At 35.5% G+C, this 72,089-nt stretch overlaps 5 protein-coding genes and 1 long non-coding RNA gene across 13 annotated transcripts in view; 2 read left to right on the forward strand and 4 right to left on the reverse strand.

Annotated features, from left to right (window-relative positions):
• Nucleotides 1-1,839: 1,839 nt before the first annotated feature.
• LOC122314244 lies at nt 1,840-5,852 on the forward strand. Its single transcript, XR_006243658.1, has 2 exons — nt 1,840-1,984; nt 4,970-5,852. It is a non-coding gene; the product is annotated as an uncharacterized LOC122314244 (long non-coding RNA).
• A 2,190-nt stretch (nt 5,853-8,042) lies between these two features.
• LOC122313803 lies at nt 8,043-20,850 on the reverse strand. 7 transcript variants are annotated; one of them, XR_006243501.1, is made up of 6 exons: nt 20,558-20,850; nt 15,008-15,131; nt 9,060-9,118; nt 8,848-8,951; nt 8,310-8,477; nt 8,043-8,222 (listed from the first exon to the last, which is right to left on the reverse strand). XR_006243501.1 is itself a non-coding variant. In XM_043129045.1 (3 exons), the coding sequence occupies exon 3, from the start codon at nt 11,046-11,048 to the stop codon at nt 10,659-10,661; it is 390 nt and encodes a 129-aa protein (XP_042984979.1). In that variant the 5' UTR covers nt 11,049-11,219; nt 15,008-15,131; nt 20,596-20,744; the 3' UTR covers nt 10,434-10,658. The 7 variants fall into 7 exon arrangements, 2 of the variants coding, with proteins under 2 accessions (XP_042984979.1, XP_042984978.1); XR_006243503.1 differs by lacking the exon at nt 8,848-8,951 and having other exon boundaries at nt 20,596-20,842; XR_006243500.1 differs by lacking the exon at nt 8,848-8,951 and having other exon boundaries at nt 20,558-20,837.
• Nucleotides 20,851-24,457: 3,607 nt separating this feature from the next.
• LOC122314276 (plasmodesmata-located protein 6-like) lies at nt 24,458-27,375 on the reverse strand. Its single transcript, XM_043129766.1, has 3 exons — nt 26,353-27,375; nt 24,979-25,113; nt 24,458-24,865 (listed from the first exon to the last, which is right to left on the reverse strand). Exons 1-3 carry the CDS (start codon nt 27,095-27,097, stop codon nt 24,855-24,857), a joined length of 891 nt encoding a protein of 296 aa, XP_042985700.1. The 5' UTR covers nt 27,098-27,375; the 3' UTR covers nt 24,458-24,854.
• A 10,079-nt stretch (nt 27,376-37,454) lies between these two features.
• Nucleotides 37,455-37,853, forward strand: LOC122312618 (uncharacterized mitochondrial protein AtMg00310-like). The gene has a single exon (XM_043127275.1). The coding sequence runs from the start codon at nt 37,455-37,457 to the stop codon at nt 37,851-37,853; it is 399 nt and encodes a 132-aa protein (XP_042983209.1).
• A 4,311-nt stretch (nt 37,854-42,164) lies between these two features.
• Nucleotides 42,165-46,533, reverse strand: LOC122314003 (probable peroxygenase 4). Of its 2 annotated transcripts, none has more exons than XM_043129368.1 (7): nt 46,247-46,533; nt 45,978-46,085; nt 45,724-45,809; nt 44,221-44,315; nt 43,125-43,250; nt 42,890-43,036; nt 42,165-42,612 (listed from the first exon to the last, which is right to left on the reverse strand). In XM_043129368.1, exons 1-7 carry the CDS (start codon nt 46,284-46,286, stop codon nt 42,603-42,605), a joined length of 612 nt encoding a protein of 203 aa, XP_042985302.1. In that variant the 5' UTR covers nt 46,287-46,533; the 3' UTR covers nt 42,165-42,602. The 2 variants fall into 2 exon arrangements, with proteins under 2 accessions (XP_042985302.1, XP_042985303.1); XM_043129369.1 differs by having other exon boundaries at nt 42,165-42,753.
• A 9,774-nt stretch (nt 46,534-56,307) lies between these two features.
• The window catches only part of LOC122313511 (ubiquitin-conjugating enzyme E2 variant 1A-like), a 17,686-nt gene continuing 1,904 nt past the window's right edge, over nt 56,308-72,089 (reverse strand). Inside the window, exons 2-5 of the mRNA XM_043128591.1 lie at nt 67,458-67,597; nt 65,858-65,983; nt 65,653-65,779; nt 56,308-56,572 (exon numbers count right to left, since the gene is read on the reverse strand). Of these exons, the coding sequence (XP_042984525.1) occupies nt 56,514-56,572; nt 65,653-65,779; nt 65,858-65,983; nt 67,458-67,597 (452 nt within the window). The 3' untranslated portion in view covers nt 56,308-56,513. The remainder of the gene's footprint in view (nt 56,573-65,652; nt 65,780-65,857; nt 65,984-67,457; nt 67,598-72,089) is intronic.

The raw sequence follows: 72,089 nt of genomic DNA on the forward strand, positions 1-72,089 counted from the left end.
TAATTCTACTCAAGAGAGTGTCTTAGATAAGTTAGAATATTTTGCTGTCAACTAGGATGATAATTGATTGATTGCGTGATTAGGATTTGAGATTGGATTGGTTAGATGAGTCGGATGTCTTAGTGCTTTCTTATTGGGTGAAATCTTCTTCTTTTTTAGTATTTGGTCAATTCTTCATTTGTTGATTTAATTTTATTTATTTTTTATTTTTTAGATTCAAAATCCACCACTTTTCTTGATTTTCAAATAATTTAGAATTAGAATAATTTCAGTAGTTAATAGGTAAATAGTCATCGTGGGTTCGACATCCTTCTTTATCACTATATTACTTGTTATGATTTTGTACACTTGCAAATTTTCATAACAGTATGTGAGTGTAGGCAAAGAATTAGGTAGGAGAAGTGAGACTGAATCATCAAGGCCCATAGGTGGAAAAATTTAAGTACCATTGTGCACATGTGATGGATGCAAATTTTAGAGGAAACTGGTTCCTATGGCAAGCATTGCCATATGAAGAGCGACGAACTCCACATGACCCACTAGTTTGGAGAGATGCCAGGGAGTTATGAGTGTTAGGCTTTAATCAGGAAGCAGAATTGAGCCATGTTGCTGAGATCCGAGCTAGAGGGCATTAGCCATTCGAAATGAATCTTCCTTTGATCGTCTCCATATTCTTGAAGAAGGTTAACCTATAGAAGATGATGAAGCTACTATAGAGCATAAGTTGAATGAGCTAAGGATAAACATGTATTACAATCTTGATGTTGACACAATTTTCTCCCTCTCACAAGACTTGGTAATTGAAAAGAAGGAAGAAGTGCCATCACCTTCCTCATCTAAGGATTTAACTGCAACTAGTGGATGTAGATCTTCAAGTGAGTTAGTAGGCCATTAGTTTTGAATTGCATCGTTTATCCAACATCGTGCCGATTTCGAGGATGAAATCTTTTCTTAAGGGGGGAGGATGTGACACCCTAATCTTTGAGCTTAGATCTAGAGACTGTTATGTCACCTTTGGGCCTAAGTCAATGAAGGAAACATTGGACTAAAGACCCAATAGTTAAGTCTATGTGATTAAGGGTTTGTTATTTTTATGGATGAACCCGCCTAAGCCCATTAATTTCTAGGTCCTAGGAAATTGTTACTTATACTTGGCGCCACATGCATAGGAGGACCTTTAGGTTTCCAAGAAAATATAATCATAAGAGGAGGAAGGATGTTTGGTTTACTAAAGCCCATGCCACTTGTCATTCATGCAAAAAGCTTTAGGATCTCTAGAAGATCAATTATAAGGGAGATGAAGGGAAGTTTCAAGATTCTAGTTGGCCAACACCACTTGGCAAGCATGCATTGTTAGGATTCTTAGAAGGGCAGTCATGGGAGGAAAGGAAGAACGGTTTCAGTTTTGCTAGGGTTATGCCATATGGAGCCCATGCACACTAGTAACCCTTAGGTTTTCCAAGAAGGAAGATGAAGAGAAAGGGTTTTGAAAATCAAAGAGACATATGCCACTTGGAAAACATGCATGAGATCTTTAGGATTTCTAGAAGAATCTAATGATGAAGGGGGTTTAGGGCTTTGACCATAGAAAGCAAGTGTCACTTTTCTTCAATGCTAAGGAGTTCTTGAGTTTCCAAGAGAAGCAATGATTAAAGAGGGAAAGATGAAGAAGTTTCCGCCAAGGTAAGAAGGGCCACTTGGCGCCCATGCATATAGTTTTTCTTTAGGCTCTTCAATTTCTAACGATAATTGATGATAAGAGAGAGAATGAGTGGGAGCAAGAAGGGATATAAATGGGGCAATAAATAGCCAGCACACATACTCGAGGGAGAAGGGAGATCAAGAGTGATTTGTGTGTTTTCAGTTTTCTCTCATTCTCGTCCAACTTTAGAAGCAAAATACCATTTTTTTCTCAACCCAAACACTATTCTTATGCATCCAAGGGAATGAAAGATTCAAGGAAACTCTTTTGGAGATCAAAATGGTAAGGAAGCTCTAGTTCACATCACTAATACACAAGGGGAGAGGAAGTTTGGAGGTTTCGGGTTTGAGGGGGGTAAGGCTTGTTTTCGATCATGAGAGGGTGGTCATGCTTAAACTCTATTGAGTATGGTCTTGCCTATACATTTTTTCTTTTCTAAAACCTAAATCTTTGATGGAAAAATGAATAAGAAGGAGCTCTTTGTATAAACAAGATATATTCAGCCATCATTTAGTCACCACATGAAGAAAACACAATGTAGAGTGCCTTGCACTTGTTTAGAAACATTCAGCCACTAGGGTTTCGGCCAAGGGAATGAAGAACTTAATGACATTTGGCTCCTAGGGTTTCTTTTTGTGTGTATATGTGCTTGTGAATCAATGACAAGGGCAATGAACAAAGAAAGAAAACCTATACATGGATGGCCTTAAAACCGATTAGGGTTAGATGTTTAATCCCCTTAGTACATGAATAACATGTTTGGATTTTAGTATTTTTATTTTTAGGAATTGAATATTTAATACACTTTTAGCTTGCTTGATTGTCGGTATTTCTTTATGTTGGAAGTTTTGTAAGTTAGTCTCTAACTTACTCTTGGATAATAAACTTATGTCTATGCGTAAACTTGCATCTATATTGTTTGTATTGTTTAATGAACCGTCTACTCTAAAATGTCACATGATATGATTGATATTCCTTTATCGTATGCTTGAATCTTCATGATATGCTCAAATGATGCTTGTTGGAATTTTAGTTCAAATGATATGTTTGGAGCTTTCTTTGTACTGATATATGCCATGTTAAATCATCATGTGTTATGTCCATGTATATGTATCTAATTGTTCTAATTATTTCAAGCCATTCACATGGTGTATTATCAACGTGCTGAGCACAAGTTATGACAAGTACATAACATGGATACAAGAAGAGTTGCATGGTTTCAGTACAAGTTACCTGTCACATATTTTTGGATTATATATTAAAAGAAAAGATTTTGTCACGGCCCCAATGTTAGAATGGGGGAATATCCTAGTAGAACTCTCATGTCCATTTTGGAGTGCTTAAATTAGAGTGATAACCCCTAGATTAACAAAGTACAATCAATGGACTTTGAAGAGGTTCTTTTTAAAAGATTTTGGAGCGAAGTAGCTACACCTAACGTTTGTGGGTGCAACACATTGTAATATGATGAAGGCAACTTTAGAACTGTCGTATTATATTGTAAGCTCATGGTGAAGATGAATTTGGAGTTGCCTAAGCATCTCTTTATATCGACATAGTCACACCTAGTCAAATGACTGATTGTGATGCGATAACTAGCAGGGAGCCCATGGTTCATAGGGGTAGCCGTAAGGTGTCCGTATATTGTTATATGGAATAAGTATACAAGTAATTAAAAATAAATTATATTTTTTACATGGTTATATTGCTACTTTGTTAAAATGTTACAAGATTAAATTTTTTGAAACAAAAAAAAAGAATCAAGTGAGAGAAAAATGTATCTTGACAAATATGTTCATTGTTTATCTTATAGAAAATTCTATATACACTATACTACCATCCTGCTTTCATCCTACTAAGTATGATGTGGCACATTTATCACCATTGAATGATCATTTATTGCATTTTTTTTTATCATCTAATGGTGATAAATGAGCCACATCTTACTTAATATGATGAAAATAGGATGAGAGTATGGTGTATAGCATTATTCTTATCTTATACATGCTTATATTATCTCTGAGTATATTCTTTATTTAACTTGTTGAAATTTCTTGAAATCTGTAGTAGTTTCCAATATCATTTCCTTCAAAATAGTAAAAGTTGTGACAGGCTCCGAGGATAAGGATGGGGAAGCGTAAGCACTACAAGCCCTTAGTAGTTACAGAAGCCCCGAAGAGTCCTAAGAGAACCGCAGACCCTTCACATTAGAGCCATTTAAAGCAGCCGAGAAATTTATTTGTAAAGTTTAAGAGCTTATTGGGGCTATCTAGAACATTATGAAAAAGAAATATTTCTAAACCAGTAGTGTTAATGTGATGAATACAATGTTTAAGAGTTTTAATGAAAGGGTCTAGGTTTAAGACCCTATTTTATATGGATGGTTAAGACAATTACTTTTAGGATTAATAGTAATTTTTTTTGGTACCATTTTAAATTGCTCAAACATTTACTAGTTTTGAATGATTCTACTGCGCTTATTGCATACTGCTGGAAATAGGCTAGGTATATTGCATGTTAACTATTATGAATGAGGTATATGTGACTTTGTGTTACGTGTCCCGATACTTGAGTTTCAATCAAATCCCAAATGGGGTGTGGGAGCATCACAACATGTAATGCTTTGTCTCTTTCTAATCTAAATCCAAAATTGAATCCAAATTGGAACATTTTACCTTAAACGGAGCACTAGCCTCATTTTAGGATTTTTTTGGGAATCCCCCCATATTGAATCAATTATATGAAGATATATGCTCCTTCACGAGTCAAACTGCACATTTATATCACAAATGCTCAAGTCATAAATCATGTTCAGACATTCTTATGGTTTTCTTTTTGTTGATAAATGGGTGGACTCGAAAAAGCAAAAAACTAATTGCAAAATAAATCCATATTATTTATCTTAATTTGATGTGTTACACTTGTAAGTGACATTCATTTACATAATTAACATATAAATACACTTAAAACATGCCAGGATAACATTTTGTCATTGAGTAGCTTTGCACAAGGGTTCCTTTACCAAATGTCACTACACATTTGCATGTATGACAGAGGTAAATGCACAAGTATATGGATACCTAATCAATTATCTCTAGTCCTGGCCGGTCCGAGAGAGAAGCTCTCATTTTTCTCTATAAATCCAAACTGGAAAGAGGAAGGGACTGGAAAGAGGGATGTCCCTTCCTCTTTCCTCTCTATTTTCCTATTGTTTTCCTATCTTGGTTTTTTCTAATCTTTATTTTTTGTTTTGTGTTTCTGTCAAAGCTAGGAGATCCACAAATGGAGATTGCCAAATTGTTTCGGTACTTGAAAACAAGGTCTTCGGTGGCTGAGTTCATGGTGGCTTAAGGGTATTAGGTAGTTGTATTTGTGGTTGTAGCGACGTAGCTCGAGGTGAGGAACAAACTCCTCTATTTCAGAAACTAGAAAACAGAGATGCTGCGGATCTCTCTCTTCATGGTGGCCGTGTGGTTGGGTTTGCATGGAGGGTATGCAGTGGAGGAGGGAGAGTCTATCATGCTACTATGAGCTTGTCGTGAGTGAAGGTAGTAGCACTGGTTTGTTGTCCATGGTGATTGAGCTGAAAGTGATCTTAGTTGAGATGAGTTGTGGTAGCTGCAGAAGACAAAAGGCAAGCTATGAGGCTGGACGAGGTGGTTCTGAAATGGTGGAGTCAATGATAACCTCTTGCTATTGGTGGTACAAGTCATAGATGACACTGTGGCCAGGTGATGGCCGAATGGAGAAGGTAGGCATCGGTTTTGTGGCTCATGAGATGCATGCTTGCTGTTCTGTTTTGACATACTTGAAATGAAGGTCTACAAGCTGCCCATGGGCTGGGCGATGCTTGGTTTTCATGTTGTAGTTATGAGTTGATTCATCGTGTTGCTTGTCCTTGCCAGTGTATTTTTGGATTTTCGGTGTTTTAAATTTTTAATGTTGTGATGTTGTTTGTGGTAATTTGTGTTTAGGTAAAAATAAATAGAAATAGGCTATTGGACTTGTTGTCCCAGCAGGAGAGCCCTTTCTTCTTATGGAGGATGAGTTGAGATACCCTCTCCTCTTTTGGATGGTGGAGATGGATATCTTTGTTTATACAGAATTGTATTTTCTCAGATAAATCGAGATGGATATCTCTGTTGTTATAGAGTTTTGCATCTCAGAAAATTTTGTCATTAGAGAGTTAATTGAAGTTAAGATAATTCTCGTCACAAAGAAATTTGTGTGCAGGAAAACCCCCAACAGATGCATAGTTTGGCTTGTAATATGGATTTTTCATGTATTTATCAGTCACAACTATAACTTCCTTCATGAATGAAATGAAGTTTATTTTCCATATATATATATATATATATATATATATAATCCTACGTATTTGTATTGCACTAAATTGTAATAATGCTTTCATACATTGCTGTCTTTGCTCTTTTTCCTTGTTTTCAAAGGTTTTGTTGTCCTTGTAAATCCACAATGTTTTTTTTTTTTGAATAAAAGTGCATAAATATTACATCAGAGGAGGAGGATGGGGTAGGTGCCCTCATTGCATTGATTACATTGCTAAGTGGGGAGCATGTAAAATAAGAAAATGACAAAAGAACCATAGTTTCCGACTGTTGTTCCAAAAACAGTTTGCTTTGATCCAACAAGTCGGTTAATTGGTTATGACTTGAAACCTCACTCGAGATAAAGAAAAAAAAAAAAACACTACAATCACTTGTTTTTAAAGCATTTTATAAGAGAACACCATTTCCACAACCTCTATATTCTTATTCCAGAAAAGCATAAATATAGTTAGATAGCTAGAGACGAAAAAACTCAAAAAAAAGAAGCTGTACCGGCACGTGGGCGACCCATGCACCAACTAAAATTGTGTGGGTAGGGTGCATCTTAAATTTCTGAGATCAAAGAATTTGTTGGTGCCGCACATGTGGTTGAAAGAGTCACGAAATAGCGATGGTGTCAAAGCCCATGCATAGCATTGGCAGCATGTGAGTCTTACGTGCTAGTAGGATGGTGACAATTCATGAGCCATCTTGTAGATTGATGCTTGGGGATCGCGGTAGTGTAGCCAGAAAGCGGTACATCGGACATTTTCTGACCAAGTAGAGAAAATACAAAAGACAAATATACACAATGGTGTGGAGAGAGGAGAGGGAGGAGTGGGAGGAGCGTAATTGGAAAAAAAAAATGCGGTTCTTTGATATCTAGAGAAGGGAGAGAAAAGATTTCTAGAAAGGGAAAGTAAATAGAGTATTTAAAACCTAAATGTTTCGCTTGTTGGTTGATTCGGTTTCCTCAGATTGCTTTGCTGCTATTTAAACTCTGGAACTAGGGTTGTTCATCCAACTCACCTCGAGTCGAAAATAGTGTTTCAACCCAACCCGAAACAATTTCTACTTCCAAAAGATTGTTCTAACTCAAAATGTCATGACCGATTTCCTAACCATACTGTTTCGCTTATTTTCAACCTGAACTGTCATTTTCTTGTTCAGTTAAACTAACTAGCTCCATCTTCCCCACACTCACAGAGAGCATTGAAAAAAAAACATCATACGCTAGAATCTTCCAAGAATAACCAGGTTGTAGAATATCATGAAGGAACATCCAGGTAGCAACATAAAGCCATTGCAAGCCCCAAGACAAGCACCAAAGCAGGAAAAATAATGCATATTATCGTCCAAGGATCCTATAGTAGCTGAAAAAGAAGAGAAATTGATGTGAATCCGTGGGAAGAGAATCCCTTGAACCCACAATCAATTTGAAAACTCACTCAAGAACACCAAACTCAAGTCTATGAATGGAGAATTCAGACTTGTTGAGAACTCGTTTCAAGAATCTAAATTATATCAAAATCTAGACCCGTTGAAATCCCGTATCAAGAATCTAAATTACGAGGAAGAATGCCACAAAGGTTATAATTTACCTTTGATAAATTCAAGAGTTTAATTAAGAATAAAAAGAAAAAACTCACTTACAATTAAAATTCGAAATAAAATATCTGCTTTGAAATGGCTGGTTACATCCTTTAAATACCCTCCCCAAAACATGATAAAACCCTAGACTAAAATTTGATACCCTTTCTCTAAAAAATGCCCTTAGTGAACAGTGTCATGCTACAGTACTTCTAAACCCTAGTTCAAATAAATAAGACATATGTGGGCTAAGCATCCTCAAGCCCACTTATTCAAAACTAATAATAAAAATCTTTTAAACAAATTGAAAGCTTTAATATCTAAAGGCCATATTTCTAAGTCAAGTCTTCCACAGCTTGGATCAAGTGGATCAAAACTGATTCTTCTTCTTTCAAGCCCATCTTGAGTGTTAGGGTCTTGCTAGCTTCTTCCCAAGTGGTTTGTACTAATCCTTGCATTACTTCATTGATCTTCTTGGCTCTCGATCTTATAATTGGCTTACCTGAAACTTGCAAAGGATTTTTAAGAGTAGGCCCACCTTGGTTCCCATCAGAAATAGAAGCACCGGTTGAGTCGAGTGGCATTACTAAACAAAAATGGCTTGACTAGATGAAGAAAAAATGGAAAACTTCTATAAATACCCAAATCTCACTCTTTTCTCGACAAATCTCCAACAAATTAGTAGAACATACCTGAACCAAGAAGAAACAAGATTCCTCTCTTCTTCTTCACGGCTCTTATATTCTTCTTAAAATCCATGTTCTTGAAGATTCAGAAATAGAGAGAGTCGATGTGCCAACCATGCTAGCGGATTTGAGAGCTAGAGAGAATAAAAAACCCCAACTGCATGAGCAGCAAATCTGCAAGAGAGGGTCAGTAAGAGAAGAGAAGGACGTTATGGTTGGTTTTGATAAAGGACGTTGGGCATAGGGCATAGGGCTCAAAAGAAACAAAGAATGAAAATGCAGAGCAGCAAATGGGGGGGAAGTAGGAAGTGGGAAGATTCCAGATGTAAATGGCGCTGTTCGAAGCAGTTAGTCATAATATGCAGTTAACAGATAATTACCAGACCCAATCCCTTTCAAACGGGTAATAAATGGAAATACCCGATTCCAACCCGTTTTGTTTCAGTTCAGTTAATCTGTAGCGGTTCATGTTAAAATTTTCAGGTCAAGTTGTAGGCAGTACCCCTATCTAGAACACTTTCTTTGAATCTTATGTAAAGGTCACCTCGAGGAACGTCCGTGAGCAGTTGCATAATCCAGTTTCCCTTATACAAAAGGTACATAGATTTACAAAAGACTCGGCCGCAGGCCCGCAGATCCTACTCGTCGCTGAAAACCATTAATTGGTTCTTTCAAGGGCTTGACAAAGTTACAGGTATTTAATACTCAAAGCATATGAGTGAAAGAACAGAACTCAGATTAACGGACATGCATTACCATGCATTAATCTCTCCAATAGCTGTATTGAGTTTCATTGCCAACATCCTTCCTCACACCTGATAAATAAACCAAAGCAAGAATCACTTGGTACAATCTTTTCAGGTTTACAGAAATAGTTTCACATTTGATTTCGAAAGAAAATGGGTGTTATTAGATCAGAACTATATACTTCTAGTTCAATGGCATCTTATTCAACAAAACAAGAAAAATAAGTAAAAGCCAAACTGAGCACTTAGACCTAGAGGTTTTTTTGCATAATAATCCAACCAAAAGTTAAATTCAAACATCGAACTCTAGTATGCTTGGTTTCATGAGACGAGCTCAAAACTTCAATTTTCTAGACAGATAATTTCAGGAACAATGAAAAAATGTGGTATGAGATGGACAACTAAGGAGTTCATTTGGGTTGGGGGGAGGGGAAAGATTTTGGAATGAACCTGCTTTTTATTCGGTCTCAGCTTTCTGGTCTCAGCTATTTTCAAACTTCAATTGCTTCATGAGTTACATCAAAGATCTCAAGTTTGTAAATTTCTTGTCAACAAGAAACAGATGTGATTTTGTTGAAGAATTGGGGCCAGAATCAAGGAAAAGATTAGAATGGGTAATGCATAAACGCTCTCCTCCAAGGTCAATCAGTGGATGAAAAGGTACAGCTAAAAACGATTGAAAGAAGCTCATTGCTTTACAAGCTAATCCCACAACAATTCTGAAAGATATGTTCATTGACAGGGAAATGATATGAATCAAAAATGAATTCATTGACAGGAATTAAAAAAAAAAAAAAGGTTCGAAATGAGGGAATCTATTGGTAATAAATTGTATGATGCCCAAGTTAACAGACAAAAGAACAAAGGTTTGGTTTGGGGATGGGTTGGTGTTTGCAGTGTCATCAGAATTAAGTCAATGAATTCTAAATGCGTAAACCGAGGCTCAAGCTCAAAATTAAGTCAAACATAAGTTTGGGTCTAGTTCAGCATGAATTTAAAGTTAGCCAAAGCATGCCTAAAGCGGCCAAACTAAGCTGGTAGATGACTACTTGATTAACAGTTAAACCCAGCATGAAAATCCATACACGATTAATGGGTGCTTTAAGACCAATAGGGCAGAAGATAATCCCACATTCCACTCTATTCCTTGTTCCTCTACGGGAAACAACTCTTTTTTCACTCGAGGCACTCATCACAAAATACTAGAAACATAACCTGAAAACTACAAAAGAAATATAAACTTCTTGAAAGCCACACTAACTAGTCTTTGTAAAACATACAAAGGCAGAGTAACCTCATTATTTCACAATAAACAGCCAACACCATCCCAAATTGATGTAATATGCAGAAAACCAAGGACGCATATGGTTCGATAAACCCCAAATTCAGGAACCGTAAAAATCCAATTTATCCATAAATGAATCAAGTAATTTTGCAAATCAAAAACCACAATTATCATTAACTAACTCAATAATCTTCAAATTCAATATCCCGTAAATAAAAGAAAAAAAAAAAGAAAAAAAAAGAGCATGCTAGAGTTTACACGATCCAACGTATAAAACGTGTAATAAAAATGCGAAAGATAGATCCCACAGACTATCTCGACGCATCAGTCCCGGCGAGCCTTAAGGCGCTGGTTAAGCTGCTCGATCCTGACGACGAGACCGGTGACGGAATAGAGGATCCAGTAGAAGATGAGAGCGGCGGCGATGAGTAGGGCGTTGCGCTGGCTCTTGATGATGGACTTCTGGTGGCGGAGTTGCTCAGAGGGGCTGCAGGAGTCAGGAGACTCGCAGTGGGGTCTGGTCTCGTACTTCCAGTATATGTCCATGAGCAGGAAAAGGCAGAACGGAACCACCGACAGCAACGGCTTCAGAAGGTTACGAGTGACGGCGATGAGCCCCTTACGGATCCCATCCAGCCCCGGGATGGTAAGCAGGAGAACCATGATGGCCTCGGCACCCGCCGCGTAGCCTAGCACAACCCACTCAAGTGCCATTTTCCCCTATAGATCTACTGCTGCTGTTGCTTCGGTTTCTTGCTTGTTTGTTCCTTTGGAGCGTTTCTTCCGGAGGAAGGAGTTTATTTACAGGCCGAGGCGAGAGAGAGAGAGAGAGAGACGGTGGCGGTGGTAGTATGGGCCAGTTGTGGCGTATAAAGTGTACGTTTTCTTCATGTCAAAGATGGCAGATTGCACCCAATTAAATTAATAAATATTTAAATATTAAAAGATTTTATGTACTTATTCTTTACAATAACTTAATGTTTAAGTTATAGTAAAGAATAAACGGCATAAATGATCAACATAGTTGTTAAAACATGAGTCCGCTGGCGATTTGGGAAACAATTACTGGCCTGCTTAGGATGTTGAAAGCCTTTCATTCAATCTTATCTTATATTATATTAATATTTTAATATTAGAAACATAAATATTTTTTTATTTTTAAATATTTAACTTTTTAATCTAATTAATATAATTTTTTTAAACTTTCACGTTAAATGAAAAAATAATTCTTTTTTAAATCTCGAAACAAAAATAATATTAAAAAATTATATTATAACAATATTTTAACTTTATAATATTTTCATTTAACTTTTTCTCACTCATTTTTCAAAATCTTATAAAATATCTCAACTCAAACATTTCACTACTATTTATAAATTATTTTATTACTATTTACGTATCATCTTATCTCATCTCACTATTCAAACTAGACAAATCTTTTAGATTGATTCACAACAGTTTTAACTCAATGTTTGGTGTCTTTCTTCTCATTGCTTAGGTGAGTAGAAAGTAAGATCCTTTTTCCAAATTGGAGGAAGGTTTCATTTTCCTTATGCAATTTTTACAGGCAATTATTTGTATTTCAAGTCCTTTCTAGGGTCTATTTGTTGTTCTCTCAATTTTTATGGCTGATAATATTGCTCGTTTGTGGGGCAAATTGAGTCTCACAGAATCTGAAAAGTATAATCTTTTGGTTGTTGGTGATGAAATTCTAGACACTCTTGAACGTGGGAAATGTTGTCTTATTGGTAAGATTATAGCTGAGAAGCGCATCAATTGTGAAGCCTTTAAGAATACTATGCTCAAAGTGTGGAAAATGATTCTCCAATTAATTTTGTTGAAATGGGGGAAAATACTTTTATGTTTGGATTTGTTTCTACATGTGACCTACAACGGGATGGTGAGCCATGGTTATTTGATCAATTTCTCATTTGTCTAAAGTGGTTTGATGGTCTAATTCCATCAACTCAGATTTCTTTCTCTCACACTTTTATTTGAGTTCATGTGCATAACTTACTTTATGGTTGTATGAATTTGGATATTAGTTCCAAAATTGGTGCTTGTGTTGGTAAAGTATTCCATGTCGTGGTTGATGACCAAGGTAAGGGGTGCAGTAAGTATTTTAGAATCCTTGATGAAATTGAACTTAATAAACCTTTGCTCAGGGGGAAAATGTTGCATTTGGATGGTAAGCATATATTTGTTTCTTTCAAATATGAAAGGTTGCCCAAATTATTTTTTTCTTGTGGCATGATTACACATTCTAGATTAAGTTGTCCATAGAAGAATGCTGCTGTTATATTTGGATCATCTACTCTTCAACAACATGGCTCCTGGCTCCTGGCTTAAGACTTCGAGCCCTGTTCATCCTACTAGTATTGGAAGATTTGTGGATGTTAAGTTGACTTCTTCTTTACATGCTTTCTGCAATAAGCAGTTATAGGCTTCAGATAGGGATGATGTTAATTCCAACGGTGGCAACATGGAGAGTGGAAAATGTCGTGTTGCCAATCAATCATTGGAGGAGATAAACAAGGCTTCCGCATAGATTGTTGCTAACCAGCCACCAACCAATTTGACATGTAACTCCTCTCAACTTGTAACTACTCCTTTGATAACTACCTCAACTATCCCTTGTGTCAATCCACTTTCAATTTCTAAAAATCTTGCCAAGGAGATCTCACTTGCCTTTTGACTTGCAAAATAGTCCTCATAAATTCTCTGCTTTTATTGGTATCTGATGATTGTCATGTCAAGTTGGAATCTAACAATTATTTTATTCCTCAATCTAATTTGCCTGTGTCAAATATTTTCCCAGCAGTTTCTTTATTGAAGTGAAAAAGCAAATTATAGATGCAAGACTTTGACTAGGACTAAGCGACTAAATTGATAGAGTTTATCTTATCTTTGGTTTTGTAATTTGGATAAATATAAAATATCTTGGCTTTATCTATAACTATTTTGAATTTATCTAGAAGTTACTAGGAAGTGTGAAAATCAAATTCTAAGGGTTCTATAATTATCTAGAAAAGAGTTTGAATGGAAAACTGCTACTGCTGAGAACATTTAGTGCCGAGTGTCAGCATCTCGTCAAAAGAGTCCCTCATGACAAAGTCACTCTGTCACAAAATCCAACTACAATTCAAACTGCTTTTGGATTATTTATTTAAAGGATATGATTGGATAAGAGAGACGAGATTTTGGCTTGGATTTATTAAAGAGTATATTCCAAGTACTTGTGTGTGAGAAGATTCTCTTGAGAATTTTTTAGTTATTTTTCTCTCTTCAAGTGTGATCATGCTCCATGCTGGAGATTGAGTGATCGTAATTCAGCCACTGGAGTTCTAGGAGAAAAATCAATATTTGAAGATCATCAGAGGTTCTAATTGCTACTGCGGTAAAGGAAAATAGGTTATTTGTCATGTCAAGTAAGAAAGTCAATTGACGAAAGTTTTGTAATTGAGACTTGTTTGTAATTGATTTTCAAATTAAAAGATTGACTTTTTTGAGTTCGGTTGTCCCATAGGGTTTTACCTTTAAAGAGTTTTTTATATAGTTTCCCTTCTTTATCAAGATTGGTGTTAAAAAATTTATTTACTTTATGTTATTGCTTTATGATTAAACAATTCCATCGTTGATGACTAACTAATTTGTTAAGTGTATTGGTAGATCTTTGTGTTAATATACAGGGACATTTGGATAATTTTACAAATTAAGAGGCCAGAATGGGTCTTCTAATACTGTATCATCTACTAAATTTGATGCTCTTAGGAAGAGAAAGAAATATGTTGGTATTTTTATAGATTGTGAGGAGGTACCAAAAGCATTGAGGAGGGCACAGCCTCTTGGTCAAACCATAGATTTATCAACAAAAGTTGTTATTCAACCCTGTTGGGAAGTAAGAGGTTTCTAAGTTGGAAATGTCGGTGACTAGACAACCCTCAAACAGTTCGTGATGTTGGTTGAGGTGGATTAGCATTGTTGTGGATAGAGGATGTAAACCTTAATATTCACTGTTATTCATAGAGGCATATCAACTCTTGGGTAATTGATGATGGGGATATCTTTTAATGGATGCTCACTTGTTTTTATGGAGATCTTGATATGGCAAAGAGAAAGGAAGGATACACTATATTGAGTTATATTTCCAACTTGAACCCTCTAAGATGGCTTTGTTTAGGTGATTCCAATGAACTCCTCTTCCACATTGAAAAGGTTGGTGTGGCTCGAAGATGTGAAAAGCAAATGGATTCTTTCAGAACAGTGTTATATCACTGTCAACTTAGTGATTTGGAATTTTTTTAAAGGGAAGTTTACATGGTCTAATAATAGAAAAGATCGTATTTTCACAAAGGATAGGTTGGATAGAGTTGTGGCAAAAAAGTCTTGGTGTGAAAAGTTTGGTGACAGAGATATTAAGGCTCTGGCCTCATCATCTTTTGACCATTATCCTCTTTTAATTAATATTTCTTCTAACAACAACCAAAGAAGGTATTATCAAAGACCATGTCTATTTGAAGCTTTTTAGTCTACATATAAGGATTGTGGGGATGTGATTCAACAATCATGGTCTAAATCTCCTAATTTTATTGGGATTTTCTCTACTCCTAGAAATAAATTGAGAAGTTGTATGTCAAATACAAAATCTAGAGTAAAAGCAAAGACCCTCTCACCGATGCTTCTTTACATGCCAAGGTCAAAAGGCTTGAAACATTGCAGCAAAATTTGACAGCTAATTCAGTTGAAAATATTCATGTCATTTAGTAAGAAATTAACTGCTTGCAGGAAATGATGCACCTGAAATGGAAGCAAAGAGCAAAATTAAATTGGCTTCAGCATGGAGATAAAAACACCAAGTATTATCATCATTGTGCAAGTCAAAGAAGGAGAATGAACAAGGTACTGAAGGTCATGGATGATCAAGGAAATGCCTTTACAAACTCAAAGGGTATAGGCTAGGCCTTCACAAAATATTATCAAATGTTGTTTTCTACCTCTTCTCCTTCTAACATTAAGACATGTCTTTCTGTTCATACATAGAAAATCACTCCAGCCATGAATGTTGAACTCTTAAAACCTTTCACAAGCAATGAAATTGAAATAGCTCTATATTAAACGGGTCCTTTTAAGACACTTGGTCCTAATGGATATAGTGCTTGTTTTTATCAAAATCATTGGTCAATTGTTAAAGATGATGTATGTCAAATTGTGTTATCTTTTCTTAATGTAGAACCTAATATCGCTGACATTAATTATAGTTACATTTTGCTTATTCCTAAGGGTAATAACCCACAGAACATGTATGAGTGTAGACCTATAAGCCTATGTAATGTGATTTACAAACTTATCACTAAGGTACTGGCAAATAGATTGAAGCTGCTTTTGCCTTCTATTATTTCTTTGAACCAATGTGCCTTTGTGCCTGGTTGACTAATTACAGACAATATCATTGTTGCATACTAAACCCTTCACACTATGCATGCTCATCTACATGGGAGACAAAGTTATATGACTTTAATATTGATATGACTAAGGTATATGATCGTGTTGAGTAGAATTTTATTTCAGTTGTAATGTCCAAGTTAGGATTTGCTACAAGGTTGATTGATCTGATCATGAATTGTATCACTTCCTCCTCTGTTTTGGTTAATAGTTCTCCCTATAACAAGTTTAAACCAAAAAGGGGTTTAAGTTAGGTTTCCTCTTATCACCCTACTCATTTATCATTTGTGCTTAGGCTTTAAATTCTCAACTATCTGTTGCTCAACAACAAGGTCTACTGACTGGAGACCCAATACCCAAAGGTGTGATGAGGATGATCAGCTATCTCTTTTTTACTGATGATTGTCTTTTGTTTTGTCAAGCAAACATGCATGAATGGTGAAGGAATCATCTCTTGGAAGTTTATGAATCTGCCTTGAGATAGCTTCTCAATAAGGATAAAACTTCTTTATTTTTTAGTAGAAATACCAGCTAAACTACCGAATCTTTTTTAATGGAGATTACAGGATTGAAATCCTTTTCAAACATTGATAAATATTTGGGACTCCGTTCTTGGTAGAAAGATCAAAAGTGGCTGCTTTCCATGGTATTGTGGATAAAGTTAGAAGAAAAATCAGAGAATTGGAAAACTAAATTCCTTTCCATGCTGGGAAGTAGATTCTCATTAAAGATGTCTTGCAAGCTATACCTACATATAGCATGAGTGTCTTCTTATTACCTAAAACTTTGTATAAAGAGCTTAATTCTTTAATTTCCAATTTCTGGTGGGGCCACCAAAATAATAATTCTATAATTTATTTGAAGAGTTGGAGTACTTTTTGTATTGGGAAGCAATATAGTGGCCTTGACTTTAGGGATTTAGAGTGTTTTAATCAAGCATTCTTGGCTAAACAAGCATGGGTAATATTGCAGTCTCCTAATTCACTTTCAAGCAGGATCTTCAGGACTCCCTTCTCTCTAGGAAACAAGCTCAAGGAAACCATTAGAAGGAGGTGGGAGCCTCGGCTCCTCCCTCCCTCCCCTCGCTCTTTTCCATTTAGCTCTAGGGTGGTTTTTTTCAGGGTTGTTTTGTTTTTCAGATTGTTAATAAAAGCTGTTGGCCGTGACTCTGATGGGATGAATGACCATTACCAGGCCTTGTTCCCGAGTCCTTAACCACTATTAAGCAAGCAATTGGGTGGGGAGAATTTACACGATGGTGGTGGAGGATCTTGGTTTCGTATGGCCATGGTTTTGGGTGGTTTGATAACCCATGACCCAGTCCAGTGTCCCTGACAGTTTTGGCTGGGAGGCGTTAGCTCTCAGACGTATAAAATGAAGACATGCATGCTTGAGAGGTGCGTGTGGGGATGAGCTAATGGTTTGGGGTTAGTTGCCGAAAGAATGGTCTACTGAGGGGACGGTTTTGGAGGTTTTACGACGGGAGCAGGGTCAGCGCAGCTTGCTCTCGGAGGCGAAGATTTGCATGTGGGTTTGGGATGCATTCCGGCGAGGTTAAGGGACTCAGTTTCATCCATGGAAAACAGAGGAGGTTTTTGGTTTGCATGCCATTGTGCATGGGGGATAAGGCGTTTATTTGGGGTGGAGCTTGGTTGTGGCTCATGGCGGATTTTCTCTTGGATGGTTGTCGGGGAAGGGGTGACGGAGATGGTGCATTCAGCTTCTTTTTGATTTTCGGTTTCCTGTCTTGTTCTTTTTTTAGTCTAGACCTAGTTATGCTATGGATTAGTTTTTTTTTTTTTTGGTTTCTTCCAAGTTGTAATAATGGTATGGTGACAGTGAGGTCGTCTGGCTTGGTATGTTTAGTTTTCTGGTCTCTGTTTCTCGGTGCTTAACTTGGTCTGCTTAGTTTTGGGCATTTTAGTTTAGTCTAGAAATAAGGGCCGCCGGTGGTTGTGTTATGGAGTTGAGTTCTTCGGTGGCAATCAAGAAATTAAGGCCATGAGTTTTCCGGTGGCAATAGCTCTTTCTTGAGGCATCCATTGCACCCCGAGGATGGCTTGTCCTTCCACTTTGTCATGTATGCCGCATGCTTGTTGTTTCAAGTCAGTTGTAGGTTGAGGCAGGAGGTAGGGCGGGCTGGGGCAGTACGGGGAGTAGGGATAGTGGGGGACAAAGTGGGGAGCTGCCAATATGAGTGGACTGAAACATGGTCCCTTGGTGAGAGAAAGTGAATGGTACAGTGGATGAAATGTGCAGATAGTGGATGTGCCAGTGGAGAGCATAGTATTTTTTCTGTTATTTTTATCTTTTGTTATGAGAATAAATTAAAATAGACAATTCCCTTTCCTCTTTGGAAGAAAATGGTAGTGAGTCCCTATCCTTCTTTGGAGGATGAGGGTGGGCAATCTCCCTCCTCCTTTGGAGGGTGGGGGTGGAATGTTTTGTTTTCTCATAAACAAGTCGAGATGGACACTTCTGTTTTTACAGTCTCACATCTCAGAAAGGCTGTATCATTAGAGAGTTTTAGAAGTTTTTAGATAATGTCCGGCACAATGAAAATTGTGTGCGGGGGGCTTATAATCGATGAGCAGTTAGCTTGTAATCGGGGTTTGTACTCAGATTTATTAGTCACAGTTGTAACTTCCTCCATTCATGAATTGAATTTAAGTCTATTTCAAAAAAAAAAAAAAAAAAGCAGGATCTGTAGGACAAAATATTTTCCTAATTTAACAATTACATCTGTTGTCCTGCGTTCTAGACATTCTTTTATTTGGAGAAGTATTTGGCAAGCCACTCATCCTCTTAAGGAGGGACTTATTTGGAGGTTTGGTGATTGTACAAATATACATGTTTGGAAGGATAAGTAGTTACCAAAGGCAACCTCATACAAAGTTTAATCCCCTATAAATACCCTATCTGAATATGCACTGGTTGTTGAACTTATCGATACATCTGAGAGTTTGTGGAAGCAAGATCTCATTCAAAGTGTATTTCATCAAGACAATATTTCTCATATTTTGAATATTCAAATGAATCCTACAGGGTCTTCAGATAATCTTTTGTGGAGTGGCACTTCAAATGGACTTTTCACAATCAAAAGTGCATGATTGTGAAAAGTGCATACTACTTATGTATATGACTTCAACTGAGTAGTAGGGGGAGTCCTAAAAATACTGTGAATGGCAACAACTATGGCAAAAGATTTGGAATTTTCATACACCAAATAAAGTTCAAGTTTTTCTATGGCGTGCTTATGTGGATGCTCTTCCTACAAAGTTGAACATTTCTAAAAGAAAATATTATTGCTGAATCTTTATGTCCAATCTATTTGCAAGAAGATGAAACTCCTGGACATGTTATTTGGTCCTATCCTTCTACATAGGATGTTTGGTTCCTTAGTGATAAGGCTTTTCAAAAGGCCTCCATTACAACCACAGGATTTGATGTCATTTTTCACAAATGATGGAAATGTTATCTCTATAGGAATTGGTTTTGTTTTCTGTTGCTAGATCCATTTGGTTGAGATGAAATGTTTTAATCCACAAAGAAATTTTTTTACATCCTGGTGCTCTTTCCAGTAATGCTATCAATGTATGTACTAAGTATAAAGTTGCTGTGGAGTCTCTAAGGCATCCACCCTGTCCTACACAACCTCATATTCCACTTTGGGAAGCACCTCCAGAGTATTGGGTCAAAACTAATTGAGATGTGGTTGTAAATACGGTCAACAAAAAAGTTGGTATGGGTGCTGTTACCAGAGATAGTTTTGTTTCTGCTCTTGCCACTTTAATGAAACCTCTAACATTTTGCCTAGAACCATTTATAGCAGAAGCAAGGGATTTACTAGAAGCATCTCATTTTTGCAAAAATCTTGGTCTGCCATAGTTCATCTTTGAAGAAGTTTAAGCTCAAGTTTTTATTCCTATGTTAGTCAAGGAGGTTCCTGTTGTTTGTTTCTGTTGACTAATTATTGAAATAAGGTTCTTTTATGATTTTGGGTGGAAAATTAGACATGTAAAAAGAGATGTCAATGGGGTAGCACATATTCATGCTAGAGAGGTTGTTTCTCTTGCAACATAATTGATTGATAATGATTCTACTCCTACATTTATTTTTGCTCATGTACTGGCTGAATGGCAACATTGTACCTGATTATATGAATGTCATTCTATCTTTAAAAAAAAAAAAAAGTTTGCATTTTAATTCTTTATTATTTTATTTTTAATATTGATCAAATTAATTATTTTATCAGTTAGTGAACAGTTAAATGCAAGAGTATGCATCCAAGTCGGGGTATAGTCAAACTTTGAAGAGGTTGTCAAATCCAACTCGAGTATTCACCTTAGTTAGCTCAGGCCGGTATCCAGGCGCTTCTAAATTTTTGAAATACTAAAACCGAATATCCGTATTGTATCCGAATTTTGCAATCCTTTTTTTTTTTTTTTAAAGAAACCAATATTTTATTAAAAAAATTTCAAGAAAAAAATAATATTGAAAACATAATCCCCAACCTAACTGGCCAAGTAAGTAGTTGGATTTTTTAGTATTTTTATTCTCTTTCCCTGTTCCCCATCCTCATGTATGTAAAGGTTTGTGTTCATTATCACTCATGGTTTTAAGGATGGAACTGCATCGATTTTATCTTTTTTTGCTCTAAATCTCAGACTCTCTTACTATATATCTAATGAATAAATTAAGTACTAACAGTTTAAGCACGAAACATATATAGCATTTTGATCAATTTCAATGATTGAAAGCATATGAAAATCTGGACTTACCGACGAGATTCTGATTCATGTGACAGAGAGAAACTTACAATCGAATGTGATGATGGAAACTTTCGGTGAGAGAGAAACGGTGACAGAGGCTCAGGATCGTAGAGAGGCCTAGGGTTTTGGAGAGAGAGATAGACAGTCCATAGTGGGAGTGGGGGAGGTTGATCCCGCTAAAATGGAAGTGAAAAACTCTACCAAAACGACGTCGTTATGTACATTTTAAAAAATTATAGTTGTGTTTCGGGTTTAAAACTCAATAGCCAAGTTGGCAAGTTTCATACCTGTACCCACCCCCAGGGGGGGGGGGGGTGGGGTTGGGTGTGATGCAATTTTAGGCTTGGCTGAAAATTGTATCTGAGCTGAAAATTGTATTTGAGCCGAAAACCACATTTGGAACTCAGTTACCCGAGTTTCAGACTAAGCCAAAAAAATCCAGCCTTGATGAATTGTCTCAATTAAAAGTGTTAGGACAACACTAACGAAAAATCAAAGAAAACTAAGAAATTATATAGCCAATTGGAATTGCGAAGTTGGCTTGGCTTGTGTAGACCTAGGCCAGTGGCAGCTCAATCTTTATGCCCTTTTTTAATAGAACCATGGTAAGTGCTTGTTTAATTTACTAGTGTGTTAGTCAATAAGTAAGGCCATTCATGTGAAAAAAAAAAATTATATTTCCTTAGAATTAGGGTTCTCTTTTGCCTCAACACCTCGTTTTCTTCTCTTCGTCGAAAATAGAGTGTGAGTGGGGGGTTATGACTTACGAGTTCTTTTCCAAGTGTTGTTTGGGGGAGGTGGAAGTGAGTGATCAGTTTCTTGATGCGTCTAGTGATTTTCTCTCTTTGTGTTGTTTTTGGTGATATGAGGTTGACTAATCAAGAATTAATATGAAGTGTTGCCAATAGCAAATTTGTTACACTACCCATTTCAGACTTTTCCAAACCCACAATCGACCCAAACTTTTAGTTATGGTCGAAGCAAGCATGCAAGAGCTCAGCTGATTCACAATCTTTGCCTACCAAAAAATCTCCCTTCTTTTTCCCATGAGATGACCAATATTGCACTTGATCCATGTATGGATGATTACAAGGTTGAGGAAGATGCGTGGCAATTTTCCTTCTCACAAACACTCCATTTTTGTCCTTCTTGTGTCTACGCCTGCTTTCCAATGAACCATCTTGACTAGGAACGAAGACAGGATTTATGTAAGAGGGGGCTGAAGTCAGTAAGTTTCAAGTTTGAATGTAAAATAAAGAATAAAACCATTTAACAGGCCAATTGATCTTAATGTTTTTTCAACAAATAAAAGTCATTAATTATCATATTCATCCTCAATACAGACTAGCAAATAATTTATAAGAAAGTCATCATTTATTTTGTTTCGAAATCTTATCTCAACAATATTAAAAGCTAAAAAAAGTTTGTTTAATTTATTTTTATTTGAAATCTAACTTACCCATGTTTATGATTTAAAGTTTTTGGCTTATCCGTATTGTGGGTTTACATGATGTATCTATCAATTGGCATATACTTGTCGATCTGTAGGTCATTTGCCTCTTCGTGGGTGAGCCCTCAATATAAAATATGTGGGATTGTTATCCAGTCCACTAGGCATCTGGCTCTTTATGGTTGGATTCTATAGATAATATATGGAAGGATTAGTTGGTCAATGATGTTTTTTAAACCAAGGATGCATCAAATTAAAACAAAGATACGAGTTGAGGGAACGTGGGATCCCATACAAAAACTCCATTACAATAGTTGCAGTGCTCGGAGAGAGAGTGAGGGATTAAAACAAAAAGGACCGAATCAATGAACCATAGGTTTAAATAGAGGTGACAATATGTGACACGACTCATGAATTCAATACGAATACGGTACAAAATTAACGGATTTGAATTTGATATAAATAGGTTTGGGTTAAAATGAGTTCACTTATTAAGACATAATTAATAAATAGATAAATAATGGGTCAACCAGCTTAACCCTAAATCAATTCATAATAACTCATTTAAATTCTATTTCAAAACTAAAATTTTATTATTGTTGTGTTGTAATATTGGTATTTCTCAATATACTTATATTTTTTATTATTGAAATTATAATTCTGTACCTATAATCATATTTGTTATTATAGAGTTTGTAATATTGTTTTCATTATAGGTTAAAATTTGAAAAATATTGATATCTTTTTGTTAGTAGGTAGTCTTTTTTTAATATATATATATATATATATATATATATATATATATATAATGGCTACTTATAAATGTAGATTTTAACTTTTATGTGAAATTATCTTAAGTGGGTTAAATGGGTTATGCTTATTTAAAGAGATTGGATTAAAGTTTGAAAATTTGACACGTTTATTTTGACACATCACAAATACAACCAACAAACATGAATTGCCACTATAATAAACCGTATAGACCCATGTTCCTTGATTGAGCTAAGGGGGACCACAAAAAGTGGTTTAAGTGATCCAACAAGTGGAATGATTGGTTGTGGCATTAAACTACAATCGGTGCAAAGACACTGCAACTATTCTAGTGCATTTTGTAGAACTTTACTTCCACGTTCAATGGTTTATTCACTTCTTCACGACCATTGTTTGAGATATAATGTATGTTAGTGTTAGCTAGTTGAATGAGCTGCTCATTTCTCTGAGGCTTGATCTCCTTGCAAAGATATTGCAGGGTTGTCATCCATTGCTTAATTTGCTGCCCACAGATGATTTTACTATTGTTTTCCTGCTTCCCAGGCCTAGTCACTTTTGTACTTCTTTTAGTCCTAAATTAATTGCTTTGTGAACTGCAAACTGAAAGGCTTGAGTACATTGGCGATCTACATCATTGTGAAATCATTATATGATACTTCCACAAGGCAGGGGCCCCCATGAACACACCAAGAAGTTTCATAACTATAATTGAGACAAGAGGGTTGGTTTCCTTTTCTTTTGGCTTTAACTCTTCTTTGCCGGCAGATAAAAAGAGGATTAAAGCAGTGGGTTTGATGCCAAGCACCGAAATTGGGACAAAAATGAAAACATCCCAAGTTAAAAAGCAAACCCAAAAGCAATGGATAATAGATGAGAGAGAAGATTTATACACAGAACCAATATCTTATCTTATGGTACTGCTAAATTCCATTACAAATCTTCCTCCTTTAGAACATTATTCAGTCTTGAAATAGAAGCATATCATAGTAGATAGTAATCCAATCAAAATGCTATTCATCATCCTTTGAAATGCTGTCATCTTATTATCTCCTGATATGACTTCTAATAATTGACAGATGTGAAAAATAATATAGTTTTTCAATTATTTAATACCATGTCAGGAGATTATACTCAAAATGATGTTAAATTCCTTTTCTTGTAACCCTAGCGTAGTCATGGTGGGGATCATCATGCATACAACAAACTTAAAAATAAAAAATAAAAAATTCATAGGACACGAGAAAGCTGGTTGAAACATGACTTGGCAGATATGACCCCAGAAAGTATCATTGATTTGGTTTAAAAGTAAGATAGTCTTGAAGTAATGGAATTTTAGGCTATAAGTAAAATTGCAGTAACATAATTTAGCTACCAAGAACACAATCTTCTTAATTTTACTCAAGTGCAGCATGATGGTTGGCTTCAGTTCATACAAAGATAAAGGTTGTTGATGAAAGACAGCTGGAAAACACCCCAATCCATATGCATAACTAGAATGTGTTTTTCATACTCTCATCTATTTTGTTTCAGGCATTTAGCAAACACCATCTGATTCTTTGGTGTTTAAATCAAGAGCTCTACATTGATAAGATCAACTAATATTATTAGATTGTGAATACAAAACAAGCTGAATACTGAATTGAGTACATAGTTAATAAATATGTCAAGATCTAACTTTTGGATGAGACTAAAGCAAAAGCACTCAATATTACCCAGCAAAGGCACTGTCCACAGCATTACAAAGACCACTTTTCACTAAAGTGTCAACTGTTTAATAAACATTAGAATGCAACCTAACATTATTAAGACTTAAGTGGGAGTACATTATTGAGCTTTTCTTAGTATCACAACTTTTCTTTTTCACTTGTTTCAAGGTGCTCCATTGACATCTTTCTATCTACCTTCACAAGTATTCTTTAGAGGGAATTTGAAAGAGGAACTTAAAGAAAGTGATAGTGGCGAGGAAAAAGAAAAAGACCAAAACCTATAAAGAGACACAAAAGAGCCACCGAAAGCCAAATTATTTACCAGAGGAAACAGGGTTGATAGGAGTAGATCCAGAAATACCATCCACCAGATTGTAATTTACTTACAACCTGCAAAGGAAATGCAATAAAGGGTACTGAGATTTAGTGTTTGCACAAAGAAGAAAGTGGTCAAAGAAGAAAAAGAACAAAAGCCCGAATCGAGAATGTTCATATGCCTTTACCTTTTTCAAAATGCTTATTTAAGAAGGAAAGGAATATTATGAGCAATCCAACTGCTGCTATGCCTCCAATTATAATTGCAAGCGTCCTGTCCCACTCATGATCATCATTGCCTTCACCATTCCCATAATTATAATCTATATATTGATCAAGAATATCAAACAATTAGAATTCATCAGACAACATCATTTTATGACGAAGTGTTATGATTGGAAATTAGAAAATGAAAGCACTCTAAATTGCAGCAGTTTGAGAAAATGTTTGGAGTAGCATTGAATACTACTTGCAGATAGAACATTTTTCATGGAAGGACACCAAGCTGTGTTTCAATAAGCTAAACATAAGGGCTGCATTTCCATTGAACTGGGATGTTGTTGTAATGCTAATTTCCAAGCCAATGGCAGGACTCTGTTTTTGCTTTGTTTTAATTCTAAAGTTTAGAACATATAGGAGGACATAAACGCAATGGTTTGGGTCAGCAGCATCGGATTCTTTCTCAGTTCCCAATGAGACACACTTTTATAAGGCATCGTATGTCTTGTAGAATGCAAATATTGAATCAGATGCTTTACAGAAAACCATTCTTGTTTATACAAGAAAGTCTAGGTACTTTGACACTGGAAATATATTCTCAATTACCAACCAGTCAAACCCATGTTCTTTCTTTTTTTTTTTTTTTCCTTCCCTTAAGCAAATCATAATCAAAACCCAAACACTAGTTAGGACTGCCTTCTCGCTTTCCTCCATTGTATAATTATCCGTGGCCCGAAAGAGAAAAGTACCTGGTCATCAAGTTCTTGTAAAATTCATGTTCATAGGAACTTGGTTTTAGACCCATGATAAGCAAAAGGCTTTCGAGTTTTGATCATAGAGATCCTTATTTGATGAGAAACAGAGTGATTAGTTGTTCCCAAGGCACCAACTGCTGAAGCATCATCAGAATAAACCACTCCAAGGATCAACAAATGATTCAGTACGCCTGAATATGCCTAAATTCCACCACTTTACTGATTGAGCAAAGCATGGAAATGTATACCAATAGAGAACAAACAAACTCACTAAAAATTGGATACACGACGACAACTTTCAGTCTCCCAAACTCTTGATACACAAACACATACCAAAAGAAATAAGATGAACAACTACTATTTACACAAAGCTACTTGAATAATTTGAACACAACCAAATCACCATGCAAACTCATAACTCACACGCAGTAATTTACCCTTCAATTAAGTGAAGGATAAATTCAAAATTACCCAAGAGGGTCTTGCTTACTTGAGTCATTAAAGTCAACTAAATGTTAGACCAAAGAACCGAAAAGAAAAAAGAACCGAAAATCGGAAGCCACCATCCGGGGTGGCGAAACCGCTTACCCTCTCCGGTGTGCGAGCGAACGCCGCCTCCAGTGTAGCGCACGTAACACTTGGCCAAGAACATGTCACCCCACGCGGCGGTCCCACACTCCGTCTTCAGCATGCCGATGGCGTCCGTTAGGCAGTCCTGGCACTCGCCGGCACTCAAATCCCCCACGCACTGCGCCACGCCCTGAAGATCGCCGGAGGTACTCGACCGGAAGGTCTTGTAGGCCCCACCATCGCCGGTCCCCAGATACGCCAGCACGGCATCTCTCCTGGTCAACGCGTCGGAGTCGTATCCAATCGTCGGCGCACCACATTTCTTGGAAACCACCGTCTTGTCCTCCACACCCAAGAAGGTGGTATTATCGTACTTCACGAAACAACCTTCGAGCTGCAACGCGCCACCGCAAGAGTTAACGCAAAGGGTGCCGAGTTGACTCACCGAACGAGCGACGCACTGGGCGCAGTCGTTTTCCTGGAGGTCTCCCCGGCATTGGAAGAGGCCGTAGACGGTATCTTGTTGGGTGGAGCCAGTGTTCGTGAAGTTGTTGTAGGTGGTGAACATGGCTGAGTTGACCAGGGAGGTGAGGATCGAGTTGACGCTGTTCTCGTACGATGAACCCGGCGTGTACTTCAGCTGAGAGCACCCAGCAAAGACGTAGGTATCTATGGCGGAATCCGAGAGAGTCGTGAGGGTTGAGATAGTGAGAAGAAAACCACAGAGAGAGAGGAAAGAAACAGCTTTATTACTCACAGACATGTTTGTGTTTCAGGGAGGGAGAGAGAGTATGAAGAGGTTGTTGAAGATCGGGGAGCTATGAGTATTTCGGAACTGAGAGCTCAAACAGTTGTGTTTCTGTGGGAGAGAGAGCTCTTTGGCAGAGAATAAGGTTGCTTTGAGGAGAATCTACGTTAGGGATACCGGCCAGAAACTGATGTACGAGGTGCGCAAATGGTTGATTTGAAGCTACCTAGAAGGTGGAAACGAGAGAATTTTCAAAACAAAAATAGATATATAAGTAAAAGAAAAGAAAATCACAGGAAGGTGGGAATAGAATAGGAAATAGAAATACAAATTATATGCATGGATAATCATAGGCTTATCTCCATCATTCATTTACTATAATATATTTAAAACTTTTATTTTTATTTTTTATTATTTTCTTTTACGTATTTTTTTAACCCCTTTAATCATAAAAAAATTAAAAAATATATACAACTTTACTAATAATCTTTTTCTTAACCATTAAATAAAAATAAAATAAATAAATAAAATAGTAAATAAGTGGTAGAAAGTTGTAAGTTTATCATTATTCTTATATGCATAGAGGGAAGACCTTGTGATTTTTAAGCTCCATTTAGGTAGTAAAAGTGTTTTATCTCGTTTCATCTTATCTCATTATTATAATTTTTTTAAATTTTTACACAAAAAATAATTTAATTTTTTAAAATCTCATAATAATAAATATTCTAATAAAATTTTATTCAACTTTTATTTCAATTCACTAATGCAAACGGCATATTCTACACATTTATTTTTATTTTTTTATCTTTTTATTTATTTTTTAATAGGAGTATAATGTAAAGAAGGAAAAAAAATAAAAAAACTTAAAAGAAAATATAAAATTTAGAACACTTTGATTTTTTGTTAAAAAATATTATGGCCCATGGGTACAAGAAAACCAGGATCATGATCACAGGTACAAGGAAGAAGTCAATTTTGGTTCCTTTAACTTCACATGATTACAAGTTGGACAGACCTAGCTAGACCCATCTCTACTGCAACTGGGGGCAACCTTACCTTCCTTTATTCAATGGCCACCAACGATGCATCAGCATGATAAATTCTAGCTAAGTCTAACCATCTTGATGAGCAAATTAATGATATCATCAAATCTAGTTACTGATCCATGTCATGATCAAGATGAAACAATAATGAATAATGCTAAATGCCAGATCTAAGGTTGGCATATTTTAGGTAATAATTTTATAAAAGTAATGAGTTTTTTCAGATGGCTGGTCACATGTGTGCTTTTATTTTTTAACAAAAAAATAAAAAAAGAATTATATTATAAATATGTTTATGATAATTTATGTTGCTAACTATCTAAATTTACGTGTAAATTTATGTTGGGTCAAGAATGAGTAACGATACATATAGCTTAAAAGGAGATCGGAATCATATAAGTAATAAGCTCGCATGTCCTCGTTCTTAAAGACTCAAAATTCATACATTACGGTGGAGAATTAGGTCCCGTTTAAATGTTAAATTTTTTATGAAAAGTAATGAATAAAAATTATGAAATGAATTTTGTAAGATAAATTTAAAATGAGTTTAGATGTGTTTAGATATTAAAATAAGTTTAGATATATCTATGAGAAATTAAAAAAAATTATAAATCCTGCATATAAAAAGATGTAAGGTTGAAAATAATTTTAAATTTTATTTATAAAGAAATTTTAAATTGAGATAATTTAATAATTTAAAATTTTAATATTTAAATATTAAAATTACTTTAAAATTAGATTAAATAAAATTGATATAAGTTGAGTTTAAGTACACCTTAAAAGAAGTCTGATAATGGTTGACCACGTCAGCATCAAATCGTGGTCGTCATGACACCTACTCAAAGAGAGAGATGGGCCCCGCAGCGAGACTGTCGAAGTCATCTCCATAGGTGGCAAATTTGTCAAATGCTCTATATGGTTAATGGTTTGAATGAATGTGGGGCCTGGGCTACTTTCCTCTATAGAATAGTGTCCAGTCTCACCCTTAGTTGGACTCGTAGTTTTTAATATAACTGTGAGAGATATATATATATATATATGTATATAATATCTTTTTATTTTATCATTATTATTATTATTATTATTATATAAAATCCCCAACATGGAATACGAATCAAAATTATGTTATCATTAGGATTGGAGTGAAAACACATATGAAAGCAACCTCAATGGATTATATAAAGTTAAAAGATAATTTCCATGAATGTAAAATAAATTTAATTTTTGACTATTCCAATCACAGAAGTCTTTACATTGAAATAATTATTTTTTTATTATATAATAATAAAATAATATAAAATAAATTTGACTTTGACTATTCTATTCACATCAAATCTCTACATTGAATTATTCATTATATAGTAATAAAATAATATTAATCTAAAAAAATTAATTTGGATATTTTTAATTTATTTAATTTTATCATGAATTTAATTTTAATTAAAAAATATTTAACTTTTTAATTATTTAATTTATTTAGCTCATGAATTAAAGCGAGTGCAAGACGGAATGATATTTTTTGAGTGCAAGATGAAATAATATACTGTATTGGGTCTGGGTGCAAGACAGAAGAGAGAGTGAGTGTTACATAAATTATTAAAATAAAGATTTGACATTTGTATCGTATATATCAAATTTGATCATTTCTTTCCAATTAATGTAGCTAAAAGCTACAAAATTTGCTTTTGCCTAATTCGATGCAGGCGATTTTGATGTCTAATATCCAAAAAGCGACTTTAACTATGCATTTGCATATTCGAATGTTACGAGGGAAGTTAATTTCTCATGGATTTATAAAAGTTAATCTCAATAGTTGGGTTGTTGCTATGTTACCTTATATGAGAAAAATTAATTTTGTTTTCCCAGTTCACATTTTGAATAAGAATAATGTTATTCAATATCTCTTTAACTATCATTCTCTTATCATTATCTGATATGACATTACCTAATCATTACTTAAATACAAAATTCAATTCAAATTTTTCAAACTTCCAGATAAAATATAACAAATAATATAACTTTTTCACATTTTAAAACAAAAATAATACCGTTTGTCCCAATAAGTTAAATTGATGGGAAGATGTAGATTTAATTATTTATATTTTATCTTTATGCTATCTTTCATGTATGGGCCAAACTCATTCTTAATAAGTAGGCCAAACTCGTAAAATATTTATTTGAATTGAATAGAGTGTAGAGTCAAATGCTTTCAACATCAAGATGGAATCGATTATACCAAAAATTCCAGTCTCATGGTAAAACCAATAACAAATTGTTTGGTTTAAGCACTAGCAGTCCATTATAAGTGACCAATCTATCAATTAGATGTATCAAATGTCTTTCAACATGACCATTTGACTGAAGTAGTCTTCATGGAGCAGCCGGCTGGTTTTCAAGACCCTCATCACCCTGATTTTGTTTTTGCAAACTCTAAAAGATCATCTATGTCTTAAAACAAGCCCCTTGAGCTTGGTTTACTCAATTATCTCAAGCTCTACTTACACTTAGTTTTGATGAGTCTGAAGTGGACCACTCTTTATTTACTTATCATCTTAACAACACTCAATATATTTGTCTTAGTGTATGTAGTTAATACAATAAGCACAGGTTCTGATGATCAGCTGCTGCGCACTCTCATTCAACATTTAAACCAAGACTTTTCCATAAAGGATTTTGGTCCTCTCAACTACTTCTTGGGCATCCAATTATCTCGTACAGTTGGTAGTCTTCAATTCTGCCAGTCAAAGTACATCACTAACATGCTTGGTGTCAAGCCATATTTAAATCCCCTGGCTTCTGGTAATTCAAAGCTCCCTAAATTTGGAGAGCCCTTAGTATAGACAATTGGTATGAGCACTTCAATATTGCACCATCACTAGACCAAACATAGTCTTTCCTGTCAATTAGTCATGTCAATTTATGCACTCCTGACGACTAAACATTAAGGCCCCGTTTGGTTACACAGATGAGATGAGATGAGATGAGATGTTTTAAATAGTAATAAATAAAATATTGTTATAATATAATTTTTAAATATTAATTTTGTATTGGGATTTGAAAAAGTTAGATTGTTTATTATATTTTATATTGGGATTTAAAAAAGGTGTAATGATGAGTTGAGATGAGATGAGATGAGATTTTTGGTTTTGACTAAACAAACAAGGCCTAAATGGCTCTCAAGCGAGTGTTAAGGTATTTCAAGGTTACTGTTGATCATGGCGTATAATACACTCAAGGTCTTATCCAACTTCAAGCTTTTTGTGACTCAAATTGAACTGGCTCTATTGATGACCCCAAGTCAACTTCAAGCTCCTTGTGACCGCAAGTCCACTACTGGCTTTTCATATTTTCTTGGACCTTGTCTTGTCTATGGAGCGCTAAAAAGCTGGCAATGGTATTTAAAATTTTAAATCAAGCACGGAAACTAAATATCAGTCTATGGCATTGGTAACTGCATAAATATTTTGGATCAAAATGCTACTAAAAGATCTTCACATACCCCTTCTCTCCACAGTTATGCTGTGGTATGACAATTTAGGAGTCATTGCTCTTGTCTCCAACCTTCTTCTATACAATGACAAAGCATATAAAGATTCACTACCATTTTATCAAAGAGAAGCTCCTCGACAAGGATATTATTGTCGGATACATCTTTAGTTCAGATCAATTTGGAGACATTTTTATTAAAGTTATAATAATATGTGAAATCATTACTTGTCTAAAAAACTTAAGTTGATGTGAAGAGATAAATTTAATTATTTATATTTTATCTTAACATAGATCCCCTTTAAAATTAATTTTCATTATTTTTTTCCTATTTTGATTTACTTTTTATTTGCGTTTTACCCTTTTTAAATGATGTTTGACTTTTTAGTTATTTTTAATATTTTTATATTTTTCTTAGAAATGTGGGAAGTTGGTATCCTTGTTGTCAAGCGAATTTGTAAGTTTAGATGAATGTTGAATAAAATTTTATTAAAATATTATTATTATTTTAAAATTTAAAAGATTTAAATTATTTATTATATTTTATATAAAAATTTAAAAAAATTATAATATTAAAATGAGATAAAATGACATGACATAATATGTTTTTACCATTCAAACAGATCTTAAAAGCAAATTTTGAAAATTCAACGACCAATTTTATATTGGCCTAAACCCAATAATAGTAATTTATTAATATTTTCTTAAAAAACTACAAAACGCATGGGCAAAACATGCACTTGGACTTGAAGTTGCAATTCTCATCTACAACCAAAAGAAAAATAAAAAAAAAGGAAGCAGTTTCAACTTTCAGGCCAATAGAGTTGGCTCAAATGTTACCAACTTTTGCAGCAAAGGGACCAGATTGAAGTGGTCCCCATAATTACAGGATCCTATTCAAATTTGGCTGCCCTCTATTTACATTATTTAATTAGGGTTCCAGGAACATACCATGTTCTTCTACTCTAAAAGGAGAAGACATCACTTGTACCCTTAAGCATTTTAATTTTATATCTTCCAACTCTCTAATGGAGTTTTCCACAGATAAAAGCTTCATTTGAATGTTTATCTGAATTTGGAGTACAGTCTCAAGTAAGGGAGAGATAGACATTTATTATTACTCGTCTAAATATTTCAAACAACATTAAATGAATAATAAATATTATAAAACGCGTTTAATCTGTGAGTTTTTTTCTTAATTGAGACACAACTTGAGGTAATTCTTTTTGCTTTAGACCTTTGGTGCCTAATTCACTCACTCTTCCATACTTGGTAAGGCGTTCCTTCCATTTTTGTGTTTAGATTTTTTTATTTTTTTATTTTATATTTTTTAACAATTAAAAAAAATACTAAAGGTACACTCGAAGAGACCAAGCGAGGGGGGTGAGTAGCATTACCCAATTTGAAAATAGTTTCAACCCGCAATAGACGCAACTCAGATAGAACCTCACTAGGTGTGTCAAGTGCAAAGATAGAACCTCAGCAATAGTGTTTACTGATGTTTCTCCTCCTCCTATGCCGTTCATATTATCTATATATCAATATTACCACTTATTATTTATATCAAAATGCGATTTTATATATATATATATATATGAAAAAATGAAAAGAAGATAAAATTAAAAAGGCAACCATGAACAAAAAGTAAAGAGAGAGTGGGAAAGAGACATATAGTTTATATAAGACGATATATCAGCATCTAACACTCTATTATTGCATAGAAAAGATGATGCACTCATGTTGCATGCATTTTCTCGCATTCATGTTCCATGCATTTGCTCTTTCATGGTACAATCACCTATTTCTTTGGGTCATGTGGCTCAAAGTCTCTCTCTCTCTCTCCCTTGCCAAGTCAGCAAACCCGCAAAAGGTATTTATAGCTGCTCGTGGCAGATGCCTTGTAATTGAAAACCTCTATTTAACAATCTTACATCACAAATCTTTTTTTATTTTTTATTTTATTTTTCTCTATAAGTGTTTGGTGTAGGATTCTGAGTAAAAATAACTCATTTTAATTTTCAATGGATAATGATATATTTTGTTATTATATAACTTTTCATTTTGGATAATGATATGACAATAATTATTTTATAATTTGAATAATGTTACGTGTACAGTCATAATGTGTAAGTCTCATGCATTTATTTTATAAAAAAAATAATATTTATTATTAAAAAATAATTTTTTATATAGGTCACACATTTATCAATTTTTTCAAAATAAGAGTACGAGCTTTACATGCTTTAAGACTGTAAATATAATTTCTTTTTTATATTAAAAAAATAATTTTTTTCACTTTTATTAAAAAATATTTTCCTTGCAACACTTCAAAAATACGAGCATTTTTTTATTTTTTTTCAGCATTCTTTTAGGTTCCCACCGGTAGAAAATTGGTATACCAACAACTCTTTGAATAATTGCAAGAAAGTCGAAACACGTTCAAGCATCAAAAGGGTGAACTGTTTTTAGTTTACCTTGACCGTTCTGTTCATCTATTAATTAGACTTTGACTTAAAGGTAGGACCAAGAATGTGATAACCCTAGATTTCTTTAATTCTGATGTGACAAATTAAAATAAGAAAACAATGACCCATTCACATTGAACCATCGAGTCATCATTTAAATTTTTTTGGCAGTCTTCGACAGAAGACCATGTATCTACTCTCACTTTAGCATGAGTGCATCCTTAATAATAATATTGTGACGCATCTATACAAATAATTGGAGATAATTACAATTACAATTAACACTCTACAAGCTAGCTGAATTTGATTTCTTCAATAATTATTAGTTATTCATTGAGTACGACACATGATATTTTTATTCTATATTAGAATGTTATATGATCAGTTAAAATTAACTTTTAAATAAATAATTTTAATTATATAACATGTTGTGATAAGAAAGAAGTACCACGCTATTTGTATTTCAAAAGTACTTGATAATTGATTGTTGCAGTGTTACCACATTAAAAAACTTTTTGCAATACATTGACTTTGATCCCGTTCTCTTTCTAAAAGCAAAACCTCTCCATTCTCTCTAAAACTCTCTCAAATAGAAATCGGCCAGAGAAGGTTGGAGTTTCGGCTCTCCCTCCCCTGCTCCCTCCCTCCTTCATCTAGTTTAGACTAGATGGGTATAGTTTTCTTTGTGTTTTTTTTTTTTTTTTATAGTTTTTCCCTTTCAAAGGGTGATGAATAGTCGATCTGATACTTTTCAAAGCCTCGAAACCAACACTCACCTAACCGTAGGATGTCCAAGCTGCTGATCATTCAAATGGATGAAGAATTTTGTCTAAAGGAGAGGCATGTGTGCCTCACACACGGGTCAAAGTTGCGTGTGTGATCCATGCGCCATCGCAAGGGAAGCCTCCTGCAGCACCACGTAGAGTAGATTTGGATTCAAGGCACTCGATTTCTTCAAATTGGCCTGTTTGCTGATTTGTTAGGGTGGCACATGTCCCTCACGTGTCCCTATAGTGTTTTGCATTTGGTTTTGTTGTTTTTATTTTCCTTCAAGGGAAGGCGCGGATCTACATCTTAATCTGCTGTAGCTGTAATTCCTTTTTTTTTTTTTTCAACTTTATGTATGGTTTTGTGTTGTTTTTATTTAGTTAGTAATAAAACCCTCCCCTCCTTTGGAGGATGGGGGATGAAAGCCCTCTCTGCTTTTGGCAGAGGGTTTGTCTCTATAGTTTATTTGTTGAGAGTTATAGAAATTAAGATAATACCAGTCTCAAAAGAATTTGAGTGCTGGTAGGAGCCCCAACAGTAACTAGTTTGCTTGTACTATGTATCAAGTCATAGTTGTAACTTCGTTTTCATTAATGAAGGTTTCTATTTATTAAAAAAAAAAGTACTTAATAATTTTTCGGAATACTTTATGTAAATAAATTTACAATTAGAAACATATACAACACGAAAAATGTATCCCTTTGATCAACTACCTTTGGGGAGAGCAAGTCCATAGTTTGTAGAATGCTCGTATAGAGGTGTTCATATGGAAGTAAAAATCTTGAAACTTAGGATGGGCTTTGAGAATTTTTGGTATAGTTTGAGGTATTTTGAATAAATCTATTTGATAGTCAGTCTATTTTTTCTACATCGCACACCGTGATGTGGTGAACCTGGTTTGAGAGGCACATCACGGTTCGTGTCCAGTCTCGACCTCTTAAGTGATCTCATCTTTTAACTGTCAATTGGCACATGCTCTTGTCTCTTGTTTTTCAAAGCACAAATAAACTAAAAATAAAATATTTTTCACTGGCACCCTTAATCATTAAGAAAAAACTTAAAATATTTTTTCAACATCCTTAATCATTAAAAAAACATACAATTTCACTAATAATCACTTCCTTAAACATTATTTAAAAAAATAAAAATATATGAGCGGTAAGTTTGAGGAACTCCACTAACATTTTTCAAATATTTTATCAGAACTGCTTCTAACTGGCACTTGCTAGTTTCACCCTATTAACAACAAGGAGTGAAAAGATGCTATCTCAGTATTACATAAGATAATACCATGAGGTTCACCATATGTGATTTCTACTAAAATGAAATACCCTATGAAAGAAATTTTATCCCCTTCCTCTGCCTCTCAGACTCAACGAGTTGGCTTGTCGCTACCAAGAAGACCACCACCCATTGTCACCACCAGCAAAGGACCACCACCCATTGCCACCACTAGTGCCAAAGATGAGACCCAACCTCTTTCCCACACTCCCACCATCCCCATCAGAAACTCGAAAGACTCCAATCCTCTGCAATAATTTCACCACCACCCATGACATTTCTGCTAATTGGGCTAAGTCTCCATGTTAATAAGAAGATTTTAGGGATTTTGTTTTATAAAAATAAAAAATAAAACTTTTCAAGAAAACCACTCAAAAGGCTCTTCAAGAAAAATAAAAGAAGAGGGAGGAGGTGGAAGATGCTTTGAAAATTATGGGACCTCTAAAATCCGCAGGACTAGATGGGTTTGGAGCTTGTTTCTTCCAATCATTCTGGCATATTGTTGGTGATGATGTGTGCAGTGTTGTGCTTCAGTTTCTTAATGGAGGAGAGATGGATCCTGCTCTAAACTATACCTATATAGCCCTTATTCCCAAAGTGAGTGATCCAAAAACTGTCCATAATTTTGGACCAATAAGCTTGTGCAATGTGATGTACAAGCTTATAGCCACAACACTTGCCAACATAATAAAGAAAGTAATGGATGTTATTATCTCTAGAAGCCAAAGTGCCTTCATACCAAGGAGATTAATTTCAGATAATGTGATTGCAGCTTATGAGGTACTTCACTCTATGAATTTAAGGCAAAGAAGTAAGGGTGGGAGCATGGCTTTAAAACTGGATATTTCTAATGCCTATGATAGGACAGAATGGTGCTATCTTGAGGCAATAATTAGGAAGATGGGTTTCGGTGAAAGGTGGATTGGGTGGATAATGAAGTGCATATCATCTGTTACATATGCTGTTTTAGTTAATGGCAAGCCAGGGGAGACTATTGTGCCTTCAAGAGGATTAAGACAAGGAAATCAATTATCTCCTTACTTGTTCCTTTTGTGTGCTGAAGGACTAAGTGCTTTGCTCAATAAGGATGAAAGTAGTTCAGAACTAAAAGGTGTGGCAGTGGCTAGAGGAGGCTTAAGGGTTACTCATCTGTTATTTGCAGATGATTGCATCATTTTTGGGAAGGCTAGTTGGGTGGAATGGAGGAAGATAATGGATATTCTTGGGACTTATGAAGCAACATCAGGCCAGAGCCTTAATAAACATAAAACCACAATGTTTTTTAGTCCAAAAGTCAAAGCTTCTGTGAAGGAATGAATCATAAGAGAGATGGGGGCTAGGCAACAGAGTTGTTGTGAAAAATACTTGGGTTTGCCAATTACAGTTGGTAGATCAAAGTATAACTCTTTTAGAGTTATCAAGGACAAAGTGTGGAAGAAGCTTCAAAATTGGAAAAATCAATTCTTGTCTCCCCCAGGGAAGGAAGTGTTGCTAAAGGCAGTTATACAATCCATCCCAACTTATTATATGAGTGTTTTCAAGCTTTCAAAGAAGTTATGTAAGGAGATAGCAGCACAGATAGCAAAGTTTTGGTGGGGCTATAAGAAAGAGGATAGTAAAATACAATGGAGAAGCAGTACCAAGATGGGGGTTTGGAAACATGGTGGTGGACTGGGATTCCGAGAGCTTGAGAGTTTCAATAAGGCTCTTTTGGCCAAGCAATGCTAGAGAATGTTAGTGAATCCACAATCTTTGGCTGCAAGGATATTGAGAGACAAGTATTTCAGGCATGGGAAATTTCTAGATGCAAAGTTGGGTTATAGGCCTTCAACTATGTGGAGAAGTTTATGGGGTTCTTTGGATTTACTAAAGGAAGGATTGGTGTGGAGAGTTGGTGATGGGGAAAACATCAATATATGGGGTGATAGGTGGATACCAAAGCTGTCCACTTTCAAAGTTCAAACTCCCAGAAACTCTTTACCAGTTGATGCAAAGGTTAAAGATTTAATTGATGGGATTACTAAGACATGGAAAGAGAAGATGGATGATAAGGGATATTCTTGATGAAGAAGAGGCAAAACTGGTCTACAGTTTACCAATTAGTCCTTCTGGTAAACCAGATAAGTTAATATGGGCCCCTACAAAAAATGGATAATTTAATGTAAAAAGTGCATACCACCTAGAGATGAGTAGGAAACATAGAGGAAAGGGGGAGGTATCGAAAGGTGTAACAGATATTTGGAAGACTATGTGGAAACTGAACATTCCTAGAGTAGTTAAGATGTTTCTATGGAAAGCATTGAATAATTGATTACCTACAAAGTGGAATCTAGCTTGCAGGAAGGCTGTTAAGGATTTTTTCTGTCCAATATGCAAACTACAGAAGAAAACAGTTACACAAGCTCTTTGGAGTTGTGGTGGGGCTATGGATGTATGGGCAAACAATGCAAGTCCAGTACATAAATGGGCATCTACTGAAAGAGATATGCAAGATCTATGGGCAGACTGGTGTGAAAAGATGCAGAAAGAGGAACTGGAGCTTATGGCTGTAGTGTTGAGGAGGATATGGTTAAGGTAAAATCTCTTTGTTTTTTAGAATAAATTTGAAAGGCCTGATGTGATATTTAGGCATGCTACAGACAGTTTATTTGAGTTTCAGCAAGCTCAGAAACAGAATGCAAGATGTCAAATGGTTGGAACAAGGCAAAGAGACTTTTGTAAATGGAAAGCTCCTGCAACTAGTCAGATGAAAGCAAATTGGGATGCAGCATTAAAATTAGAAGAAGGGAGAATGGGAGTAGGTGTAGTAATAAGGAATGAGAATGGGGACCTTATGGTATCTATGTGTTCTCAAAAGTAGAATGTATGTAGTCCTTTAGTAGCTGAGCTTCAGGCATTATGGTGTGCCTTGCAAATTTGTGCAGACCTTAATTTGACAGAGATAGTTTTTGAAAGGGATACTTTGAATATAGTTAAGGCTATTAATAATCCTGAGACTAATTGGGAATGGCATGGTCAACTGGTTGAATATGTCAAGGATATACTGAGGAACAGACCAACGTGGAAGATTATACATACATACAGAGAATGTAATAGAGTAGCTCATTTTCTTGCTAAATTTTCCTTAACTGTAAATGAGGAGCAAGTATGGATAGAAGAAGGTCCTGCAGGTATTCAATACTATGTAATGAAGGACAAAACTGTAATGACTACAGATGAATGAATATAAGATACAGAGGTTTTGCTTTTAAAAAAAGAAAATACAAGAAGAAATGATTATCGAAGATATCAAAGCGGAATATCTTTTACTAAAGAAAGAAATGCAATAAGGGTAAAAAGTCAACAAAAGGTATAATTTGAGATGAAGAATCAAATAGTTCAAATCGCTAAGCAAGCAATGAAGAGACGACAAATATTTATCTTATAGTTAAAGATGACCTTCACTAACATTCAAGAGTAATCCTCTCATATAAAATTAATAAAACCCTCTTACCTAATGAAAATGGAATCCATCGATCCCAGAGTTCCCATGAAATTTTAATTTTTGCAAGATAATCCATCCCGATCTTTGTATGTTTATTATGAAAATCACATGAAATTGACCGATGTCCACTTCTCGCCATCTGTGTAACGTTGTCATCGGCCTGGTCCTCCTGTGTTTCGAGAGTACACAAGAGATATGCATGTAGAGTCGATAGAGTATTCCAGGTGATCTTTGCACAATTGGCTACGGCACTCCGGTCCCTAGAACACCCAAACATGTAACAAAGCTCCAACTCTCCCATGTGGTTGAAGTACTTTGGTCGGGTCCAACAGATCATGTTCCATCAAATTATGGAAAGGAGAAAGCGAAATAAAGGGAAGATGGAGATTCCATTACTTGTGTTGCATTTCTTTCTTTCTATCATGAGAATTTGTCTTAATTTGTTTTGATAACTTGATATGCCCAAAACCCCATACTAGGCCTTTCCCCTGAATAAAAAGTTTCAATCTTTATAAAGTAAGTTGTGGGTATTAGAAACGTGAAATCAACGTTCATCCCAAAAGTTTAACTGATGCATGGGAAGATGTAAATTTAACTATTTGTATTATATTATTAACACTCCCTTTTCCCTCATGTGTGGGCCAACACGTGGAATGTTTAATTAAATGAGATAAAGTGTAAAGTCATGATTTAAACTTTATATCTCTGCTATAATATTATGTGAAAGCACTACTTGTTCAAAAAACTTAAATTGATAGAAAGATGTATATTTAATTATTTGTATATATATACTCTTAACAACGAACTACGAGATCTCCCCAAGGACAACGTTAGGGTTTCAGACTGGCCATTAATCCTTGCTCAATAAGAACAATAATTGTTAAGAAATTTGATGAATAAATTATATGATCCAGTTATAGTATATTCATAACCATGCAGGTCTTGTGCAAATGAACAATACATAAAGAGTGTTTGATTATATCGTCAGTTACAATTTGTGTGTATAAGTTCAAATTCTCGCAAAAGAGTGGACAACCAATGCAATGTTATCACTTGAAGAGATAGAAGTACTGAGTGTCAACTTATTTCCATATATGGAATTAAGTTACACTCGATACTAGCAAAGTTAAGGATAAGACATGCTAAACAAGTGAACTATACGATGATTTGTATCAGTTCATGACACGTGGCAAATGTGTATGAAACCTATTCATAAGAATCACATTAAAAGTGGGCACTCTCTATTAATTAAAACTCTATTCGTTAAATTTTTTCTCCATGAATGAAATTGACTGATTTAGGGTATGTTTGGTAATATAATTATTTTTAGATATCTTCAGACTACTTTACTATTCTTTATAAATTATTTCATTACTATGCACAAATCATCTTAAATACTCATGGTATCTAAACGAAGCATTAATCATAAGATTCTTTCTAGTTCTCAGAGATCTAAGGCTGCCGATGACTATTATCTTATTTTGCAAGACGAGCTCTTCACCGTTCTAGTTATGGAAAAGAAAAAACAGTTTCTAGATGATGATGCTGATGATGATGATGATGATGATAATAATAATAATAATAATAATAATAATAATAATAATAACAACAACATCAACAAGAAGATTAGACTAAAGATAGGAATGAAATTTAAATGGACGAAAATGTTTGTGTAGAAATTAGCTTTGAAGTTGATTTCTCAGCTTGAAAGCAGAAAGTGGAGAGCTTTCAGTCTGGTTTGTCGATTTCAAATACAACAAAGAAGTTCCAAGTCGATGGACCGTTACGTTTCTACAATGATAGGGTTGGGTCAGGGACTTTCTGGGTTTGTTTTTTGTTTTGACGGACCCACTCTGTTTGTTTTCTTTAATTAAGCAGTTGAGTTGAATAGCCCACATTCAAGTGGCCTTTGCTTCCTTGCCTTGCCTTCAACCCCTCATTTCTCTTGCATGAGTTCCGTAGATGAAATCTCCCCTTCTACTGCAAGAAAATGAAAAAGAAAAAGTGGGGAAAGATACCTACCTACCAGTTGGATGCCCTTTTGAAAGATTTATTTTTCTCAAGAATCTTTATTTTTCTAATGAGAAATAGTGAAGATTGTTATTGTTTTAACAAGTTGAGACCACTGTACGTAAGAAAATTTTACATCAACAATAATTTTTTTTTTCTCTCTCTTTCTTTTGTTGGGTAATGGTTACAATTTTACGAAGTGTTCTCATAATTGACATCATGATTTTTTAGGTACAAGGTTAGAATGAATTTTCCTGAAGTATTGAAAAAATACAATGGCAAAAATGATAAATCACATGTTGATGCGTGGTGTTGGAGATGATAAATAAAATTTTTCTTCTATATATACCTAAGCATTTCAACTATATTTCAAGTTCTTAAGATTTTAGTTGCCCCATCACTGCTCTCAAGACTTGGCCCAGTTCTAGAGAAAAAGGAAGCTGAAAGCAGATCAATATCCTGGGATGAACCAAAATAACATCTTGGGATTTGTATGGTAGGCTCACAAAAATTAAGATTAACTTACATCAGTCAGACACAAGCAATTGCAGGATGAAGAACCTAGTTAATAAATTATTATGTTACTTTTCTATTCTACTTGAAAACCAAGAACAATACACCATAAAACACTATTCAATACCAAATGGTCCATAGGAAATTTCAGCTCCTGAGCTTGTAATTGGAATGTCTGCCTGCCTGTGCAGACATTCTCCCAACTCTCTTCCACCTCCGCTGATCTGCTGATGATCCAACTTGTCCCCAATGTGGTTCAAATTATTCCGTACATCTTCGAATATGTAATAAATATGCCATATGGCTTATCCAATACATTAAGATACACAACCAACTTGAGCAAATTTTCAGTTCAAGAACTTATCAAACACTTCTACAATTTGAACCAATGATACAAACATTTAAACTACAATTTTGAATCAGTAACCAAGCCGCCAGAAGATCGGACAGGCATTCCTGTATGCATTTAGCTACACAACACTGCATCAAAAAGTTGAAGAACAATATGCCAGTAAAACTTTATTGCTTCAAGCATTTACAAGGTATATATATGAGAACTAAGTATGAAAAAAGATTATTTTATGAATTCCATATTTCCTGTATGCATTTAGCTACACAACACTGCATCAAAAAGTTGAAGAACAATATGCCAGTAAAACTTTATTGCTTCAAGCATTTACAAGGTATATATATGAGAACTAAGTATGAAAAAAGATTATTTTATGAATTCCATATTTTCAGATGCTAGTTAGATTACGCATTCTTTTTAGCCAATGATCTTTCCTTCTCCATCTGCTCAAACAAAGTTCCATCATAAGCAGCTTTGATTTTTGCCTTCTGCAGCAAACCATTCTTGTCCTTGCACAGATTATATAGGACCTTCCACTCTGTCCAGCTGGCAAGCCTGCAATAGATTCCCAGGTCTATTACTTATCTTTGAAGATCAAAATGCTCAAAGTTACCCAGTTAAAAAATCACATATAAAATTCTACCAGCCTCCATAGTCCTTTGGTACCCTGTTAGCCTTCAGCATTTCCATGAGTTCATCTGATGTTAGAGAATTGGGGTGTGTACGAGCATGCTTGCTGAAAATTTCTTCAAACTTTAAAGGAACAAATCTGGAAGATTGATTTAAAAATAGGTTTTAGATGACAAGTCTCACAAGAGGACCTGATTATACTGTAGTACACCATGGAATAAGATCTATCAGAATTGAGCATTCAGGTTTGATTTATTGAAACCAAGATGTGATAAACTCCATCCATGCCAGCCCACCATGGTATGCAGTTTGAATTGAATAACCTCAAATGTGGTTCTTTTTGGGCTTTTTGGGGGATGGGGGGCTGGCAACTTGATTCAGTGAAAATGCACTGTCTCATGAATATTTGATCAGTCAAGTTTCAGTGTTTTTCCGTCAGGCTTTAATTAAGAACTTTACTACCCTGACCTGAGGATACCAAAGGTCAGCAATGGTAGACTTCAAAAGCAGAAACCCAAAAACAAATTGATCTGCATGTACCATATAGGTTCAGTTGTTTAGACCGTTCCCTAAAATCAATTCATTCTCTGAAACAAAGCAAGCTTCTGAAACAAAGCAAGCTGCAACTTCTATTTTTTCCACTAATTTTTTTCCAGGTCTCAAATCCAGTTGTACCTCTAAAAAATCCATTACACAAACAAACAGGTAATTGGACCTCAAAATTATTAAAGACAAATTGGATTTAAGGATCCAAATATCAGGAAGAAACTTACACAGCAGAAGAAAGCTAACGTTTTCAGTTTAATTGTATTTTATATTTATTCTCTCCTAGTTATAAAAAACATGCAAGTAGCCTTGGATACATGCATTTTTCCATTTAGGGGGGCCTAGGAACAGAAAATCCAGTACCCACAAGCAACTAATTTACAAAAACCAGATGAACAACCAAGGTCAGATCAACAGATCACTAATTACAAAACAGTTTATCAAGCAAGCTACCTTCAGAATCAGCAAAATCCCTAGTAATAATTGGCCGTAATCAAATCCTCCCATTAGCACTAACATTTAAAAGAATAAATCGAATTCTCATGCATTAACATAGCATATACCTTCCTTCAGTGTCATAGACACCAGAGTCACTCCCATGTTTGGCCCTATGAACATTGTTAACCTCAATTGGAAACAGAAGAGAAGGAAATTTTCCCTGCACCACGCGGAAATCAGATCAACGATGGTAAATGAAGAACATTTGGAACAAATAGACCAACAAAATGCAGATTAAGTACCCTTCAAGCTACTTTTAGTAGTTAAAATTAATTGCCTATACAACTCTGAAGGCCATTCATTAAGAACTTTCATATTTTTATTTCTGATCATCATTAATTTAGTGTAGAACAGAAAGTATTTGGTGATACAACGTCAGAAAGACAGGATCAGAACACTTTTTCTCATTGACATTATGAAATCTAAAATGCATGACAATTCATTAAAATTTGTAAACTTTATTATTTTATAAAGTATATCTGATTAAGCATTATAATTCTGATATTGAGGAAAATTATCCTACCCTAACAGTCTAACCATTTGATCAAGTTTTACTCCTTTACAGATTGACAAGATCCGAAGAAAAGTGTCTCAAAAGGTTGCCTTAGAAGTTCAGGAGAGTTTTTCTCTAGGAAGGGAAGTGGCAATCACATGTTAATTGGTTCTGTGCCATGGAATATAACACTGGTGGATGGTACCTTTCTTCACCCTATGAAAAATGATAGAAATTTGATCAGAACATTAGAAAAACAACATATATCTCTAACAAAAGAACAAAAATATAATTCTTCTCTAAGGCTTCCTTGTCATAAAGGGGCTGGCATAGAGAATTCTGGGGAGATGATCAGGCACAAAGAGCTGGCAGTGTAAAAGGAGACAAGAGTGGATCCCTTGAAACCTTGAAATTGGAATCAATTTAAAGCACAAGAACAACGTGTTAACAGTGCTTTCCTCCATCTTTGGGAATGTATCAAAGTTGTCAACAGATTTCTGAGAGCACTTCCCTTTAATACCGTTGTTTTTCTTTTTGGTTAATTATCATGCTTTCGCTTAACGGACGAATCCCTTGCAGTAACTTGGCGTAGGGGAAATAATAATAGAAAACGAAAGAAGAGGTCGCTATGTACTGACCCATAGATTCGGTGTATTTGCAGATCGAGGCAAACTTTCTTCTCTCTCTCTCTGTTTTTTTTTTTTCCTCAAATAAGTTTGATTTTGACAACTAGTAGATAATTTACTTACCCCTGAAAATAAATAAGTGAATGGATAAAGTAAAAAAAAAAAGACATCACAAACAAAGACCTCAATCTCAAAAGCAAGCCTATGATTTGTGTCAAATTGTCAACTCATTTATAATTTTTTGCTGTGTACCAATTTTTCACCAATGTGTTCTACAACTCGTTCTAAAGTGGATCCAAATAGCAACAAAAGTCCACTTTAGAATGAGTTGTATGAGAAATATTTCGAACCTTGAAACTGTTTTCTGAAATTTAATGGAAGTACGCTAAGGGATAAATCAAAAGTCCTAAACCACAAACAAAATATCAGATACAGAGAGAGAAAGTTACAGGACGGGTTGTGCGGCTGAGAGAAAAGTTGATGAAGAAGGCAGCCACGGAGGACAAAAGAATACCACTGCCAATTGCACGAAATCCTGAAAAAAGAAAAACCAAATCCCACTAAAAACCCGTTAAAACTTCTCAGAAGAGAAAAAAGAAGAGAACCAGACACACAGACACACAGACACACACACACACACATATATATATATATATATATATATATATATATATATTGGTGTGTTTTGGGGGTGTTGATGAACCTTGAAAAGTTTCCCAAGGATAAACTAAACCGTCATGGTTCCTATCGAAGAATGCAACATGTTTCTGCAGAACGTTCTGATCTGTAGGTATGATATGCCCATCAAATCCTGCATGCATGTATTTAACACAATCGGATCAATCTTTACATATCTCGAATCAAATGTGTTTGTTTGTGCGGAAAAGATGAAGAGAAGATAAATTACAGACTTGGAAAACAGAGAAATATTGAACCAATTTAAATAACAGAAGAAAAAAAGCTGCATCCTACCTTCCTGATTATAACTCTGAGTTGGAGATAAGGAAGACATGACTTGAAAGACTTTTGTATCAAACTGGTAACAGAGCGAGAGAGAATGTGTGTGTTGGGATGTTGCAGAGGTTAATGGGGGCTGAGTTCGAGAGTGGGAACAGAATAGAAAGTAATGAAGGGACGAAATGAGAATGGATTAATGTTTTAGCTGACAAAAAGGATCAACATCCCTATATATAAAGGGAAAATCAGAAGAGATTCCAAATAAATGAATTTCCAAATAAAAATCCACGCGACCTATTGGAAGGCTCTTAATCTGAACGCCGCCGCCCCCCCCCCCCCCCCCCCCCCCCCCCCCCGGCCCCATTTTTAGGTATGTGCTCAAAAACTGTTTTGCTATATATAAGTATAATCGCGTATTAATTTGTGTATTAATATTAATTTATTTATACTTAAAATTTAAATTAATATTATTTTTAATAAAATTTACTTTTTGACTAATCACATCACATTAGTGTACAGATTAATACACAATTATGCTTATAATTATATTTTTCCGTTCAAAAAAATATTACAGTTACGCATATGCACACGGGACTCTAGATACAAAGAAATTTTATAAAAATAAATTAAAAAATTAATGAATTTGACGTGATTTATCATATTATAAAAGTAAAATTATTATATTTATATAATTAATTAATTTCATACAATATTCATCTCTCAGAAGTTAGATATATACACTTGATAGTTTTTAATAATTGTAATCATGTAATTTTGTCGTATAACTTATTGGTCGGAATCTTACAAAATATTATTATAAAAATGAATATATATAGAATTTTTATTTCATTTTTGTCTCATAGTATACGTGTGCGTGTATATGTAGTAAGAAACAAAGTCCTTAAATATATCAATATTAATGAAGATGGTAGGACAGGACAACTTAAACTAAACAACAAATAATGATAGGCAAGTGCATTTCATCTACAAATCTTTCAATAATATATGATTGAGGAATTGGCTAAAGACAGGATGTCAGGAATACGACGAAAAAAGAGAGCATTGCTTTTGCTTTACAGGAGCACAGAAACTGTTGATGAAGGAAACTAATGCTTTTACGTCACACTGTTTTGTGTGAACCCTCTGAATTCCATCTTTTTATGCACGCACCTCATCACCTAACGAACCTCGAGTTCGAGCGAACGATCAGAATATAAAATGTTATTTTTAATAAAATATATATATATATATATATATATATATATATATATATATATGAGATATCATGTAAAGTCACGTTAATATATAAATTTATTTATATAATAAAATTTTTTATTTTTTAATGTGAGTTCCCAATTAAGTAAAAAGTAGTTTAGTTTTAAAGGCAAGGTCTTTTTAAGATATATTGCAAGTTGGGCATCTCAAGAAGTAAATTTTAAAGACATTATGTTCATTTATCTATCTAATTTCCAAAGAATAAAGATGGCTATAATCAGGCTATCCAAGTTAATACAAGGATATTGTTTAAAGCAACGTATTGTTTTTGCACAACATAAAGTCTTCTCTCTACTTTTCTCTCTTTGAGAACTGATGGAGGTGAAGGTGGTGTAGTCACGGCTTACTGTTTAGTAACCTTGCTTATTCATAGTGTCTTCGGAGACAGCTCTTTGGCTATTTCAAGAGGGAGTATGGAAGACGACATTAGTAATTGGAAGCAATAATTATGTCTAATAGATGAAGAAAATGCCACAAATACAACTAGATATGGAAAACTAGGAAGAGGTGATGAATAAAGGTGATTTGTATTTGGTGAGCAAGCTACATTCAGAGCACCAAGTGAGGAAAGAAATCATTCATTCTACAATGGCAAAGATATGGACGGTTGGGAAAATATTCTCTTTTCAACAATTGAGGCCTAATTTGTTTATTATCATGTTTGAAAATCAGTATGATAAGAGTTAGAGCCTGGGGAGGGAGACCATGGTTATTTGATAACCATCTTCTGTGTTTACAACTCTTTGATGGGATTACGTAGCCATGCCTTATGACTTTTGATTGTGAAGAATTCTGGGTGCAGTTACACCATCTTCCATTGGCTTGCATGAATTTTGGCATAGGAAGACATATTGGAGATACTATTGGGGTGGTAAAAGCAGTGAATGCTCAAGAAGATGGAATGGCATGGGGTGATTTTGAAATTGATCTAAAGAAATCAATATTGAGAGACAGAATTGTCAACGTGAAGGAACAAAATATCTGGGTGCCACTTAAGTACGAGAAATTGCCAAAAATTTGTTTTAGGTGTGGGAGAATTGCTCACGAAAGAGATGGATGTAGCAACATAGAGGATAATTAGTCATAGAGGAATAAAGTTGGGAAGCAGTTTGGATCATGGCTGAAAGCAACTGCACTCAGTAATAGACGAACGAGTAATTCACATTGGTGTTCCTCTTCAGGTAATTCTGAAGATTCTGACCATTCCAATAGCAGGGTAGCACTGCCTTCCGTCAGAGCTAGTGAGCATAGAAGAATTTTTTCTAATGGTGACACTAGAGATTAAGGCAAGAATTTGGTGATATGGTTATAGATAAGATAGATACAACTCAAAAGGTTGTTGATCAGATAATGGATACACAAGACAGGTCTAACAAAGGAAGGAATCAAAGTTCAAATTTAAATGAGAGGGAGGCAGTTACAAATAAGGTTTTTCAAAGAGATTTTCAAAGAGATTTATATAAGACTGAGGAAAGAAATTAGTTATTGAAAGTGGCAGGAAGACTAGAAACAATTGTAGTGAGGATGCAGTGGACCTAAATGTTAGAAACAATGGGCCTAACCCAGTACCCATGGAAGAAACTATCAAGGATAGCTACGGGTGTACAAAAAAATCGGTAAATCGGATCGGACCAAATCGAACTGGTGGGTTTGGTCTAGTACCGAGGTTGGTTCGGTCTAGTATTGACTTTATTTTTTTTAAAAAAAAAAAATCGGTCTGGTTTCAGTTTTTTTTTTTTTCTAAAACTGGAACGTCTAAAACTGGAACGAATCGGACCAGTTCATATATATTTTTTAATTTTTTATATATAATATATAATTATATATAAAATAGATTTATATTATATGATAAATTACTAATTAATATAATATTAAATTTTAAAATTTTATATTACTATAGTTTATTGTATTAATAGTTATACTAATACTATATTCACTATATATTATAACATACTGTAATATATTACTATAATTTATAATACAATTATAATATACTATATTCTACAATATAATCAGTTAGTGACACGTCTTTTTAAAAATTTAGTGACATAAAGATTATGTTTAAATATTTATTTTTTGGGATCTTGAGCTAAGTAGTGTTCTTTGTGAATCGAGTGTGGGATTACAGATCACTTCGAACTTTAGAAAGTTCTTATAGCTATCCATTTCAAGTTAATAATTCATAATTTTATTTACTTCTCTTGACACTTTCGATTTGAGGGATGCGTAGAATACATTTCATGGTGATCATTGTCATCATTTAGAAGACGACGCCTGAATAAATTGTTAGGCACTTTTTTTAAGTACCCTATTATTAATGAATTTATTATTTTAATTAAGACTTTACGATCTCCATCATAGTTGAATAAATTGTTAGGCAGAGTAGAAGGTGCAACCCTCGCACACCACAGTGAAAAAAATGGTTAAATTTGGATAACTGAAAGCAGTGAATACGCAAGTATTTAATTGATGGTTTTGTTTTACTTCTTGATTTGGTTGGTAGGTTTGCCGGCTTTAGCCTATGTATGGTTAGCCAACCCGAACCAACCCAACTGAACTCAATTCATCTCATCAAATCATTATAATTTTCTGAACTTTTGATACAAAATATAATAAATAATTTAACTTTTTTAAATTTCAATTCAATTTTTTTAAAGCTCAAAATAATAATAATATTAAAAATAATATTTTAAACTTTTATATATATCAACTCAACTCACCATCCAAACCAGATGGGACATCTTTTATGGGTTGTACAAGGTTTTAGTATTAGCCGGATGCGTATGTTTCAGTAAACTCAAGTCACGCAAGAGATGGAGGATAGAAGCTGTGGAGAGTGGATCGACTGTGCAATGTTCTGGTTAGAAAGAATTTTGTATTAGGATATATACTAAATCCCATTTTATAAACTACATATTCGGATATATTTTACAATAACTTCTCTATTTTATGACAATTGCATATTGCGGCATTGCGCGGGCTATAAGACTCCTTTTTTTAAAGAATAATGATAGTCTTACCACTATTTTTAAAAGCTGTAAGTTATTTTTTGTTTGAAGTATTGTGAAGTAAATATCAGTACATAAGCATTTGTTTGAGATCGTGTGAACAAACTAAAACAAAGGATCAAAATGCAGTTTAGATAAAATGAGATAATTTTAAATAAAATTAAAAATTAAATAAAATATTAATTTTTTAATATTATTATTATTTCAAAATTTTAAAAAAATTGAATTATTTATTATATTTTATGTAAAAGTTTTAAAAAATTTATAATGATAAAATAAAATGATATTAGATTAAATACTTTCTTCGATTCTTGTCTTTTTTCAAAGCTATAAGTTGTGTTTTAATCAAATCTAATCTATAGTTTTAAAAGATCTTGTCAACAAGAAATCATAGCATACGTCATTTTCCTTTGAAAAATTTTATTTGCAGTTTAAGGGGGGGATTGTGTGTGCAAACACATTGATATCTAGGGATAAAATGAGAAAAAAACATCATTTTGAGAAATATTATTATAATTTTAAATATTTTTTAAAGATAATTATATAGACTTATGTGAGCAATTTCTAAATAAAAATTATACATAGACTAACTCTTTTTTTTTTTTTTTTAATTCAAGTTAATTTGCTCTAGAGCCGTAGAGTCGAGCACGAGATGTGTCCTGACAAAAGTCAAAATAGTTTTTTTTCTTTAATTTTTTTATATAATTAATTTTTTTAAAAAAATTACAACATAATTAAAAAATACTTCTTTAATTACTAAATAAAAAATTAAAAAAATTGTGGAGACTCAATTGTCGGTAAGAGTAAATTTATTCTTTGCTCTATCGTCTTTACCTTTTCCTTATTGAGCATCTGGTTTATATTCCCTCTTTTTATGCAAATTAATATATATTAAGTTGAAATTGTTTTTGTTATGGTCCTGTCTACAAGTTTTTAACCAAAGCAATTGTGACGCTCCCAAATTCCGTTTGGGATCGGACGGACATTTGAAGCGTCGAGACATGTAACACAAGGTTACCTGCCCCCGTTCATGACATATAAGATGCAATAATCCTAACATGCATCTAACATTATGCAATATTCGCAGCGGATAATTTTTTTTTTCTTTAGCAATACTATGCACCAAACTGAAAATATCCCAATACTTAAAACATACTTCATACGTAAAGATCCATTGAATAACTAAGATCACAGCACTATTCCAAAATAGTTATGATCCAAAAGTACTGGAGATGCAACTCCATCGTACAAGTAGTAATTTAACTACTATATTAACATTAACGACGCACCATCGTTCAGTCGACTGTGTCTAGTTGGTCAGCTCCTGATCCTCCTTCAGGTCCTGTAACAAGATCTACCATTTGGGGGGAATGGTAGTTGGGACTACCACAGTGAGATTTGATTACAAATCTCAGCAAGTTAACAAAAAACTTCTATACAGACTAATGATGCATGTATGACAGTAAAAGCATAAATGCATAATCAAATTCATAAGTAATTAAAGCATAACTTAGCGTACAACATAGCATAATTGACATAGCTTAAATTGAATCATGAACTGAACTTGACTTGACATGAACTTGATCTGAAACTTGACTTAGCATGAACTTGTTCTGAAACTTGAATTAACATGAAAAATACATACTCCACAGTTGTTGTGGCCCCATGTATTCTACACAAATTTGACTTAATATTAAAAATACATACTCCACAGTTGTTGTGGCCCCATGTATTCTATGTGTAAATACATACTCCACAGTTGTTGTGGCCCCATGTATTCTACACATCACTATGCAGTTAAATACATACTCCACAGTTATTGTGGCCCCATGTATTCTACATAAACTTGACTTAACATGAAAAATATATACTCCACAGTTGTTGTGGCCCCATGTATTTTACGCATCACAATTGTAGTTAAATACATAACCAACTTGAGATAGTAACATTTCGTAACATGGCATAACATATAACAGACAACATATTTAACATGACATATTTGTAATGTATAGTAATACATGACAGAATATATTATGTAACAGATAAAAATTGATGACAGAATAAATTCTGTATAATAGACAATTACATGATAACTTGGCATGGCATGACATATATGATAACATACATACATACACTGTAATTCTTTTACTTAGCACACATACACAGTAGACTGCTAGTAAGTTAAAAGCTAACTTACCTCAATCTCCGCGTTTCTTATAAAACTTCAAGTGCGATCACGAGGAACTGTAATTAGTGATTCTAAAAATTAGAACTAAATCACTAATAATTTGAAATATGGAAAATACTAACTTAAAGAGTAAAATTTTCATTTTACTCTCTACATGTGGGAAATTGACCGTTTTACCCATAACTTAAGGATTTTGCATACTAACTTCAAAAGTTTCCAAAATTTACATTTCTCATGTAAATTTTGTCCTAAACTTAAATATCAACTCATAAAAATTTAAAACAAAACACAACCATGAAGAACACACTATGGTCGAAACATCCATAGGCCATTTTCCTTTATTTTTGTTGCAATTCCTTCCAACTTCAAAACTCATGCTTAAACCAAAATTTTGCAACAAACATTTTCCAATCCTAAGTTCAAAACCATACTTAAAACATCCATTTAGAAAAATCTAATAATCAACACCAAACTTTTTTGTAAAAAGATCCAAGCACTTGAATCACAAGTTTTGACCTTAAATCAAAACATCTCCAAGAATTTCAAAAATCAAATCTTACTTCTAACATATTCATAATATCATCCTAACATCAACCATGCTTTAAATCATCAAACTAAAGTCACCAAAATCACAAAATAACATTTGGAGTTTTTGGTTTTACACTTAGTCCAAAAACAGGAACTTTTTCCTCAACTAGTTTTGATAAATCTCTTGATCTATGACTTATAAATATATGATCTTCAAACCAAACCATTACATGGTTTAAAAAGATGTCCTAAAACATATACAAGCTTCTAATTCAAGATCACATGGTTAGAAATTAACCAAAACATAAATTTAGCCAAGAATATCCACACTTTGGCTTATCTGAATATCTCTTTGCATAAAATTTCATATCTTTGAAACTAATATCAAATATCTTCAAAATAATAATATAACATGTATATAAGATGTTTAGGATCCTCCAATAAAATTATCAAAGTCATTAGAATAGGTTTAGACCACCAAAGAGTTAAACTTTCTCAAAACAGAAACTGTTTTTCCTCTTCCAGTTTCTAAGTTTCTAAATCTAAGAACATCTTTCATCAAAACCTTTAATCATGCAAAAATCCTTAACCAATAGTCACATATACATGTTAACAATACTCCATAAAAATTTCGGACCAATATCTATCCATTAGCTTGGTCAAAAACTCCAAACTATAACATATTCTCCAGTTTATCTCCCAGAATGACCTTTCTATGGTTAAAAATACTTTTGACCGACCAAATGACCATGGAATGATACGAAAAATACATCTACGGAAACTAGACTCAAAGAGGAACAACTTATATGAAGGAGACTTTATGATAAAACACTTACAAAAGCTTCGAAATGGGTGTGCAAAAGAACTCCTAAAAGCTGTCCGAGAGAGAGTGTTTGGTATTCTTTCAATGGAAAGCATAAATGAAGATAATTTCGTGGGGAGGGATGACTGGAGATACTTGTGGATAAGATATGGAAGAGATGAGGCTGGAGTGAGAGTTAAGTGTAGGACTCTCTTACCCGAAGTGAGAGTTAAGTGTAGGACTCTCTTACCGGAATGAGAGTGGAGTGTAGGACTCTCTTACCTAATAATATCTACAAAAATCAACTCAAGATATTTTTACCCAATAATATCTACGAAATTAGTTCAAAATATTTTCTAAATGTGGAGTAGACTTGGAAGAGTAAGGTGGTTAAAATCTTTCCATGTGTATTTTAAATCTATGTTCTTAAGATATTTTCCAAATGTGTATTTTGCTTAGGTGTCATGATCTCACACCTTGATTTCCTTCACAATTCCATCTAATGGTTTCTCTTTGTGCTAAGTATCTAATACTATTCATTATGTGTGGTTAAGATCTTGCCAAGTATCCAAATAAAATTTCGATAACCTAATTTGGACATTTCACACTGTGATTTTGAAAACACTGCATTTAGTACGTTTACCGAGATTACTATTCACTCCAAAAATAAACGTAATAAACTTAGTACTGAAAAATCCTAAATATTCAATTAAGCATAGTGGTGTAGACTATAATGTATTCGAACACTTCTAACTATCTCAAATAATTAAAATCGCATTTCTGGCACCATAGTGAGTGATAACACTAACTATGTTGACAGGCTAAAACCTATGCGATTAGTCGATTCGTGTAAACTTACGGAATTTTCACGAGGTTCTTAAGGTCAAAAGAAATTCCACAATTGAATTTCTAGCGGGTTGTTACAGCAATAGTTGCAAATTTTTTTATAAAAACATTTTAAAGCACATTAATAACAAATAATAGACTAATTTCATTAATAGAAATATATTAACACAGCAAAAAAGAAAAAAAATTATTTTTTTATATATAAGGTTAAAATTTAAAAATGTTGATGAAAAGAGAGAATAAGGAGATGATATTCAAATATAGTAAGAGAGATGATATTTACAGTTGTGGTTGTGCAAGTTACGCACAGTTTTTTTGAAAAAAATAAATTAATACGAAACCCATACGAAAAAAAAAATTAACTTTTTAATCATAAGCTCCATTATTTTTTAAAGTGATTATGCAATATTTACATATTTTATAATTGTACGTAACATTACTAAGTAAATAATAGAGAAAAGGGATGCATGGTTTGAGGACGTAGATAGGTAATTAGACTATTAGAATGACAAGAAAAGGAAATGGGAAGATGAAAAGAAAGAGGGGGGACCCTGATAGATATTTTGATGTCCATAAATAAATGCGCGAGCGGTTGACAATCATCCTGTTTCATGTCTATCCGCTACTAACTAATGAAGTGACTTTTGTTTTGTTTTTTAGGTGTTGGTAGGGTTTGCAATGCAAGCGAAGTTATTGCTTGTTCTTATCAACATTCTAGACATAAAAAACTCAGATTCCTGAACTGTTTTTCAGACCAATCCACATTACTTTTTTCCCCAGAACGGGAAGGGAGACTATCTACCGCAGATTATATAGGCATCAAACTAAGTTTTGGATATCAAACTCAATTTATCTAATCATTATAATTTTTTTAAATTTTAACATAAAATATAATAAATAATTCAACTTTTTAAAATTTTAAAATAATAATAATTTTAAAAAATAATATTCTAACAATATTTTATTCAACTTTCATCTCAACTCAACTCATTATTCAAACTATTAATTTTTTTTAAAATATTTAAAAAATAAATAATATTACATACAATCATAAAATATGCAAGTACTAACAATTACTTTAAAAAGAAATAAAATCTCTTATTAAAAAATTAATTTTTTTTTATATAAATTTTATATTTATTCACTTTTTTCAAAATAATTATATGACACATGCATAATTGTGTTGGTAACTATCATCTATCTTTAAAAATACGTAATATTTATTTATTTATTTTGCGGCGCCTCTTGTGGATCAATGTAACCACCCTTTATCTTTGACTAAAATGGCGATCTCGTTGCTGCCTTTTCTAGCGAAAAGAACAAAAATTATTGTAATTTCGGATGCACAATGTACGGAAACTGCCATAGATCAAGCCCACAGAGAGATATATATATATATATGATCAAAATTCAAGGTTCGGGCGTAGCATAGTCCAAACTCACAACATAAAAATATATTATCATAGAGAAATGAAGTAGTGACAATCTCTCAAACAACTCCAAGGTTCCATATTAGAGTGGTCCTTAATTACAATTTCCAATGCATTGGACTATGAAATATGAATAGGAATCATCCAATGCATATGTTTATTGACATTGACATTATCATTTTCATTCATGTCTCTCACCTGACTTTTACACAATACAGCATCTCAGTACTAGCCCCTTTTGATCCATCCTTCCCTCTTCATTGCCTGAAGAATACATCCACACATTAACTTCCTACTTCTATATAACATTTATCAACCATAAATAAAAGCTAACTAATTATATAATTAAATCAATATAAACACGGCTTGTACTTTGGAAAGCCAGCCGAACTAATCAATTATGGGGAGGATGCTCATGCTTGACCCCAATAGTTTACTACTTTGAAAAGCAACACGCTTCAGTTACCCTTAATGAGATTCCGCTGTCTAATTTATGCTGGTAGCATACTGCACCATATCGTGTGTAGCATTACTCATTTTTTAAATATTTTTAAAAGATCTTCAATGTAACACACAAAAGCTGTGGCCTTCTGCTGTGTTACACCTTCACCTATAAGTGCAATGGTTGGTCCCTCCAGAACTGATAATCTCCATTTGACTTGAAAGTCGTCTTTTTCTTATTTAATCAAACCCTAAAAATCATTTCATGTAAATGCTCTTTAAATGGTAAGAGCAAATTAAAGTAGAATAAGCAAATTCTCCAGTAAAATTATGTATAACATAGACAAGAAATTCCTGCCCTCTGCATTCTACAACATCCCTACAAAAGGACGCTCGAGAGCATTTTGGAAAGTGCATGTAACACCAACTGCATCCTTTTTTGCAAAGAAATTTGCTATGCCGTTCACTTTTCTTAAAACATGAGTGATCCTCAAATTCAGTCTGGAAACTGCAATAGGACTATCATCCCATAGATTAAGAACCTCCCTGTGAGTTCAAAAAAGACATGTTGCATTTGCAGTCTCCAGGATTCCTCATTGCCGTCAGAAAAGAAAAAGAAAAACTCAAGCCATCTAGGACAGCCATGACTTCAGGAATTAGTACCATGGCTATAATGAGTTGAAAACAAAGCCAACAAAACCCCAACCTCTACGAAATAAAAGGGTTTCCCTAGGCAACTTCCATCCACATTACATTTAACACATCCTAGCAAGGGTCTCTGCCACTCAAGAAAATTGAACTTGAGGTTGTTTGCAAGAAATTTGAGAAATACCAAGATGATGAATTTTAGATAGGTCACTGCCAAACTTCTTAACCTTTGGCAGCTTGGTAATTATCTCAATGACAATGAGCACGCATTCAATCTGAGCAATCAATCCATCTAAAGTACCCAATGTTTTTTTTTTTTTTTGGGATCAGTAAATCCAACTGAAGTACCCAAATTAGCCTCCCTTCTTGCTGTACAATTCCTTGGCCATAACTACCACAGCTAATAAGACAACCACAACTCAAAACAGAGAGCTAGCTTTGCCTTGTTCTTTTTTATAAGTAAAAAATTTATTAAACCACGTAATTAGACATAGCCCAAGTACACAGGAAATATATGAAAGAAAAACAACTAATTACAAACTAAAGAAAAACAGCACAGAAGTCATTTAGACTAGACCCATCCATTACAATAATCGAAGCGAAAAGCAACAATGTATGAAAAAAGAAGTCTTTAATCCCTCCTGCCGAGCGTTCTCTATTTTCGAAACAGTGCCCATTCTTCTCATTCCAAATACACCACATAAGACAGAGAGGTACCATCTTCCAAACGATTGCAATTTGAAGATTGCCTTAAATCCCTCTCTCCAGCAGGCCAAAAGATTCACCAACCTCTTGGGAATCACCCAAGCAATGCTCAGCTTAGCAAAAACCTCATCCCACAAAGCCTTCGACAATCACAATGGAGAAGAAGGTGATCCGCCGATTCACCACACATTTTGCACATGAAATACCAACCCATTGCAATGATACCAAGCTTTCTCAACTTATCAATAGTAAGGATTTTCCCATGAGAAGCCAACCAACCGAAGAAAGCCACCTTGAGAGGCACTTGGCATCTCCAAATATTTTTCCAAAAGTAGAAGAATGAGACGCCATGGCCTTGTATAAAAGATCTAACCGAGAAGTTCTTAGCTGGTTCCAAAGTAATCTATCAACCCCTCCAGATTTTATGTTAAGAGCATAAAGCAAGCTGTAAAAATCAGTGATGTCCCCCACCTCCCAATCCTGGACATCTCTAATAAAGCAAGCTGATTATATTATCCATATAATCAGCTCCGGAAGCATCTTTGTTGGAGGCAATTCTATAAAGGGGAGGGAAAGTATTCTTCAAGGCCTCATCCCCACACCATAAGTCACATCAAAATCTGAACTGGTTACCCATACCCACCTCAAATCTGAAATTTCTGGAGAACTCCCCCCAACCATTACGAATGAATTTCAACACTCCCACAACGTATGCCCCTCTTACTTCATTTGAGCACCAACCTTCCCAAATACTCCCATATTTGGCATCAATAACTATCCTCCAAAGAGATCCCCTTCTTGATGGTACCGCCACAACCATTTCCCCAAGAGTGCCTTGTTGAAAGTTTGCAGCTTTCTAATCCCCAAACCTCCCAAAGATAAAGGAGTGTAAATTTTGTCCCACTTGAGCAAGTGTAATTTCTTTTCATCCTCCAAACCACCCCACAAGAAAGCACGAGAAGATCCTTTCCATTCTATTAGCCACTACTACAGGCAAAGGAAATAAAGAAAGGAAGTAGGTTGGGATATTAGATAAAGTACTCTTGCTTAAAGTGATTCTTCCCCCTTTGGACAAATAGATCCTTTTCCAATCAACCAATCTACAATCTTTTCTATAATCCCATCCCAAATTGCCTTCGATTTATAAGGAGCTTCCAAAGGAAGACCAAGATACTTCATAGGCAAAGTTGAGACCTTGCAACCCAAAATATCAGCCAAATCCCCTAAATTATTGACCAATCCTACGGGGACAATTTCAGACTTTAACAAGTTCACCTTTAAGCTGAATACCGCTTCAAAACATAACAAGAGTGCCCGTAATGAACAAATGTGATCATAATTTGACTCTCAAAGGATCAAAGTGTCATTCGCCATGAATATTGCTCCATAAGGAGCTTTTCATAAAAATGAACAATGTGATCCTTAATATCCCGACGATCCGTAAGGACACTACCTTTCGAGTGAAGCACCTCAATGGCATTATTCCTTCGAAGAGAGTTGGCAACTCTATGAAAGAATTTGGTGCACTTGTCTCCTTCCTTCAACCAACAAGCCTAAGACTTTTGTTGCCTCCAGTGATTTTGTCCGGCTCAGCAGCAACACCAAGTTCCCTATCTTTCTCATCAGCTGAAAGATCCCCAACAACCTCTTTTTCATCAAGGCAATGAAGCTCCTCGAAAAGAGACTTTCTTGTCCGCTATGTTCCCAAGAACTTCCTCATTCCATTTCTTCAAGTCATTCTTCAAAGCTGGGTTGTACCCGACAACTGATAAGAGGACTACCATGCTCTCACCTTTTCTACAAACCCATCAACTTTTAGCCACATGTTCTCAAATTTAAAATATATCCGCCCCTCATGAATACCCCCCCACAGTCCAAAAGAATGGGGAAATAATCAGAACTTAATCTTGGGAGGTGTTTTTGACATAAATCAAGCAAGTGCGCCTCCCAAGAAGGAGAGATGAGAAATTTGTCCAACCTAGACCATGCCCTCCCATTCGACCAAGTGAAATCACCCCTTGGCAAAGGTAAATCAACCAAACCCATGTCAAAAATTAAATCAGAAAAATCAGCCATGGCCGAATGGCCCGAACCTATACAAGAATTCCCCGACCTTTCACTCGGAAATCGAGTGATGTTAAAATCTCCACCAATACACCACGGACCCTCCCACCAACTACACAAACCAGCCACCTCATCCCAGAGAAATCTTCTATCACTATCAACATTGGGCCCATGCACAACAGCAAAATGCCACCCCAAACCATCATCCACATTCTTCAAAGAGCAAGCTACAAGAAATTCCCCAACATACTCTTCTACCAGATTTACTACTCTCTTATCCCACATCAAAATAATACCTCCCAAAGCCCCCTACGAAGCAAGAATAACCATCCCACAAACTTCTTATAATATTTCTGTCAGTGAACTTTAGTTTGGTTTCCTGCAAACAAATGACATCCACTTTCCCTTCCCAAATCAAATTTCTTACGCAAAGACCCTTACACAGGTCATTCAACCCCTGAACATTCCAAGAAAGAATCTTTGGCTTCATGTATCACTGCTGTTTGCCCTGTCTTTATGCCTTCCTCTACTAGCACTACCTTCCCTTACATCATAATTGATAGAACATGCCAATCTCTTAAGCTCCCTTTCTTTTTTCAAGGAGGATCAAGCCAAAAAAGGTTGTCCCGCCTCAATAGCAGTAAGAAGAGCTTTAAATTGTTCTTTGAAGCCCTCACATGAAATCCCTACACAGTCACGAATTTCGTCCACTTTCTGTAATACACAATTTGAATGCAAAGCAGCCCAAAGGAGAGGCAGGGGTCTTGAGCAAATAGGACTAGGCTCATCGCCCATATCATCCAGATCATCAAAAGTAGAATCCACCTCTATCCCCCTACATACCAGCGGCAAATCATGCTCTTCAACAAACCCATCAGCCAAAAACACCATGTTATTTTCCTCAGTAGTGCAGAGAACCCTTGAAGGAACCTCCTTGACGTTCAACATAGGAGATTCCTTCTCATTTTCAACGACGACGACCTCATTTGGCCCATTAAAAGCTGAGAGGGGCAACTGCGGGCAACCGAAGGGTAAAGAATGGCCATCTTTGACATGGTTATCATAAAGGGCCTCAGATCGCATGACTCTAGAGGTTTCCACAGCCTCTCCTACATTATTTGCCCTACTCAAGACAGGAATCGCACTGACTTACTAGTTGTCGACTAGAGACCTATTCTGTGACGACGGAATGGTGACCAGAGCTACCGTCGACAATGACTGAGTGTTGACACTCGTACTGGCTGAAGAGGCCTCGGATAGAGTTTTGGCCTACCATGTAAGGGAAGTGGGCCTCAGGATAGAACATCTGAAACCTTTATTCAAGCCCAGCCTGTTACCACATCCGGCTGCTTCCTTGGCCCACATCCATTTGTTGAGGAAGAGCTTAAGTTACATGGGCCAATCAACCCACTGCCCAAGCCCATAACCAAATTTAGGCCCAAGTCAATGTTGGTCATCAGACCACTTATCTTCTCTAAAACGCCTGACAGCTCAGCTGTGGCAGCCCACAGCATCCCTTTGACTTCTCCCACTGCCAGAATACTCACAGAATGCAAACTACCACCCCCCGCATGCCTTCATGTGATGATACTTCTCCACATTCGAAGAGAGTTGCAAACCATTTTGAATTGCTCCAACAATCATCTTCCCCTTCCTCCGAACATCACCCTCCCCACCGTGAGCAACTATTAACCGGGGGGCATGCTGGTTTCTTCAGAATCAAATAAAAGGCACCATTAGGAGGGATGCCCCTCCCCGCAGACAAAAATCCTCTAGACCCCTCCCTACACCGTTCCTGAACAATATCGGTGCGAGCATATAGTGCTCTGTTTTCATAAACTAACACAGAGAAATTGATTCCACCCACCAAGTGGATGTTAAACACAAAGTCCTCCCAACCCCTCCCAACCTTTGCTGTTCAAGCCTTTAGGGACAACCAAGGAGGGCTTCTACCGTTCCCATACTCATCCAATTGCAAAAAACAGCCCCTTGGATTAGCAAGACGTTGAATGATGATAACTTTATTTTCCTCCCACACCTTTTTGAGGAAACAATCACACCACAGGTGTGCCAAGCACTCCTCCATCACCTTTGCCACCTATGTCGTTGACGATACACTGAAAAAAAGGCAATTGACCGCCCTTCTTCTTCTCTCTGTAATATGAATATTACCACCCTCCTTCGAGAAGATGAAAGTCTTTGATTCCACCTTCAAACACTTGGAGCTTGACAACAAACCCACCTCTCAAAAGAAACAAAAAGCAGAAACTAACAGGAAGAAAGAGTTCTTGTTAGGTATAAAGAAAGGAGGAGAAAAGATTCCAGCATAAAGCGCCAAAAATTTGTAGAGGGGGAAAATAACGGTTCTCACCGGAATTAGACATAACTGATTGACGAAGAGAGAGAGTCATCATCCCATGTTCACTGTCCCTTAGAACTAGCTTTGCCTTGTTGAACTAAAAACTCATCACGTCATACCATGACTGTCCCTCCAAACATCTTAGCCCAAGCCACAATGAAAAATATTTCCAGATCATGGCAGCTAACTCACTTAAACTCAGCATATGATCCAAGAGTCTCAACATCAGGACATAGACAGCGATCACATTTTAAGCTAAGCAAAAATGACAGCTTTTAATGTTTTTCGATAAGTAAAAATATTTTATATATCAAAAGCAGTAATCAAGTACACTGAACGTATACAAGAAAACACCTAGCCCATAATAAAGCGTCCCTAATGACCCAAAAAAGCCCGTGAAAAACAACCCAAAATACACTAATCCCAAAACTACCCAAAATACCCAAAAAATTACACTGAACCTCAACCCCTTGTTTCCCGTAAAACTAATACCCAAGCCAAACCCCAACCCCAACCCCAACCCCTTGTGTTTCCTGTCTTCACATTGTCCTCCCTTTAGACTTCCCTCTAACTGAGCTACCTTCCTTAGTGTCGTTAGGGGTGTAAACTGATGCGTTGGCGTCAAACCGAAACCTCGCCGACGTGGGAAAACGACACAAATCTCGACCGCAACCGGCCGGAGAATGGGGAGGAAACCGTCGTCCTTGGTCTCGGCGTAACTCCGGTCGGTTCGTCGGCATCATCGGTTGCTGTCTGCACAGTGAGAGAGAGCGAGAGAGGGCGATGAAGCCACGGTGAAGCCACGGTGACTGAGATTTTTGAGAGAGAGAGAGAGAGATATGACGCCACGAGGTGAGATTAGAGAGAGAGAGAGGGAGGGAGCTGGCGACAGAGCTGGCCTTGCGTGGCTGCGTGTGCCTTGAGAGAGAGAGAGGAGGGGGGCGGCGGCGGCAAAGTGTCTGAGACGTGCGCTGTGTTAAAGAACAGAAACGGGGAAGAAGAGAAAGGGGGACGGGTGCTGTGTTAGCCCTAGGGTTAAACGGCGCCGTTCCTTTTATTATTTTTTTCAAATACTAAGTCCTAAAACGACGCCGTTTCACTTAAGTTTAAGTGAAACGGCGTCGTTTCATATATGTATAATTCAAAAAAAAAAAATAGATTTAAACCATCGGTCGATTTAGCGGTCTGGCCCAGGTTCAAACTGAGACCGAACCGCTGGACATCGGTTTTTCATAAAAACTACCGTGCGCCGACCGGTTCTACTCCGGTTCCGGCCGGTTCCGATCTCCGGCGGCCGGTCTGATTCGGTTCTGGTCGGTTTTTCGGTAATTTGTACAGCCCTAAGTGTCGTAGTTAATTGCCCAAGAAAGACGCTTTTAATGTTAGCATCAAAAGGACGGCCATTATTGAAACATCTCCACATAATCACTGATATCCTTGCAAGTACATAGCACCTGCTGACCATGAGACCTGATCAAACAACAGATTGATTTTATCCAAAAACAACCATCTCTAGCTGCCTTCCAAATGAGAACATCAGTTCCAGACCTTAGGTAACAGGAACGGGAACATATCTGAGTAGTAAGAACAACTCCCAACATTGAAATTAACCTGGCCCCATTCCCACCAGATGAGAATAACTTCCAACAGGAACTTGGGTTCTGAAATCTCCTTAACTTTTTGAGCTAACAAACCTAGCACAGACCAATCATCATGCCAAAAATTAATATTCCTTCCTAATCCAGGTAAAGCCTTTAATAAATTAAGCATCCCCTGAATTAATGGAAGAACAGATCTCCATAAGCTTCAATCTTTTCTAGATACCAAGAGAAGAAGCAGCAAAGAAGGTCCATAAGAACAGACTGTTACAGACACTCGGAAGATACTGTACAGATATGTTACCACAGCAGCAAAGCACTACAAAACACACGGTCTAGCCTTGCCCAAATCCAATGCCCTCAGTCTTGATGTTTAACTTCAATAGGATTTAGAGCCTTCGAAGGTAAGTCAATCAATCCACAAGATTAAACACAGCTGTTAAAGTCTCCAATAGCAATCCAAGGTTTTGGACTCCCTCCAGTCTTTTTCTGCACTCAATCTTTGAGATATTGAAGCCCCCCCTTCCTCCCCCAAAGCATCAAAGGAAGACCATGAATTTACAGTTCACATAATTCCTTCCACAGCTCCCTTCTGTTGATAAAACCACAACTAGCATAAACAAAAGCCAAAACAAAACAACAGTATTGGATTGAGAAGAGGACTCAATCAAATCAAGCTTAACCTTTACATTCCATAGAATCCAAATCTTCCCATACTCCTCCTTTTCCTTAGAAAACTAATGGTGGTAACATCACTCTGTTTCCAATTCAAGAAGCCTTATTGCCACAAACAAATGGTTCTAGCAGTACTACTACTTTCAATTTATGAAAACCATCCAAACTTCTAAGTTGCCCTGCAGATATCAAATTTCCAATGCCCTTGCATTCCATATCATGAAATTAGGAACTTCAAAGTAGCACTGCACAGCAAGTTTTCTTTCACAAGTTTGACGCAAGTTGTAACTCCCAGCCACCTTAGCTACTTATAATAAAAACTAAGGCCCTATACAGAAGTTCATGCTACAATAACTATTAAAAAGTGATCCATTTGCCGAATAGCACTCATATATCCCTAGGTGTGAGTCTGTTCTTTCCCCTGTTAGAGAAGGACGATGCTTGGAACTATCAAGCACAACATGATCTACATAATAAGACTTCATTGGGCATAGAGATACATAAGAGAAGTATAATACTTTCGTAAGCAGGTGGTGATCCAAACAGGCTCCAATGACACACTGGAGACACGTGTTAATGCTACCCTAACCAGTTTAATGCAACTTCAAATTAAATTTAGTACATCATTATCTCTTTTTACACTTTCTCAGTAAGTCCACCAGAGTACCACAACTCAATAATGGTTGGTAACTTTATCAACTAATTAGGATGGCTCACACCTCTTCAGCAATAAAACCTAAAGCAAATCAAACACCCTCCCCCTATTTTCTTGCCCAAGTTTCTCATGAGATTGCTATAGATGAAAGACAAGAAGATAAGCCAGAATTCATAAATCAAATGTAAAATGGACATGCCTTCTGGGGGCTGAGTTAGCTTCCGGTTTTGGGGAGATGCCATGTCTTTCTTCAGTTGAGTCAATATATCCTCCATTGAATATTCCCTTTGCCAATTAGAAAGCATTGGAAATAAACTAGGTTCAACCTGGTAATTTGACCATTGATAAGCTTCTCTTCAATCATATGACAGTATAAATTGCCTTAAAAGAGTCATATAACCTACCACTCCAGTTTCTTGATTGACGCAAGTCATATTTATCCGGGTTTGGAACCTAACTGAAGGTGGGTTATCTGGATAATCCTTCCCACAGAACAGTTTCAACTGGTAGATTCTCCCTTCATGAACAGTCTGAAAGCAGCATGAACAACAAAACATCAATTATTGCTACTTAAGTTATAAGGGTGAAAGATAGACATTTGCAATGTTGATCAGTGAATATCAGGTCATAAATTTATTTTTTATTTTTTTGATAAGTAAGAGAAATATTATTGATATGAATCAGGTCATAAATTCAAAGTGAAAGAAATTGAATGTGAAATCCGAAACACTATTCAGTTCTAGGTGAACCATCTCACAACTATATTGTAACTAACAATACTAGAGTGTTTGGACACGTGAAAATTACATTCTAGAACCATCTCAAGATGCATGTAACATGCAAGGATACCATCCAAAATTAAAATAACTGACAGGACACCTGGGCTGGATTATAAATGCAAGTTTCAAACTAAGTGGAGATTTCAAATAGATTTCCAATGTTGATGCCTTTGCACCATATTGCCTCCTTCTCCATTCTTTATCCTTAAATAGATCTATTTTCCCGAGATTAGACATTTTTAGTACTCAAATTGGGAGAAAGAAAAAAGATCAAAAAAGGGCTAATGTCAAGAAATTCAAGCTGAGTCAAAAGATAAATGGATCTGGTATTTTAATGGAGCAAATAGCAAGAAGGTTAATTGATCTTCAGATAGAAAGATAAAATGTGTGGGTTTGGTCAAAAAATTTTACCACTATTAATGGTAATTATATATGACCAACACAATAAATTAAGAGCATATCAAAGTTGTGAACCTAACTATCAATATGTATCAAGGAAGTTAGTAGCCACTGCTTCAGAACAATTGACTTTTACAGTTTATCAGCATTAATACATAAATGTGTCATTCATGATTGCTACAAATCACAGATTTTTTTTATAAGTAAACTACAAATTACAGATAGTGACTACATATGACTGTGAGAAGTCAACTAGGCATAAAAGTTCCACAACAGAAAGCGGAAATCAAGAAAGTTGAGCTCAGATAGAAAAAACCATCCAAGTGTTGTCAAGCTGCAAAAGAGAGATCTTAACTATTCATAATGACATTCATTTTTTTAACTTTTCACTTCTATAAGAGTTATGAACCTAAGATCCCCTGCAGCCAAACCTTATTACTTGACCATGTGCATGACTATCGTTAAAATACAATCTGTACAACCTATTTGATTGGCAGCATGATTATAAGCATAATCAATATTAAAGCATATCTGTAAAGATAATTCAGCCATTAAAAGTGCCAGTTTTTTACATTCGTCTAAAGCACTCCAGATCCCACCATTTTACAGTATAAGATTCAAAATGTTAATAGTCACTAGTTAAAGTCAAATAGATTGTCATCAGTGACTAGAAAAATCATAGTAATTCCAAAAATAACTGAGAAAGGAAGCCAGCCCTCACACACCAGTTCATATACTTTTTCTGATATGTCATACACTCATTCATATACGAAAACTGCATAGAGACAATGGTAAGAAAATAAAAGAGGAGAAACAAGAAACCAACATTGGGCGGACCAATAACAGTCCCTGTCCATGACTGCATGTATATATCATCAGCATCATCCATTCCATAGCTAACAGTTCCATCCCCAATTCCTTTTTCACCTCTCTCAAGCTCTTCCAGTAATCTGAAATTCCTGGGAACTGCAATGACCACAAATTTCAATCACATAATTAAAAACCCAACCATACTTATATCCTGAAATGCCAACACTAGATTTGCCAATGAGATAGCTATACTATTTTATGAATATTGTGAAATTACACATTAATTTCAGTTCTCAATACGAAAATTAAAGAAAAGAACTGTGGCAACCACATACAGGTCCATTTATTTAGATACATTACTACTTTCAAACATTGGAGACACCCACACCCCACCCTCCCTCTCTACATACACACTTTTTCTTTTTCTTTTTCCTTTTTCTTATGTGATACATACACACAAATTTAGACTATGAGATTTGCAAGCAAGAAAAGATCTCAGCATAAATACACCAGAGACCACCTAATTTATATTCCTAATTACACTTGAATCCCTGAGTTATAGGCAAGTATATGTGGGATAGTTACAAGGTGCTATCATTGCTTCGTATCACAAGGACACTGCCACCCTGACAGTTTTTTTTATAAGTAATTAAATATTAAGATTGCAAAGGGGTGTGCATAGTCCAAGTACATTGGCTGTACACAAGAGAAAGCAGCTAATTGGTGAGAGGAAAAAGAAAAATACGGGGAGCCAGAGAGACTTAGGCCACCAATCAAGAGATTGAAGAATGTCCAAAACAACTCAAACTCCCAATTGTGTGCTCATCGAATAAAGGTGATATACTATTTTCTATAATCATTAGAGCTCTGCCATGTGTGAGCCACTAAGGTGTCACACACAATCCTGAATAACTCTAGGAAAATAGCCTTCAAAGGCCTAGCTCCACGCAAAATCTCACATCAGAATCGGATCCTAACATCATTGCCTACCTCAAATTTGATCAAGCTTGAGAAGAGCCCCCATCCCTTTCTTATATATTACCAAACACCAATCCTATAAGAACACTTCATTAGAGCTCCACCTTCCCAATGTGGCAAAATACCATAGTCATGATGCATCCCTTTCCATGGCAAAACGCCAAAGCCATTTTCCAAGAAGGGCATGAATTACCAGAGATTAGGGTACAAGTCTTTGGTAAGCTGATACGACAATACTTGAACTCCTCACCAAGTGCACCCATAAGAAATCAATCCGCAGTTCTCAATCTGATGTCCCACTCTAGCTGGTATAGGAATCAAACGTGGATAATAAGTAGGGAAGTTAGATAAAGTTCTGCTGATCAAAGTTAGTTTCCTTCTTGCCAAACACGGTACCATCTTCACAACAACGTTATCCCAGATTATGTTGTACTTGAATGACTATAATCCCCACTCCACGGATAAATCTCCCACCCTACATCTCTTTATGCTAGCCAATCAACTAATATCTTCACCAGGCCCCAGAAGAACTAATTCTGATTTGGCCTAGTCTTTTTAGTCCCAAGGTAGCTCCAAAGCATCATAGTAAGCAATCCAATTGAAGAAAATGATTTGAATCTACAGTCACATGAGATCCGTGTATTATCTGCAAAATGGAGATGTGACACAAGCCACTGGTCGGTATTTCTGTAGCTTGCCAAAAAAAAAAAAAAACTGACAAGAGACCTCTATCTATAGCTCTAGTCGATATTCTATTCAAAGAGTCCATGACAACAACAAACAAAAGGACGGTAGTGTATCTCTGCCTTAGGCCTTGAGAGCTACAAAAGAAACCAAATGAAGAACCATTGATTAGAATACAAAACCACATTGAGAAAATGCAATGTGTAATCCATCCACTTCAGATCAAAATCGTCTCCAAAGCAAATACGGCCAAAAAACCCAATTAACGTGATCATAAGCATTCTCTTTCCATCCATTTGGTCCCCTTGATACCAATAAAGTCAAACGTAAGCCCATCCACATTTGGCTGCCAATTGAATTCCGAAAAGAGATTATTGTAATTGTTCCCCAGAAATGCCTGATCGGAATACGCTTGAAGAGAGCCATGACCGGATCTGATACTTTTTTTTTTGATAAGAAGCCATGACCGGATCTGATACTGAGTTTTTGAATCTGCTATCTATTTTCTGTGGGATCTGTATAACCTGCTCATCCACCATCATAGACTCAACAGTATTATTTCTTCTAGTCAAGTTGGCCACTCAATGTGAAAAACCTAGATTCTCACCCCCTTCATGCAACCAAATTGCCCTTGACTTCTGTCTTCAGCTTATCACCTCTATTAGGACAGCTCTTTCCAATTCTTGATACTTTCCTTCTTTCTCAACTCCTCCACCATAGATAAGGATCTTTCCTCTGCTAATACATCAATCCCATGTAATTCCTCCTAAAGAAGAAGCTCCTCCTCTCATAACCTCCATTGTTTCACTTTATCCAAAAAGCCTTCATCTTTTAGCCACACGTGTAGTAATTGCATCTCATTGGGAGAGAATTGTCTTGTAAAACGTTTATTTTGATTATTGTAGTGTTCTCCAACTCAAAGTGGAGGAATAAATATACTTTCTACTGTATTCCCTATGTTATTACTACTGGGACCTGTAAGTGGTATCAAAGAATGGTTACTAATAACAAAGAATGGCATTGAGAAACTGGAAGCTTTTAGATTAATTCCTATAGCAGAACAAATGGTGCACTTAGAAGAAGCGTTTAGATATATTAATGCATGTCTCACAGCCTCACATGAAAACCTGAACGAAATTAGCTAAGAGTAGTTGAAAAGGGGAGTTCTTCTAAAGCTCAGTAAGAGCATGAAGTTGGACAGTTATGTGAGAATTTTTGATCCATCATAATGGCTTTCACATGTTTAGCTGGAGAAGACCCACAAAATGGTTGAAATGAGCCTCCAATTCTTCAACTATCGGGGGAAACCTATGGAAAAGAGGTTGAATCTTGTGAGTCTTGCCACATAATTGCATATTACCTTGGAGGGAAGGCAAATCAATGGTCATAATATCTTCAAAAAAGGCATCATGAGGAAGCAATGATAATCACCTGGGAGATCTTTGACAGAGAACTATTGGCTCGGTGTGGTCCCATGGATTGTGATCATTTCAATGAGCAACTCACTTCGGTTAAACATCGTAGATTCTATGAGACTACCAAAAGAAAATTTTAGTGGCTTGTAAATCATGTAGAGGGGTTAGAGAGAAAAGGCTCTGACTGGGACTTATATGGAAGGATAGAAACCAGAAATTGAAGGAGAAGTGATGACACTCATACCTTGCTCTCTCTAAGAGATTATTATATCATCTTAAATGGGAGATGAAAGAGTTAATTAGCAGCAACATTTGGTCAAATCAGCCAACCTATAGAGGTGCTAGCCACAACTGACTCATGCCATTGGCAAACACCCATTGCAATGGTGAAAAAGCTGACTTGGGAGGATATGCGAAAAAAAAAGACAGAAGGGCCAATCTTTTTATAAATTTATCCCTAGCAATGAATTTCGAACCTCACCCCACCCCTACCCCCCAAAATATTTTGAGGGTAGCTCCTCAACCAAACCTTATATTCAAGTGGAATAAGAAAAGGAAACAACTGATGAGCAAACGAAGTGAACCTTGGGGCAAGGTTCCATTTGATGGGAGGGCAAACGATTGATTTTTTATATAAGGTACAAACTCTATTAGTAGTCAGTACACGTAGCCCAGGTAGACTCGATGTATATAAGAGAAAACAAGAAACAAATACAATGAAATCATAAACATTAAGAAAATTAAAATCTAAAGCTATTGCCCAAAGAAGTGTGTTGAAAAAGAAGCTTCTAAGTTCCTCCAATGAGCATTCCTTATCTTTGACGTTACGGGGATTTATTTCCCTCTAGATAAACCGTAGAAGGCATATGGGGACCATCTTCCATATAGCTCCGATTTGCGGGATACCAAAAAGATTTCTCCGATTGGCAAGAAGATCAATCACCCTTCTCTAGCCCAACATTACAAAAGAAACCATTCCATGGGGCCCTGGTAGGACAAATGATAGATTGCAAAAGACTTGGAAGCTCAGCATGAGATTTGTGCAGTAAGATAACTTCATGGGAATACAAGCACATGGCCGCATTCAGAAGAGGTCGGCAATTTGAGCAGTTCAAAGAAAGTATAGACAATGTGTATGATGGAGTTTTTGTAGAAATGTTAAGTGGACAGTTTGAGCAGTTGGGAGAAAGTGTAGGCAACGTGGATGATGGAAGTTTTGTGACTTAGTGCATACAAGAGGTAGCAAGTGACATGGTGGTGCAGAAGTAATCCAACAGAGAGGTTGTAAAATGTTTCCTTTGTTGTGGTTTTCTCCCAAACGAAGTGAGGTTGTCAATGTACTTTCTAATATATTTTGTGTTAAAATCTACACCATTTCTCAAGAAATACCAGAATCTTTTAGCTCCCAAAGTTGGCTAAAACTGAAAAGAATTGATCTATTCACAAGCATTCTCACTTCAAAGAGAATGGAGACGAATAGATTCCCTTGATACTAGTGTGTCCATTATCAGCCATGGTGATCCTGCCACATATTGATTGCTATCATGACGTTAGCACACTAAGTTAGTTAC

Source organism: Carya illinoinensis, chromosome 6 (genome assembly GCF_018687715.1).
Source record: "Carya illinoinensis cultivar Pawnee chromosome 6, C.illinoinensisPawnee_v1, whole genome shotgun sequence".
NCBI classification, from domain to species: Eukaryota; Viridiplantae; Streptophyta; class Magnoliopsida; order Fagales; family Juglandaceae; genus Carya; species Carya illinoinensis.

What these genes read in the sequence shown, in the direction of transcription:
- LOC122313803 (XM_043129045.1), bottom strand. Translation starts at nt 11,048, where the DNA reads ATGGCACTTGAGTGGGTTGTGCTAGGCTACGCGGCGGGTGCCGAGGCC.
- LOC122312618 (XM_043127275.1), top strand. Translation starts at nt 37,455, where the DNA reads ATGGGGGCTAGGCAACAGAGTTGTTGTGAAAAATACTTGGGTTTGCCA.
- LOC122314003 (XM_043129368.1), bottom strand. Translation starts at nt 46,286, where the DNA reads ATGTCTTCCTTATCTCCAACTCAGAGTTATAATCAGGAAG. An exon ending in TCCTTGGGAAACTTTTCAAG is followed by an intron (nt 45,810 to 45,977) that starts GTTCATCAACAC and finishes TTCTTTTTTCAG; the next exon opens with GATTTCGTGCAATTGGCAGT. An exon ending in GTCTATGACACTGAAGGAAG is followed by an intron (nt 43,251 to 44,220) that starts GTATATGCTATG and finishes TCAATCTTCCAG; the next exon opens with ATTTGTTCCTTTAAAGTTTG.
- LOC122314276 (XM_043129766.1), bottom strand. Translation starts at nt 27,097, where the DNA reads ATGTCTGTGAGTAATAAAGCTGTTTCTTTCCTCTCTCTCTGTGGTTTT. An exon ending in TCGCTCGCACACCGGAGAGG is followed by an intron (nt 25,114 to 26,352) that starts GTAAGCGGTTTC and finishes ATCAATATATAG; the next exon opens with ATTATAATTATGGGAATGGT.